Source organism: Salmo trutta, chromosome 25 (genome assembly GCF_901001165.1).
Source record: "Salmo trutta chromosome 25, fSalTru1.1, whole genome shotgun sequence".
NCBI lineage: Eukaryota > Metazoa > Chordata > Actinopteri > Salmoniformes > Salmonidae > Salmo > Salmo trutta.
The window spans coordinates 40,763,745-40,826,021 of NC_042981.1; the positions used below are offsets into that span (position 1 = coordinate 40,763,745).

The 62,277-nt window shown below is 43.6% G+C and overlaps 1 protein-coding gene across 7 annotated transcripts; it reads left to right on the forward strand.

Moving 5' to 3' along the window:
* The first annotated feature begins 29,666 nt into the window (after positions 1 to 29,666).
* On the forward strand, positions 29,667 to 59,051 carry LOC115162572 (lysine-specific histone demethylase 1A). Of its 7 annotated transcripts, none has more exons than XM_029714007.1 (21): positions 29,667 to 29,763; positions 30,590 to 30,641; positions 31,215 to 31,514; positions 31,736 to 31,910; positions 32,032 to 32,165; positions 32,267 to 32,438; positions 36,580 to 36,686; positions 36,984 to 37,065; positions 38,245 to 38,339; positions 39,479 to 39,496; positions 39,863 to 40,005; positions 40,162 to 40,252; positions 40,398 to 40,532; positions 43,098 to 43,171; positions 43,411 to 43,522; positions 45,999 to 46,131; positions 51,674 to 51,861; positions 53,007 to 53,121; positions 53,585 to 53,712; positions 54,352 to 54,498; positions 57,912 to 59,051. In XM_029714007.1, exons 2-21 carry the CDS (start codon positions 30,597 to 30,599, stop codon positions 58,095 to 58,097), a joined length of 2,580 nt encoding a protein of 859 aa, XP_029569867.1. In that variant the 5' UTR covers positions 29,667 to 29,763; positions 30,590 to 30,596; the 3' UTR covers positions 58,098 to 59,051. The 7 variants fall into 7 exon arrangements, 6 of the variants coding, with proteins under 6 accessions (XP_029569867.1, XP_029569869.1, XP_029569868.1 ...); XM_029714009.1 differs by having other exon boundaries at positions 31,736 to 31,904; XM_029714008.1 differs by having other exon boundaries at positions 31,739 to 31,910.
* The last annotated feature ends 3,226 nt before the right edge of the window (positions 59,052 to 62,277 follow it).

The following is a 62,277-nucleotide window of genomic DNA, read 5'->3' on the forward strand; positions in this document are numbered from 1 at the left end:
ATAAAACGTGCTGCGTTTAGTTACTTTTTCCTTAATTTGTTTATCTAACTTTTTTGCAAGTTAAGCTAGCTTACTTCAGACCAGCTAGCTCAAGGCTAGGCTGAAGATGCTCTAGCTAGCGACCTCCACCTAATAATTATCATCAGAAACAAAGTTGCTAGCTATCCCATAAAGCCATCGCATAAAACCACATATTTTCATCTTGTTCTGTGGTTTGGTAACTTTCTGTTCTATTGACGGATTCTGGTTGCACTAAAGACGACACAAAGTTTGAAAAAATTTGAATCCGTTTCTCAATGGGGACCGTCCACAAGGGAGTGTAAAACATCATCAAGTTTACACAGGTATAGTTTACCTGTTTTTGTTGTCCTGCAACAAGGAAAACATGTTTGTTCGCTTTTTTTATTATTTATTTAACCTTTATTTAACTAGGCAAGTCAGTTAAGAACAAATTCTTATTTACAATGACGGCCTACCCCGGCCAAACACCGGACGACGCTGGGCCAATTGTGCGCCGCCCTATGGGACTCCCAATCACGGCCAGATGTGATACAGCCTGGATTCGAACCAGGGACTGTAGTGACGCCTCTTGCACTGAGATGCAGTGCCCTAGACCGCTTATCACCCACCATATTTTCTGTGCATAATGTTGCCAGGGGTGAATTCAGTTTGACAGAATGGTGTGCAGCGTTGAATTCAAAGGAAACAGTACGCCTATTGTACTGAATGACCAGTTGAAGACTGGACCGGTGTGATCTTGGTGACTAAGAGAGCGATTGTGTGTGTATGGTTTGTGCATTTTGCGTTTCAAATGGTCGCAACCATATTGATCACAGCCTCAGTTTTTCACATTCTTTATGTTGTCAAAAACTCTACCAAGGACTTCATGTTTGTGTCTCCGGTCCAACCAGTATGTGCACTCTATGAAACAGAGTTGCCTCTTTAGGGACTTCTCTGATCGGTTTCCACACAGACCCCAAACTTCCTTCTTGTAGGTCTGCCACGCCCTCTTGATATTCTGAGTGTGCAAACCTGTACTCGGGTCTACATAATTCTGACTTTCATTGACCTTCACATATCTCCACTCATCACTGACTACCATACTCTGACGCTCCACGTGCTTCTTGATGATAGGAACCAGGGTCTCCTTGTTAGGTTGGGCTGTCAGCTGGGGACTCTCTCCATGGGGTAAGTCACAAGATGATATATTAGAAATGCATTTAAATTATATTTGTAACGGCTGTCTGTGGAAGTAGACCAAGGTGCAGCGGAGTTAGTGTTCATCTTTGCATTTTAATAAACGTAAGAACACTATACACACAAAACCGACAGCCAAACAGTACTGTCAGGTGCAAGACACTAAACAGAAACAATCCCCCACAAAACCCAAAGGAAAAACAGGCTCCTTATGTGTAACTCCCAATCAGCAACAACAAACTACAGCTGTGCCTGATTGGGAGCCACACACGGCCCAAAACAAAGAAATAGAAAAACATAGAAAAATGAACATAGAACGCCCACCCAATGTAACACCCTGGCCTAAACAAAATAAAGAACAAAAACCCCTCTATGGCCAGGGCGTTACAGTACCCCCCCCCAAAGGTGCGGACTCCGGCCGCAAAACCTGACTCTGAAGGGGAGGGTCCGGGTGGGCCTTCTTACGGCGGCGGCTTAGGTGCGGGACGTGGCCTCCGCTCCACCCTCGGCGTCGCCCACTTAGGTGGCGCCCCTGGCCACGCCGGAGGACTGGCGGGCGACCCCGGCTGCGCCCGGCTGGCGGGCGTCCTTGGCTGCGCCCGGCTGGCGGGCGACCCTGGCTGCGCCCGGCTGGCGGGCGACCCTGGCTGCGCCCGGCTGGCGGGCAACCCTGGCGGCTCCGGCGGCTCCGGGCTGGCGGGCGGCTCCAGCGGTTCTGGCCCAGTATTCACCAGGCTGGGGAGACATGAAGGAGGCCTGGCCCTGGGCACAGGCACAGGACTCACCAGGCTGGGGAGACATGAAGGAGGCCTGGCCCTGGGCGCAGGCACAGGACTCATCAGGCTGGCGGGCGGCTCTGGCGGCTCCGGGCTGGCGGGCGGCTCCGGGCTGCTGGGCGGCTCTGGCGGCTCTAGCCCAGGATTCACCAGGCTGGGGAGACATGGGCGCAGGCACAGGACTCACCAGGCTGGCGGGCGGCTCTGGCTGCTCCAGACAGGCGGGCGGCTCCGGACAGGCGGGCGGCTCTGGCGGCTATGGACAGGCGGGTGGCTCTGGCGGCTCCGGACAGGCGGGCGGCTCTGGCGGCTCCGGACAGGCGGGCGGCTCCGGACTGGCGGGCGGCTCTGGCGGCTCCGGACTGGCGGGCGGCTCTGGTGGCTCCGGACTGGCGGGCGGCTCTGGCGGCTCCGGACTGGCGGGCGGCTCTGGCGGCTCTGGCGGCTCTGGCCCAGAACTCACCAGGCTGGGGAGACATGAAGGAGGCCTGGCTCTGGGCACAGGCACTGGACTCACCAGGCTGGGGAGACCCACAGGAGGCCTGGCTCTGGGCACAGGCACTGGACTCACCAGGCTGGGGAGACCCACAGGAGGCCTGGTCCTGGGAGGAGGCACAGGATAGACCAGGCTGGAGAGACCCACAGGAGGCCTGGTCCTGGGAGGAGGCACAGGATAAACCAGGCTGGAGCGACCCACAGGAGGCCTGGTCCTGGGAGGAGGCACAGGATAAACCAGGCTGGAGTGACCCACTGGAGGCCTGGTCCGAGGAGGAGGCACAGGATAAACCTGGCTGTGGGGGAGCACTGGAGTTCTGGTGCATAGGCTTGCCACCCAAACTCCAGGCTGAATGCCCACTTTTGCCTGGCACGGGCAGAGCGCAGGCATTGGGCAAACTGAGCCCTCCCAGCGCCCTGGAGACACAGTGCGCAGAGCCGGCGCAGGATAGCCTGGACCGAAACGGCTCACTGGAGACCAGACACGCTGAGCTGGCACAATCCGTCCTGGCTCGATGCCTGCTCTCGCATGGCACTTGCGGGGGGCTGGCATGTAGCGCTCCGGGCTATCAACGCGTACTGGGGACACCGTGCGCTTTACCGCATAACACGGTGCCTGACCAGTACTGCGCTGCCTCCTGTAAGCACGGGGAGTTGGCCCAGAATTAAATCCTGGCTCTGCCACACTCCCTGTGTGCCCCCCCAAAAAATATTTTGGGGGCTGCCTCTCGTGCCTGTTGCGCTGCCTCGCTTCGTACCAGCGCCTCTCAGCTATCGCCGCCTCAATCTCCCACTGCGGGCAGCAATACTCCCCAGCCTGAGCCCACGGTCCACCTCCATCGAGCAATTCCTCCCATCTCCAGGAATCCTGAACGCACCTCTCCATCTCCTCCAAAGTCCATGAGTCCATATTTCCCCTCTCCTGGTGCTTCTCCTTCCTCCGCTGCTTGGTCCGTTGTTGGTGGAGGATTCTTTAACAGCTGTCTGTGGAAGTAGACCAAGGTGCAGCGGAGTTAGTGTTCATCTTTGAATTTTAATAAACGTAAGAACACTATACACACAAAACAAGAAAACCGACAGCCAAACAGTACTGTCAGGTGCAAGACACTAAACAGAAATAATCCCCCACAAAACCCAAAGGAAAAACAGGCTCCTTATGTGTGACTCCCAATCAGCAACAATGAACTACAGCTGTGCCTGATTGGGAGCCACACACGGCCCAAAACAAAGAAATACAAAAACATAGAAAAATGAACATAGAACGCCCACCCAATGTAACACCCTGGCCTAACCAAAATAAAGAACAAAAACCCCTCTCTATGGCCAGGGCGTTACAATATTAAACATTTCAGCAGTATTTTCCATGTCACCAGCACTCTGCTACAATTTTTCAGTATGTGCTACTGCTCCTCACATTTAAAAGCGAAGCGGACAACTCATCGGCATGACTTGATGAAGATTGTTGTCTTGTTGGTATTCTATGTACTGACTAGGGCTGAGTGTATTTTTCCCTATATAGGCTCACCCCATGTGTTAATAAAATCAACTATATGTAGGCTACTGAGCTTGTTTGATGCTTTAAGCACACTGTGATTAAACAATTAAGACACACAAATGACTTGAGGGAGCCACAGATCAAGATAGAAAACCTATTCCCAACCCTCCTCATCCAGCTGCTGCTGCCCTTTGCAGATTCTGCCATTAAACATTAGTGCCAGTTACAGAGACAGTATGTATATTTAAAATAAGTGTTAAGGAGAATATAGTGATGTGTATTGATTTAGGGTTTGAACTGATTAAAAACACTTATGTTAGAGGAGGTAATGACAAGTACTTCACAGATTTATGACAGAGTTGACTTCCTGCTCCAAGGCCACCTGCATGCTCCCTTGGATAAATTGTTGAGCCACCAATTCAACCACACCATCTCTGTCCTCCATTGTCTTGACAACAATCCTTTTTTTGTAGGGGAACGAGCCTCCTCCTCCTGTCTGTCTTAAGGCCTCTACATTTGGATTCATCTCGGGGAATGTTTCCCCCAAAACCTTCAAGAAGCTGCTCTCCTCCTGACCATAGGACACTTTGATCAGCCTCACAGGATACTCTAAAGTTACTGAGATATGGAAACATTATTTAAATCTAATAAAAAAGTATCCTAATATAAAACAGGGAAACAGTCCATGATCTTTAAATCATTAAAATAACCTTCAATAAGTCTATGTTTAATCACAAGATAGATTCACACCTAGCGTACTTACAAAGCAAGCCCTGTGCATCGCACTGTGTCCTCATGTACTACATGGATATAGGGAAAATTTACCTATCCTGTTCAGCTGCCGGATGGTAGGGTCAGCGATCAGGCAAACCCTCATAGTTATCAGCCTGCTTCTCCCGGTTTGCCGCCTTTGGACTCCAGCATTATTACGTCTCTTGAACAATTGAAATCTGACATGTGCAAACATTATAAAAGTTACAATAATGACACTCAGCATAATCGACGCCGCCCATACTCGCGCACCCCACGGTAGCTGTTGCAATCGTTAGCAAGCTAACGTTACTAGGTAGTTGTGCTAGTTAATGTTGACTTTTGCCAGGTATTACCTAACCTACCAGAATTAATCCAACCTTTGAACCACCCAATCCTCCTGAGGTGGTTGCACTTGGCTGGCAAAACTTAAAAAGCGGTCTCTCATGTTTTCAAGGTTCGACATGACTTAGTCGTTTGTTGGTGATCATGAATGAGAAGTTTTTCATTGGCCAACATTTGAATATAGCTTACATATTGTTATTTGACGCGTGAAATAGTGTTATTTGACTCATCAAATAGTGTTATTTGACGTGTATCTTTTTGACATGCAAAGACCCAAACGGTGTTCCAAAGAAACGAAACGAACAAATGGAAAGGTTTGGAGTGATCAGGTAACCCCAAACAAGGCGACGATGAGAGTGCCTGTTTAAGCCGAATTAACGCTTCTTCACCATCTTTAGTCCACTCAATCTGATCCCCCATTGCCATGGGTTTCAAATTTATGAGATCAGAGAGAGTTTGGACAATTTCAGCATAATCAAAGGATGTAACCCTTTTTTTCAATCTTTGCCTAAAATGACATGCCCAAATCTAATTGCCTGTAGCTCAGGACCTGAAGCAAGGATATGCATATTATTGATACCATTTGAAAGGAAACACATTGAAGTTTGGGGAAATTTGAAATTAATGTAAGAGAATTTAACACATTAGATCTGGTAAAAGAAAATGCATTATCTTTGAAATGCAAGAGAATGGCCATTATCTGACTTAGGACTCTAGGTACAATTTAGATTTTGGCCACTAGATGGCAGCAGTTTATGTGCAAAGTTTTGGACTGATCCAATGAACCATTGCATTTATGTTCAAAGTGTTGTATCAAGTCTGCCCAAATGTGCCTAATTTGTCAATATGTTCAAGTACATATCTGTGCATTCTCCTCAAACAATAGCATGGTACAGTGAGGGAAAAAAGTATTTGATCCCCTGCTGATTTTGTACGTTTGCCCACTGACAAAGAAATTATCAGTCTATAATTTTAATGGTAGGTTTATTTGAACAGTGAGAGACAGAATAACAACAAAAAAATCCAGAAAAACACATGTCAAAAATGTTATAAAATGATTTGCATTTTAATGAGGGAAATAAGTATTTGACCCCCTCTCAATCAGAAAGATTTCTGGCTCCCAGGTGTCTTTTATACAGGTAATGAGCTGAGATTAGGAGCACACTCTTAAAGGGAGTGCTCCTAATCTCAGTTTGTTACCTGTACAAAAGACACCTGTCCACAGAAGCAATCAATCAATCAGATTCCAAACTCTCCACCATGGCCAAGACAGGGACAAGATTGTAGACCGACACAAGGCTGGAATGGGCTACAAGACCATCGCCAAGGAGCTTGGTGAGAAGGAGACAACAGTTGGTGCGATTATTCGCAAATGGAAGAAACACAAAAGAGCTGTCAATATCCCTCGGCCTGGGGCTCCATGCAAGATCTCACCTCGTGGAGTTGCAATGATCATGAGAACGGTGAGGAATCATCCCAGAACTACACGGGAGGATCTTGTCAATGATCTCAAGGCAGCTGGGACCATAGTCACCAAGAAAACAATTGGTAACACACACTACGCCGTGAAGGACTGAAATCCTGCAGCGCCCACAAGGTCCCGCTGCTCAAGAAAGCACATATACATGCCCGTCTGAAGTTTGCCAATGAACAGCTGAATGATTCAGAGGACAACTGGGTGAAAGTGTTGTGGTCAGATGAGACCAAAATGGAGCTCTTTGGCATCAACTCAACTCGCCGTGTTTGGAGGAGGAGGAGGAATGCTGCCTATGACCCCAAGAACACCATCCCCAACGTCAAAGATGGAGGTGGAAACATTATGCTTTGGGGGTGTTTTTCTGCTAAGGGGACAGGACAACTTCACCACATCAAAGGGACGATGGACGGGGCCATGTACCGTCAAATCTTGGGTGAGAACCTCCTTCCGTCAGCCAGGGCATTGAAAATGGGTCGTGGATGGGTATTCCAGCATGACAATGACCCAAAACACATGACCAAGGCAACAAAGGAGTGGCTCAAGAAGAAGCACATTAAGGTCCTGGAGTGGCCTAGCCAGTCTCCAGACCTTAATCCCAGAGAAAATCTGTTGAGGGAGCTGAAGGTTCGAGTTGCCAAACGTCAGCCTCGAAACCTTAATGACTTGGAGAAGATCTGCAAAGAAGAGTGGGACAAAATCCCTCCTGAGACGTGTGGAAACCTGGTGGCCAACTACAAGAAACGTCTGACCTCTGTGATTGCCAACAAGGGTTTTGCCACCAAGGACTAAGTCATGTTTTGCAGAGGGGTCAAATACTTATTTCCCTCATTAAAATGATAATTATTTTATAAAATTTTTGACATGCGTTTTTCTGGATTTTTTGTTGTTATTCTGTCTCTCACTGTTCAAATAAATCTACCATTAAAATTATAGACTGATCATTTCTTTGAAAGTGGACAAACGTACAAAATCAGCAGGGGATCAAATACTTTTTTCCCTCACTGTATGTTTTCACTGTACTAGCTACTGTAAATTGGACAGTGCAGTTAGATTAACAAGAGTTTACATTTTCTGCCCATATAAGATATGTCTATGTCCTGGGAAATGTTCTTGTTTCTTTCAACGTCATGCTAATCACATTAGCGCACATTAGCTCAAACGTCCCGAGGGACACACACCGATCTGTAGTTAAGAGGTTTTAGCCAAACTCTACAATAGCCTGCCATTCCCAGCAGTGACAACACCTGTTCCTTGGTGCATGGTTTAGGAACTTGTAAAATGGCTTTAACCCTGTCCGTAGCCAAACTCCTGCCCCTGGTTTAATCACATGGCCTAAATATTTAACAGTTTGTTGGACACATTGTAATTTGGTTTTTGAGTCCTTGTGGCCATTATCAGCTCGGACATTTAGCAGTACAAAAGTATCAATATATCACATTATACTCTGTCAGGAGAGCAAAGAAGGAGGTCATCAACATACTGAGCAAGTGCTCACTTTAGGGGGGGACAAATGACAGCAAGTCGGCGCCAAATTCATCAACGTAACCTTGGGGCAAAACAGCCCGCTGATAACGCTGTCCTTGAAAGGATAATGCAAACCAGTACTTAGAATCTTGGTGCACAGGAATGCTAAAGAATGCATTAGCCAAATAGATAACTGTAAACCAATCAGAATCTGGCAGGACAGAAGAAAGGATAGTGACTGTGTTTGGCAAAACTAGGGCCCTGACATACACTGCATCGTTAACTGCTCTAAGATCTTGTACCATTCTCCATTCACCAGATGCTTTTCTAACAGGTAATATTGACATATTGCAAGGTGATGACGTACAGGTGACAACAGCCCCCCTGCTAAGCAGAGAGGTCAGGATTTTGCCAATGCCTGCATCCTTACGCAAGGGGTACTCTGCTTTGTGGGGCCGATACGTGCCTTTAGGAGAGACGGTCACAGATGTAGCCCCTCTCATTTTCCCAACATTATATTTATCCTTTGCCCATAAACAGTCCGGAATCTGAGATAACAGTGCGCTGTCAGGGGCGGGCTGGTTAGGTGCAAGGGGAACCGAAACAGGGACTTCATTGTCCACTCTGTGCACTGCGTGCATACCGTTCACATACGTTCTGTGAGCCCCAACCACAGGAGAGAATTCACTCTGTTATATTCCACTTAGGCAAAACCGGTGCTTCGATACAAGTTTGACTCTTTTTGTCCACCTGACAGATACAGTTGAAGTCGGAAGTTTACATATGCCTTAGCCAAATACATTTCAACTCAATTTTTCACAATTCCTGACATTTAATCCTAGTAAATATCCCCTGTCTTAGGTCAGTTAGGATCACCACTTTATTTTAAGAATGTGAAATGTCAGAATAATAGTAGTGGGTCAGAAGTTTACATACACTCAATTAGTATTTGGTGGCATTGCATTTAAATTGTTTAACTTGGGTCAAACATTTCGTGTAGCCTTCCACAAGCTTCCCACAATACGTTGGGTCAATTTTAGCCCATTCCTCCTGACAGAGCTGCTATAACTGAGTCAGGTTTGTAGGCTTCCCTGCTCACACACACTTTTTCAGTTCTGCCCATACATTTTCAATAGGATTGAGGTCAGGGCTTTGTGATGGTCACTCCAATACCTTGACTTTGTTGTCCTTAAGCCATTTTTCCACAACTTTGGAAGTATGCTTGGGGTCATTGTCCATTTGGAAGACTCATTTGCGACCAAGCTTTAACTTCCTGACTGATGTCTTGAGATGTTGCTTCAATATATCCATATAATTTTCCTGCCTCGTGATGCCATCTATTGTGTGAAGTGCACCAGTCCCTCCTGCAACATGATGTTGCCACCCCCGTGCTTCACGGTTGGGATGGTGTTCTTCAGCTTGCAAGCCTCCCCCTTTTTCCACCAAACATAATGATGGTCATTATGGCCAAACAGTTCTATTTTTGATTCATCAGACCTTAGGACATTTCTCCAAAATGGACGATCTTTGTCCCCATGTGCAGTTGCAAACTGTAGTCTGGCTTTTTTATGGCGCTTTTGGAGCAGCGGCTTCTTCCTTGCTGAGCAGCCTTTCAGGTTATGTCGGTATAGGACTCATTTAACTGTGGATATAGATTATTTTGTACCCGTTTCCTCCAGCATCTTCACAAGGTCCTTTGCTGTTGATTGATTTGCACTTTTCGCACCAAAGTACTGGCGTACTATTGTTTGTACAGATGAACGTGGTACCTTCAGATGTTTGGAGATTTATCCCAAGGATGAACCAGACTTGTGGAGGTCTACAATTATTTTTCTGAGGTCTTGGCTGATTTCTTTTGATTTTCCCATGATGTCAAGCAAAGAGGCACTGAGTTTGAAGGTAGGCCTTGAAATACATTTACAGGTACACTGTGGGTACTGTGTAAATATATGACCGAGCGGCATAGGCAAGGTGCAATAGATGGTATAAAATACAGTATATACATATGATATGAGTAATGTAAGACATGTAAACATTATTAAAGTGCAATTATTTAAAGTGGCATTGTTTAAATTTACTAGTGATCCATTTATCAACTCACTGCCTTCCTGAAGACAAGCAATGTATATGAAACGCTTCAGTCTGGTTTTAGACCCCATCATAGCACTGAGACTGCACTTGTGAACGTGGTAAATTACCTTTTAATGGCGTCAGACCGAGGCTCTGCATCTGTCCTCGCGCTCCTAGACCTTAGTGCTGCTTTTGATACCATCGATCACCACATTCTTTTGGAGAGATTGGAAACCCAAATTGGTCTACACGGACAAGTTCTGGCCTGGTTTAGATCTTATCTGTCGGAAAGATATCAGTTTGTCTCTGTGGATGGTTTGTCCTCTAACAAATCAACTGCACATTTTGGTGTTCCTCAAGGCTCCGTTTTAGGACCACTATTGCTTTCACTATATATTTTACCTCTTGGTGATGTCATTCGGAAACATAATGTTAACTTTCACTGCTATGCGGATGACACACAGCTGTACATTTCGATGAAACATGGTGAAGCCCCAAAATTGCCCTCCCTGGAAGCCTGTGTTTCAGACATAAGGAAGTGGATTGCGGCAAATGTTCTACTTTTAAACTTGGACAAAACAGAGATGCTTGTTCTAGGTCCCAAGAAACAAAGAGATCTTCTGTTGAATCTGACAATTAATCTTGATGGTTGTACAGTCGTCTCAAATAAAACTGTGAAGAACCTGGCGCGAGTAGTATACTCAGGAGCGGTGGGCAATGTGCACATCTATGGAGCCTGACCAGGAGGCCGCTCCGTCAGCCCCTTGTTTTTGGTCGGCTTCTGGGATTGGATCCATTGACCTGGGTGGTGGTCCAAACAGAGGATCCGCTTCGGGAAAGTCGTATTTCTGGTCGCAATGTTGGTAAGTTGACGTCTCTCTATTATCCAATAGTTCTTCCCGGCTGTATGTAATAAGACTTAAGAGTTCCTGGGGTAACAATGTACAAAATAATACATAAAAAACAAAATACTGCATAGTTTCTTAAGGACTCGAAGTGAGGCAACCATCTCTTTCGGCGCCATCTTGCAACATTACTTTAAAGTACATAACTATAGAGAACATACAAAAATGATATGGTAAGTTTACACACTCCCAGGAATATCCTACATGATGGATCATTAGCTTATACACTAACTTTCACACATCTAGATGGCCGGGCAGGGTGGATGTGGAGCCAGAGACAGCAGGGGTTCAAACTGTAAAACTCAGTTCCTACATTTGAGTATAAAAAACTATTTTATCAAACAAAACTATGCTAAATTTTATCTCTGGAACCCTTCAGAGCAAATCAGAGCAAGCTTACTGAATGTAATTTTTTGAATGTAATTTTTTGTTGTTGTTGTGCACTCTCCTCAAACAATAGCATGGTATTTTTTCACTGTAATAGCTACTGTAAATTGGACAGTGCAGTTAGATTAAGAAGAACTTTAGCTTTCTGCCCATATAAGACATGTCTATGTCCTGGGAAATGTTCTTGTTACTTACAACGTCATGCTAATCACATTAGCGCACGTTAGCTCAACCGTACCAATATAGGGACGCCGATCCCATAGAGGATAAATATTTTGTCTTGCCCATTCACCCTCTGAATGGCACACATGCACAATCCATGTCTCATTAATGACTCAAGGCTGTCAAGCAACTGTCTCCTCCCCTTCATTTACACCGATTGAAGTGGATTTGGGGCTCCCGAGTGGCACAGCAGTCTAAGGCACTGCATGTCAGTTATTGAAGTGTCACTACAGACACCCTGGTTTGAATCCAGGCTGTATCACAACCGGCCGTGATTGGGAGTCCCATAGGGCAGTGCACAATTGGCCCAGCATTGTCCGGGTTTGGCCGGTGTAGGCTGTCAATGTAATAAGAATTTTTCTTAACTGACTTGCCTAGTTAAATTAAGGTTAAATTAAAATTAAATAAAAACATTTAACAGGTGACATCAATAAGGGATCATAGTTTTCACCTGGATTCACCTGGTCAGTCTATGTTATGGAAAGAGCAGGTGTTCCTAATGTTTTGTACACTGAGTGTATGTCACTTAATTTGGAAATCATACTCTCAAATCTCTGGGAAACACAGCCAAAGTCAAACATTTCCTGTAAACCTCAGTATCATTAGGCCTATTTGATGTGAGTTATACATCTTTCTTTACCTTACTTCCCATTTCTAATGTTTTATATCAAGCGTTTCTCCTTGGTTTAGAAGCATAGTCTATGACCTCAAATAAAAACTCAACAATTGATGCAATTTCACACATTATATTTTGACAAAAGTCAAAATGCCTTTTCTTTTACCAAATGCACTAACGTGTCCATAAAACAGTGTCCATAGAACAGAAATCAAAAATCAGTAACCACTAAAGTGTCCATAAACCAGGTCTTTGGGTGTTGAGGTCAATCGGATATTAGTCGGAGCCATTGGAGAAGTCCAGGGCATCTCTGTTGTTGTCAGCAGTCTCCTGCGTGCCATTGCCTCTGGTACTCCTCCTCCACATGGACCTGAGGAAACCTTCTAGGGCAGCAATGCGCTGTTCCATGCTGTCCATCTTGATCAGGACCTGCTCCTGCAGCTCAAATCCTTGGCACAGCTTCTGCATGTCGCCTTTGCACTGCAGAAATCCTTCTTTTCCCTGATAGAAATAGTGACAAACATACATGTTGAGTGTGTCCACCAAAACACTGAAACTTAGAAATACATAGAGCAGTAGGATTTTAGAACTATTCACCAACCTGTCCAGAGTTCTGCCAGCAATGTAAGCAATAAAGGCTATGTAAATGCAGTGCACATTTTCAATGTAGATAATATGTCAAACTAGGGCAGAGATTTTATTTCCACCAAAAATAATCTGATTCACAAATTGACTAACAGTAACTAGTATTCACCAACCTGACCAGGGCTCTTCTTCCTGCTGATCCACAGGCAAATCATGGAGATGACCAGAAAGGCCATGCTGAGGGCCATGATCATGCAGATGACATTGGGCAGGGCCATGTCCAAGAAGGAGGTACCTAACTCCTTGTTCTCAACCACCTTTCTCAGTTCATCGGGTGTGAGTTCCATCCCAATCCTTGACCAGGTTGGGTGTTTGCAGTGCTCCACACCAATATCAACGCAGACCATTTTCAGATAATGAAGTTCCTATGAAAAACAGCTCTGGGTCCTTCTCTTTGGCGGCCAGAGATGTGTTTCCAATCGTAACTGAGTAACGAATGAGGGCCTGAGCCAGTGCAGCCTCAGACCAACTCAGAAGCCCCATTATTACATCATCTGTGCCATGATCGCATCATGACTGCCAAATGACAGCTATACCAACTCTGACATGTATCATTTGTGAAAATAGCACCCTTGTGTGGTGCATATTAAAACAAATGTAACATGCACAACGTATCTTAAATAATGTTTTATTTTATTATTATTCTAATAATGAATTAAATCATTTTCAAATTCCCTCTAACACCTTTCTTAAAACAAGCACAGTACAGAGTAGTATCAAAAGACACAAAAAGGCTAAATGTAGTTTGGAACTAAGTCATATTTTACTGATTTTTGAAGCAGTTATTTAAGGTTCAAGAATAGAACAGCCTCCAATTCCTGACTCAGATTTATTTGGCTGTCAGCACTCCTGAGTGGTTGCCCTCATCTTCACTCTATGGATGAGTAGCAACACGAGGAAGACTCCACAGCGTCACAGTGGGTTAGTTCCTGGCCCCTGTGTTTCGAGTTACTTTTCCCAGTCTCCTCCGCTCCTCGTCGACCGCCTGAAGCGTCTTCTCCAGGGCCAGCAGCCTAACCTCCACACTCTTCAGATGTATGAACTGCTCTGACAGCATTGCGGATGCTTTCAGCATGTCAGACTTCTTCTGCAGGAAAAACAAATTTCAGAGATGGCCCCCTTACATTTTTTACCAACATTTTGACAACTGATAAATCCTCTTAGTATTATTAACAATTTTCCTCAATGTTTTTATGCTAGATATTCCTCTTTTACAACCAGTTTGCCTGAGACTAAACCTGGATGTGAAAGTAGGTGCAGAATGTTACTTACCAGTGATGCCTTGATCAGCTTCCTCTTGAATATTTTGTGGACATTAAAGGCAAAAAATGCCAAGAAGATCACTGGAAGGTATGGAAATACAGGTTCTATTGCACTGAAAACTAGGCTAATCCGGCTGGCAGGTTCAGGTCTGAAAAATACAACAAGTTCCTCTGGAGTTATATCTATGTCCACCGTTGCCCATGCGGGTAGGCTGGGGAAAATGTGATTTTTGGGGGGTGGGGGACTGGAAAAGGGCCATATAGAAAAGGCCATTTTACCAGATTAAACCATACCCAGTGAAGCTGAGACAGGCATTAGAAATTGAGCACAATTTAGAATGTCAATCTGAGCACAGAATCTTTGGCAACATTCCACTCAGAGCTGTAATTGTGACATGGAACTGTAAGATCCTTCTCTTACAATCACTTATGATGCAAACTCATAATTCCATACCAACTCAAAGAGATGGCTGAGAGCATCAGTTATTAAATTCCTCAAGTTGTGGATTTATTTCGAATAAAACAACTTAAATTATGAAAATTCACAATCAACAATGATAATTTTAAAATGCAATTAAAAGAAACATACTGCAATAAATACAACATTATCAAAAATAAAATGTTTAAGTAATGCTTCATAGTCTATACAGCCCTGAGACATACACTGAGTGTACAAAACATTAAGGACACCTGCTATTTCCATGACAGATTGGCCAGGTGAATCCAGGTGAAACCTATAATTCCTTACTGATGTCGCTTGTTAAATCCATTTCAAAATCAGTGTAGATGAAGGGGAGGAGACGGGTTAAAGAATATTTTGTTAGCCTTGAGACGTGGATTGTGTATGTGTGCCATTCAGAGGGTTAATGGACAAGACAAAATATTTAAGTGCTTTTGAACAGGGTATGGTACTAGGTGCTGGGCGCACCGGTTTGCGTCAAAAAACGCTGCTGGGTTTTTCATGCTCAACAGTTTCCCTTGTGCATCAAGAATGGTCCACTACCCAAAAGACATTGAGCCAACTTAACACAACTGTGGCAAGCATTGGAGTCAACATGGGCCAGCATCCCTGTGAAAGGCTTTCGATACCTTGTAGAGTCCATGCCCCGACAAATTGAGGCTGTTATATCGAATAGCAATACAACTCTATGGCTTGCATGTCGTCTCAAAAAATGCACGATCACTCCATCCTCGAGTCTGAACAGATTACGTTGTAATGACCCATGATAAAAGTAATAGTTACCAATGGGATTTAACAAAATAACTTACTTTGAATGTCTTTTTCACCCTATGGTGAATTTCTCAATAACTTACACCAGACATCTGCCAAATGCAGCATTTCCCAGAGTAACAGATTAGAATCAAATGGACAAATTACACAGCTTTTAAATGTCCAGCTTGACCTAAATCACCTCTTAAGAGTACCATTTCTGACCTAACATTTTAGAGGTCTTTCATTAGTCAGAGGAATTCATCACTTAAACGACTTAATTATACTGCTGTGCCAGTCCAATAATGCATCTCATTAAGAAGGAAAAATGTAATTACTGGGAAGAGTTTATAGAGGGCTCTTTGCATAGAGTTCATTAAGGATTTTGTGACCTTTACTGTAGTTAAAACTTGTTAGGGCTAGGGTCCTTTTTTCTCAATTTCCGCCTGACTGACGTGCCCAAAGTAAACTGCCTGTTGTTCAGGCCCTGAAGTCAGGATATGCATATAACTGGTACCATTGGAAAGAAAACACTTTGACGTTTGTAGAAATGTTAAAATAATGTAGGAGACTATAACACAATAGATATGGTAGGAGAAAATCCAATGAAAAACCAACCAGAATTTTTTTTGTTTTTTTGAGTCCATGCTCTTACAATGGAAAGTATAGGGAAATAATGACTTCTAGCTCCCAGGATGCAATTCCTATGGCTTCACAGGGTGTCAGCAGTCTATGTTCAAGGTTTCAGGCTTGTAACTTCCAAAACGAGTAAGAAATATGAGTTTTAGTAGAAGGACACACTCTTGGAAATTCGTGTTTGAAGACAAGACGCACCTGCTAATATCGGTTTCCTATTGAACATACTTCTTTCCGTATTAAATATTATAGTTTTATTACATTTTAGGGTGTCTGAGGAGTCAATAGAAATGTATTTTGACTTGTTTTAACAAAGTTTAGCGGTAGATTTTCGGATTCCTTTCTCTGCATGTTGAACGAGTGGATTAACGTAAACTAACTCACTGTTGTACATCGCGCTGGTCCGTACAATTGACCTTATTTTAGCGCCCAAAAAACGTAATACTTCCAGATCAACTGTAATATCAATACCATTGTAAAGCACAAGTTCTCCCCTTTCCAACAAAATCAATGACGAGACCTTCATGATGCCCATCTCTGCATGATTCAAGAAGGCAGTGAGCTTCGTCGGGTCTTTTTAAAAATGTCGGGTGGGGAAGCAAAACCTGTTGCATGATAGTGAGAAGGAGAGATGTCGTGTGGGGAAATGGCTTTTTTTCACTCGATCTGTCCAACTTATCACCTTATCGCCTCTAAAATGTAAATAAAACACTATAAAGAGTTTATATAATGTGTCAGTACATACCTATTTGAAGGTTTGTGTCGAATTTGAATCAGGTTTTTAGGGCGGTGCTAAAGTGATCTTCAGAAGTCAACAGCGGCTTTTGAGAGTCATGATCGCTTGCAGTGATGACGCAAGAAATGAAAGCTGAAAAAAGAAAGCTGGGACCCTTGATAAATGATAAATAAGAGGAAGATTTTCAAAAAGTAAGTGAATATTTAATCGCTATTTGTGAATTTATGAAACCAGTGCCGGTGGAAAAATATTTAGATGTGGGGCGCCGTCCTCAAACAATCGCATGGCATGCTTTCGCTGTAATGGCTACTGTAAATCGGAAGGTGCAGTTAGATTAACAAGAATTTATGCTTTCAACCAATATAAGATACTTGTATGTACCTACATGTTTAATATCCATACTTTTTATGATTATTTATTTGAATTGCACGCCTGTCACGGTGTCGTTGTGTAGAGAGGACCATGGCGCAGCGGGTTGCGTGCTCATCATATTAATTTATTAAATAAACGTGAACACGGGAAAAACAATAAATAAAAGAAGACAGTTTAACAGGCTATACTTACAACAGCAGTGCTAAAGACAACTACCCACAAACTACAAACAAAACACATACCTATATATAGGACTCTCAATCAGAGGCAACTAAAAACACCTGCCTCCAATTGAGAGTCCAACACCCAATACCTAGACATAGAAATACAAAGAACTAGAATGAACCTAGAAATACAAAACATAGAACATAAACCAAAACCCGGAAATAATAAATCAAACACCCCTACAATATACATAACCCCCGAACCACATGAAACAAATACCCTCTGCCACGTCCTGACCAACCTACAAATACAAATAACCCCTATACTGGTCAGGACGTGACAGTGCCCTGCAGTTTCACCGAAAGTTGTCCAGCTAGCGGGATGCCTAGCCCTAAGAAGACACATTCATATTTGTATCCTTCCACCCACATTAAAACATTTTGCCCCATCATTAATCATCATCAGGGAACTTGAACTTGGTACACAATGAGCATGATCATCGACATGACAACACACAGGGATCCGACCACCAGGTAAGCGATGCAAAGGAACTGGTTCTTGCCTCCCATCCAGGATTCATTTCTGAAAACCATCTTCTTCCTCCCATTGAAGCTCAACACATGATCGTCTGGAGAAGGAGTGTGTTAAGGTAGAACAGGACAAAGAATAGTGCCATTTGAGAGTGAGCATACAACTTACTGACTTAGGCCTTTTACTCCTTCTGGAGCATAGGCCACCACTACGTAACAGCCAGTGGAATCCTGTGGCGCGTTATTCAAATACCTTAGAAATGCTATTACTTCAATTTCTCAAACATATGACTATTTTACACCATTTTAAAGACAAGACTCTCGTTAATCTAACCACACTGTCCGATTTCAAAAAGGCTTTACAACGAAAGCAAAACATTAGATTATGTCAGCAGAGTACACAGCCAGAAATAATCAGACACCCATTTTTCAAGCTAGCATATAATGTCACATAAACCCAAACCACAGCTAAATGCAGCACTAACCTTTGATGATCTTCATCAGATGACAATCCTAGGACATTATGTTATACAATACATGCATGTTTTGTTCAATCAAGTTCATATTTATATCAAAAAACAGCTTTTTACATTAGCATGTGACGTTCAGAACTAGCATACCCCCCGCAAACTTCCGGTGAATTTACTAAATTACTCACGATAAACGTTCACAAAAAACATAACAATTATTTTAAGAATTATAGATACAGAACTCCTCTATGCACTTGCTATGTCCGATTTTAAAATAGCTTTTCGGTGAAAGCACATTTTGCAATATTCTAAGTAGATAGCCCGGCATCACAGGGCTAGCTATTTAGACACCCACCAAGTTTAGCCCTCACCAGTCAGATTTAATATAAGAAAAATGTTATTACCTTTGCTGTTCTTCGTCAGAATGCACTCCCAGGACTTCTACTTCAATAACAAATGTTGGTTTGGTTCAAAATAATCCATAGTTATGTTCAAATATCCTCTGTTTTGTTCGTGCGTTCAAGATACTATCCGAAGTGTAAAGAAGGGTGACGCGCCCGACGCGTTTCGTGACAAAACATTTCTAAATATTCCATTACCGTACTTCGAAGCATGTCATCCGCTGTTTAAAATCAATTTTTATGCAATTTTTCTCGTAAAAAAGCGATAATATTCCGACCGGGAAACCGTGTTTTAGTACAAAGAGAGAGAAAATAAAAACATGGACGCGCCTCAGTCTCATTGTCCTCTGATAGACCACTTACCAAAGGCGCTAATGTTTTTCAGCCAGGGGCTGCAAAGACGTCATTCAGCTTTTTCCCGGGTTCTGAGAGCCTATGGGAAGTGTCACGTTACAGCAAAGATCCTAAGATTTCAATAAAAAGAGTCAAGAAGCCCAAGGAATGGTCAGAGAGGGCACTTCCTGTACAGAATCTTCTCAGGTTTTTGCCTGCCATATGAGTTCTGTTATACTCACAGACACCATTCAAACAGTTTTAGAAACTTTAGGGTGTTTTCTATTCAAAGCCAATAATTATATGCATATTCTCGTTTCTGGGCAGTAGTAATAACCAGATTAAATCGGGTACGTTTTTTATCCGGCCGTGTAAATACTGCCCCCTAGCCCTAACAGGTTAATTACATCTAGACGTTCCGCTAGCGGAACACCTGCTCCAATATCCAATGATGGGCGTGGCGCGAAATACAAAATCCTCTAAAATCCGAAAACTTCCATTTTTCAAACATATGACTATTTTACACCATTTTAAAGACAAGACTCTCCTTTATCTAACCACACTGTCCGATTTCAAAAAGGCTTTACAGCGAAAGCAAAACATTAGATTATGTCAGCAGAGTACCCAGCCAGAAATAATCAGACACCCATTTTTCAAGCTAGCATATAATGTCACAAAAAACAAAACCACAGCTAAATGCAGCACTAACCTTTGATGATCTTCATCAGATGACAACCCTAGGACATTATGTTATACAATGCATGCATGTTTTGTTCAATCAAGTTCATATTTATATCAATAGATAGATGGATTTTTAGTAACGGAATTAGAAGGCACAAGGTAATATTTCTTGAACTTTCAGAAGGTAAACAATTTCTCCAAAACTACCATTGTAATATATATTTTTAACCTTTTTTGACAAGGTAAGTTGACCGAGAACACATTCTCTTTAACAGCAATGACCTGGAGAATAGTTACCGGGAGAGGAGGGGGGGATGAATGAGCCAATTGGAAGCTGAGGATGATTAGGTGGCCATGATAGTATGAGGGACAGATTGGGAATTTAGCCAGGACACCAGGGTTATCACCACTACTCTTATGATAAGTGCTATGTGATCTTTAGTGACCACAGGATTTGTACTGAACATAGAGAGTCAGGAAACCCGTTTAACGTCCCTTCCGAAAGACAGCACCTTACAAAAGGCAATGTCCCTAAACACTGCGTTGGGATATACACTGCTCAAAAAAATAAAGGGAACACTTAAACAACACAATGTAACTCCAAGTCAATCACACTTCTGTGAAATCAAACTGTCCACTTAGGAAGCAACACTGATTGACAATAAATGTCACATGCTGTTGTGCAAATGGAATAGACAAAAGGTGGAAATTATAGGCAATTAGCAAGACAATAAAGGAGTTGTTCTGCAGGTGGGGACCACAGACCACTTCTCAGTTCCTATGCTTCCTGGCTGATGTTTTGGTCACTTTTGAATGCTGGCGGTGCTTTCACTCTAGTGGTAGCATGAGACGGAGTCTACAACCCACACAAGTGGCTCAGGTAGTGCAGCTCATCCAGGATGGCACATCAATGCGAGCTGTGGCAAGAAGGTTTGCTGTGTCTGTCAGCGTAGTGTCCAGAGCATGGAGGCGCTACCAGGAGACAGGCCAGTACATCAGGAGACGTGGAGGAGGCCGTAGGAGGGCAACAACCCAGCAGCAGGACCGCTACCTCCACCTTTGTGCAAGGAGGAGCAGGAGGAGCACTGCCAGAGCCCTGCAAAATGACCTCCAGCAGGCCACAGGTGGGGGTTGTGCTTACAGCCCAACACCGTGCAGGACGTTTGGCATTTGCCAGAGAACACCAAGATTGGCAAATTCGCCACTGGCGCCCTGTGGTCTTCACAGATGAAAGCAGGTTCCCACTGAGCACGTGACAGACGTGACAGAGTCTGGAGACGCCGTGGAGAACGTTCTGCTGCCTGCAACATCCTCCAGCATGACCGGTTTGGCGGTGGGTCAGTCATGGTGTGGGGTGGTATTTCTTTGGGGGGCCGCACAGCCCTTCATGTGCTCGCCAGAGGTAGCCTGACTGCCATTAGGTACCGAGATGAGATCCTCAGACCCCTTGTGAGACCATATGCTGGTGCGGTTGGCCCTGGGTTCCTCCTAATGAAAGACAATGCTAGACCTCATGTGGCTGGAGTGTGTCAGCAGTTCCTGCAAGAGGAAGGCATTGATGCTATGGACTGGCCCGCCCGTTCCCCAGACCTGAATCCAATTGAGCACATCTGGGACATCATGTCTCGCTCCATCCACCAACGCCACGTTGCACCACAGACTGTCCAGGAGTTGGTGGATGCTTTAATCCAGGTCTGGGAGGAGACCCCTCAGGAGACCATCTGCCACCTCATCAGGAGCATGCCCAGGCATTGTAGGGAGGTCATACAGGCACGTGGAGGCCACACACACTACTGAGCCTCATTTTGACTTGTTTTATGGACATTACATCAAAGTTGGATCAGCCTGTAGTGTGGTTTTCCACTTTAATTTTGAGTGTGACTCCAAATCCAGACCTCCATGGGTTGATAAATTGGATTTACATTGATTATTTTTGTGTGATTTTGTTGTCAGCACATTCAACTATGTAAAGAAAAAAGTATTTAAGATATTTTCTCATTTCTCTCCCTCTTGAAGAGGGGAGGATAATGAAAGTTCACAAAAGTAATAAGTAATGTTAGACCTACCAATTAGTTATAGTGATTTTACTGATATCAATTATGAAGTGATTAAAACTCGAATTGCCCAAAAATCTATTACGGAATTATTGCAACTGAATTGGCTACAATGGGAAATCATAGTCACAAACCACAGTTGGATCACCTGCTACTGTCCTCCCTTCGACTTGTGACGACCCTCCCACTCTCTTTGGTTTTGTTTTCCTTAATAGGATGTCGGTGGGCGGAGCTGGGAGGGTCGTCAGTGAAATGGGACACACCTGGGCTCGGGTGTGTCCCGGGGATAAATACACTGAGGAGAATCTCCATGCAAACTCACTGTTGGTGTTTGGGTGTGCCATTTTGTGGCTTGTTTGTTTTGGCACCTCGCAACACCCCTGATTATTACCATTGATGCACGCAACCACTCACTCACATTACTGATCACACACACACACACACACCATTGTTAATTGTATATAGTTTACTTTAGTTAATAAATATATTTGTGTTATTCCTTGATCAATGCATCGTCTCCCTTTTTGTTATGGGCTACTAGCTGATTTGTAACTGTCACGGCTATCGGTGTAGCAGGAAGGGTCAGAGTCAAGGGCAGGAGACGGAGGTCCAAAAACACAGATGTTTATTAACACTGTATGGGAAAAATAGGCAGTCGTAATACTGGATGCGCCTAAATACCCGACAGGAGCACAGCTCCAAAACAATAAAGTGAACGGGGCGCAACCCGGCAATGATAAATCGACAGCTCCAGCAAAATGCTGAACAAACAAGCAGCGTAAATACAAACAGCCCTTCGTACAGACACAAAACAATCCCGCACGAATACCTGAACAAAAAAGACAAACTAAATACCCCCACACTAATTACAAACAAGGAACAGGTGCAGACCTAGACAGACAAAACCAAACAACACAAAAACATAGATCGGTGGCAGCTAGTAGGCCGGCGACGACGACCGCCGAGCGCCGCCCAACCGGGGAGGGGCGCCACCTTCTGTGGATACTGTGACAGTAACAAGTGGGGACCTCGACATTTTGGTGAATAGTATTTTATTGCATTATGATGGGATAATGCTAATTGGGATGTGCTTTGACTGGTATTCATTGCATAGTCTTATATGGGTTCGTATAGTGCCTTAGAGACGTATCAGTGATTTTGGTTGTCCGGTGACGTCATCTAACGATGCGTTGCCTGGTGAAGTATGCCAGTAGGCCTAATACTAGTGTTGTTGAAATAACTGATAAGTGTATTTTGTTTGGTTGAAAACATAGAGTTAATGTTTGATAAACTCTGTAGATGCTTTGTTTGCATCTTTTGTTCTCTTTTTTTAGTTGCACTGTTTGGTAGGCCCGGTGTTGATTGCCTTTTTTTGTTGTAAACTTGCCACTGTGGCGGTTGGTTGTGTGCTGTGTTGGAGAGAGTAACATTGGTTAGTTTCCAGGCCCCTGCCCAACTCTTACTCTACTTGCTGTTGGGACATCGGTCCTAGGAGGTGAGTACAATCTGATGTGTACCTCAGTGGGAGATAGGCTTGGTGACGTGTTCCACATTGGAATACGTTGGTCGTGTTTTTTTGTTATTTTGGTATGGTGTCCGTGGACTGAGCTTTGCGGCACATCTGTGGCTTGGGGGGAATCCGCCAGCGTGCTGGGGGGTTTTTCCATGCTAGCGGGCTACAGTGCGTAATTACCCACTGCGAATCTGCACGGAGACTAGGGTTGAGTTATTGTAGGATTTGGGAAAGCTCTTTATGTATCTCATCTCTCTCCTGTGGTGCCCAGTGTGATTGGTGTTTCTCTTGTTGTGGTCTGGTGGGCTCAGCAGAGGGGAAGATTATTTTTAGTAGTTATTTGTGATGGTGGAGTCTAATGTAGACGAGTTCATTCGCATTCCATCAGAGGAACGGTTAGAATTATGTACTAAAGCACAGCTGTTAAAGATTGCTGAACACCACAAGGTTGAAATTAGTGATAAACATTTAAAAATGTTAGGTTGAAATTGAAGGCCAATCTGATGGAGTGGTATACTAGAAGTTACCACTGGGGCAGCCTCTGCTGAGGACTCGCCACCTCCCCAGCTGTCTTCCCGTTTCGCTACAATGGCTGCTCAGTCTGTTAGCCCTAGTAGTCTTTCTTTTGAACAGCAGAAAGAACTGCTTCTGTTACAGCTAGAGCATGAACAAGCGAAACTGGAGCATGATCGTGTTAAGTATGAAAAGGAATTGGAATTTAAACAGGATTTGGAGCGTGCTGAAATCTAGCTGCAACAAAAGCGACTAGAATTGGTTAGGGAAGGAAAGCTCTCGGGAGAGTTGCTTTGGGAAGGTGACCCTGATTTACCTAGGGGTCGCTACCTCACACTCGTGCCCCGGACACATTTGATTGTTGGAAACTTACGGCTGTTGCCAAAATATTATGAGAATGACCATGAGGCGTTATTTCGTTGTTTGAGCGTGTTGCTGATGCTAGGACTTGACCTGATTCTGATCGAACTTTAATGTTGCAGTGTGTGTTGACTGGTAAAGCGCAGGAAGCATATTCAGCTCTTGGTCTAGCTGACAGTGTCAGCTATGATAAGGTTAAAATGGCTGGATCCTGAGGCTTACTGAGGCTTACTGCCAACAATTTAGAATTTAAAAAAGGCTGATAGACTCATGTTGAGTTTGCTCAAGAGTTGTTTATCTTCACAGTTTAATCGCTGGTTTTCCGCCTCTGCGGTTATGACTTTCCAGGGGCTGTGTGATCTGATTATGCTAGAGCAATTTAAGGACACAATCCCTGATTGTATGGCCACGTACATTAACGAACGGTTTTGGCGGATGGGTATGTTTTGACTCACAAAACTGCCGTTGCAGAGGCCCGTATTCAGAGTGAGAGGGGGGTGTTCAGTGAGATTTGGGCCTCGCCCACTGAGACACTCTGGTTTAGGGGCAGAGCTTCAATGATCTAGGGTTGAGCCTGGCTCCCGTGGTAAAGCTTACTTCAGTCAAGAGTGTCACTACTGTCATGGTTCAGGTAATTGGAAAAACAAATGTCCTGTTCTCAGGGCTAAGGGTAAATTCAGTCCTCGCGCTAACGTTAAACCTAAGCCTACGGCATTACCAGTGCCGGTCCTACGTCCGTTCACTCTTGTCACTCCGTTTCATGCTCAGGGGCATGTGAAAGTCCCAATTGACCCAGATGGTTTACCTTTCGTTACGAAGGGTTTTGTGTCTCTTAAGAAGTAACGACCCAGTGCCAGTGAAGATCCTGAGGGACACAGGTGCCTCTGAGTCGTTGGTGTTAGTCTGTGTTACCCTTCTCTGCTGAGTCTCAGTCTGGGAATAACTTGGTTGGTGAGCGTGTATGGCCTGTCGTGTCTCCACCTCTAGTGGTTTCCTCTAAGCCGTCGTTTGAAGGGATTCCCGATGAGAGCTTGCAGAGTTTCCCAGAGGTGTTCTCTGCGTGCGCAGTGATGCATTCCATGAACCGTGGCGACCTCCTGGTCACTGCGCCGGCTAATGATAATGTTAAAGAAATCTGTCAATACTTTCCCTGTTATCCCGTTATCTGTGCCCCGCTCTGATCTAATCAAGGAGCAGAGGGCTGACACCACTTAAGAGTCACATGACTGGTCACTGTATATTTTGTGTTCTGTGTTGTCCTGTAGCTTCTGTTTTCTGTTCCCTGCTGTTCTCGTTTTTTTCTTTCCTCTTAAAGGTTGCTTCTTGTGTGCAAAGGTTGCTGAGGTCTGGGGAGGACGAGGTTGGCTGGGGCAGTGGTATAGTGCTAACCAGTACAGTATGTTGTACTGAACTCTACCCTGCTGTATTGTATGCAACTGTGCTCTGCTGTTACGTCCAAAAAACGTGAAACATGAGGAGAATGACATTCATATCCATAATTTTGCATCTGTGTAGTACAGGTCAGGATCCCATGATTTTAATGCCGTTGCAAATCCAATATACTGTAGTTCAATAACTCACGGTACCATGTCATAGCTGACACCCCATCCTTTCTGCAGACATCTCTGAATCTTAAATCAGAGCAGATGTTTAACAGAGTTTTTGGAAACATGGCATAACAACCTTAGGGAGATTTTACAGTAATTCCACTACGAAAGTTTACATCTGCACATTTGTTCCACTAAATTCGTTTTGGTACATTTTTCAGTGGAAATACGTGAAATTAGTCCTTGTGCGTAGAGTTGTATGACTTGTTATACTTTGAAATCAATGGGTTTTGTTTGGCATACATTTTAACATTTAAGAAATGTAGTCAAAGCGTAATTATGTTACCGGGGAATTGCCCAGCAGCTAAAGACGCATACACTATATCAGGCATAGTCATTGCATGTCTCTAGGCAACTTGATTGGCAGCTTGCAGCAAAAATAAACAATTTCTTGCTTTTCCTCAGTCAGTTGAATGCACCGCTTAGCTCATAGAACCGTGGTTATTTGTGAACAACCTTATTAGCTGTTGGGACAAATGGAGCGGTAAAAGCGCATCTTGAAATCGTTTTTCTGCCTCCGAATTTGGCTCTAGACTGAAAGTTGAGGTATTACCAACTATGACCCCATCCCTGAAAGCTAAGACTCTCAGGAACACGCACGCTTAATTTGTGTACACCTGCAACACTAACTATGCAGGACTCTATAGATGGGAGAGTAATAAATCTGTATAGAATAACTGAGCGAACGGAATTGATTTTCCACAAACATCATACATCAAATAAATTGTATTTGCCACATGCGCCGAATACAACAGGTGTAGACCTTACAGTGAAATGCTTACAAGCGCTTAACCAACAACGCGATCATGGCCCTGTATAGTACTGTGCGTTGCCGTGAATTCGTTTGACTTGAGGACTGTGAAGAGACCCCTGGTGGCATGTCTTGTGGGGTATGGATGGGTGTGAGCTGTACGTTATTTGACACACAAACAATCTGAAATTTCACAACTAGAAGAGAAGCAGTTAATCTCCTGCAACCCTCAACCAGGCAAATCTGGCATGCATGTGATGTTAGCTCTGTATGTGCAGTCAAGGGTTAAGGCATTCTGCTCTGTTGAGCAAGCTGTAGCTTTGCTAGGTCTTAACTCTTGATCGAGACTAAGTTCCATTACACTTAGTGCCGTCGGAAAGTATTCAGACCCCTTGACTTTCCACATTACAGCCTTATTCTAAAATGTATTAAACTGCCCCCCCCCCCCCATCTACACACAATACCCCATAATGACAAAGCAAAAACAGGTTTAGAAATGTTTGCTAATTTATAAAAAATCGACTGAAATATCACATTTACATAAGTATTCAGACCCGTCACTCAGTACTTTGTTGAAGCGCCTTTGGTAGTGATTACAGCCTTGAGTCTTCTTGGGTATGACGCTACAAGCTTGGCACACCTGTATTTGTGGAGTTCCTCCCCTTCTCTGCAGATCCTCAAGTTCTGGCAGGTTGGATGGGGAGCGTTGCTGCATAGTGATTTTCAGGTCTCTCCAGAGATGTTTGATTGGGTTCAAGTCCAGGCTCTTGCTGTGTCAGTCAAGGACATTCAGAGACCTGTCCTGAAGCCACTCCTGCGTTGTCTTGGCTGTGTGCTTAGGGTCGTTGTCCTGTTTGAAGGCGTACATTTGCCCCAGTCAGGTCCTGAGCGCTCTGGAGCAGGTTTGTCAAGGATCTCTGTACTTTGCTCCGTTCATCTTTCACGCAATCCTGACTGGTCTCCAAGTCCCTGCCACTGAAAAACATCCCCACAGCATGATGCTGACACCACCATGCTTCACCGTAGGGATGTTGCCACTTGGCATTCAGGCCAAAGAGTTCAATCTTGGTTTCATCAGACCAGAGAATCTTGTTTCTCATGGTCTGCGAGTCTTTAGCTGTCTTTTGGCAAACTCCAAGCAGGCTGTCATGTGCCTTTTGAGGACATTTAGAGACTTGTCCCAAAGCCACTCCGGTGTTGTCTTGGCTGTGTGCTTCAGGTCATTGTCCTGTTGGAAGGCGTAACCTTAAATTAAGAAAATAGTGGCTTCCGTCTGGCCACTCTACCATAAAGGCCTAATTGGTAGAGTGCTGCAGAGATGGTTGTCCTTCTGGAAGGTTCTTCCATCCATACAGAAGAACCCCGAAGCTCCTTAAGAGTGACCATTGGGTTCTTGGTCACCTCCCTGACCAAGGCCCTTCTCCCCTGATTGCGCAGTTTGGCTGGGCGGCCAGCTTTAGGAAGAGTCTTGGTGGTTCCAAACAGCTTCCATTTAAGAATGATGGAGGCCACTGTGTTTTTGGGGACCTTCAATGTTGCACAAATATTTTTGTACCCTTCCCCAAATCTGTGTGTCTGCCCTCTACGGACAATTACTTCGACCTCATGGCTTGGTTTTTGCTCTGAGATGCACTGTCAACTGTGGGACTTTTATATAGACAGGTGGGTACCTTTCCAAATCATGTCCAATCAATTGAATTTACCACAGGTGGACTCCAAGTTGAAGAAACATTTCAATGATGATCAATGGGAACAGGATGCACCTGAAATCTATTTTGAGTCTCATAGAAAAAGGTCTGAATACTTATGCAAATAAGTTATTTCAGTTTTTTATTTCTAAAAACCTGTTTTCACTTTGTCATTGATGATACATTTTTTATTTAATCCATTTTAGCATAACAAAATGTGGAAAAAGTAGAGCGGTCTGAATTCTATGGTGAAAAGTCAATTACAGTATGTGTAACAGTGTAGGTTCCGTCCCTCTCTTCGCCCGAACCAGGGACCCTTGCACACATCAACAACTGACACCCCACGAAGCATCGTTACCCATCGTGCCACAAAAGCAGCGGCCAAGGGGAACAACCACTTCAGGTCTCAGAGCGAGTGACGTCACTGATTGAAATGCTATTAGCGCGCACCACCGCTAACTAACTAGCCATTTCACATCGGTTACACTCACCCCCCCTTTAACCTCCTCCTTTTCCGCAGCAACCAATGATCCGGGTCAACAGCATCAATGTAACAGTGTAGGTTCCGTCCCTCTCTTCGCCCCAACCTGGGCTTGAACCAGGGACCCTTGCACACATCAACAACTGACACCCCACGAAGCATCGTTACCCTTCACGCCACGGCCCTTGCAACACAAGGGCCCTACTTCCAGTCTCAGAGCGAGTGACGTCACTGATTGAAATGCTAACCTAACTAAACTAACATCGGTTACATATGGACATTATTGATGACTTTACTACTGGCCTCCAGGTTTAATGGAATGCTTCGTCTTGAACAGCATCAAGAGCTACTAGGGATGCATTTGCTCCATTGTTTGTTTTTGACCTATATTTTATTTATTTAACTCGGCAAGTCAGTTAAGAACAGTTTTTTACCTCGTCAGCTCTGGGATTTGATCTAGCAACCTTCCGGTTACTGGCCCAACACTCTGACCACTAGCCTACCTGCCCCCCCACACTATGTGCACTGTGTTTTTCTTTCTCTAGGGAGTTTACATCATCAATTTAATTAACTCTAATAATAAATGCAGGAGTAGCCTACTGAAAATGTAACTAATCTTTGTTCAAAGTAACCGTCTGCATCACTGAGTAAGTTCGATTAAGCTGATCTGCGGTGCACCGCCCTATGGCCCGCCACGTGAACGGGCAAAAGCGGTTATTAAACAAATCTGCACCGCTCGGCATCACTGTCAACAAGGCAGCATGATGAGTTGTTCAGAAACATACATCCTTTTCCATAAAATATATTAGAATTTTCAAACTAGTTTTCATTGAGAAGGCAGTTAGTGTTTTTATCTAAATCAATCACTTTTGAATGTGAAAACACACAGAATACTAGTCACTAGTCACTTTGGTTTTAGCCGACTTTGGCTCACGCCCGGGAGGCAGCCCGTTTCGAAAACTAATGCAATCAACGCTAACCAATCAACTGTAGAGCCGGGTCATTAATCGAATCCCCTCCTTGACAATATCCATAACCAATCGTTGCGTTCACAGGTGTCCCAATAGCATGACGGTGAGGGGCGGATCATATAATTCAACGAGAGGAAGAGATGGGGTTTTCTTTGTGTTGACATATTGATTGCGGCGATTTAGAGGTAAAGCAATCATTGTATGCATGTTATTATGTTTTACTCTTCAAATACGATGTTATAGCGTAGCTACTAACGTGATTGGAGTGCAATGTTTTCACTGGTAGTTTGCAAGCTAACACACAGACACTTAGTTACTGCTGAGTGAGACTCATTGTTAGCCTGCTAGCTAACGTTAGCTACCGTAGTTAAATTGATGAACTCGTGAACCCCGTGTAGGCAGTACAACAGGAATAATATACTAGTCAACACCCACGACGCTGATCGTCGACCTTGTTAAGTCAGAGAAGCAAAGTTGGCTAACTAGGTTTTAACGACGTCAGAGGGTTTTATAATATAGATAGCTAAGTTAGCAGTGGTTTAGCCAGGCAGATAGCTAGCTTGTTGGCTCCAAGAACTGTCTGACTGTCCGACATGTTTTCTTACGAAACCATCGAAAAGGCGATTAATACTAACCAAGTAGTTGGCCTATATACTAATGGTTATTCTCCACATATTTGAAATACAATAGCAAAAAATGAAGTAACTAGTTAGAAATCGCTAGCTAACTGATAGCTGTGTAGCTAGCTCGTTACTAACTCCTAGTCACCTACTCCTAGTTAGCCAATAAACCAGGTGCGTATTCATTACGCTGAATCTTTTACAAAACTTGTCTCAAACGAAACGGAATTTGTCCAATATAAACTCTCGTTTTAGTAGCAATTTTTTTTTGTTTTCAACTGTTTCGACTAATGATTAACGTTACACCTCAGGACTGATTGTCTAGCTGCCTGGCTTGGTGGACTTTGCTGTTGTTAATGACCATATTTCTGATTCTCTCTTTATTTCTTAGTGTTTGAATGGATATTACCAGGTCCACGGAGAAATGGGTAAAGCAAGACAAGGTTATTGTGGAGCCCTCTTACATTTGTCATCTGTCAACGCATCTAGTTGGTGCACTTTTAATGCATCCTCAACTTTTTAAGTATAGCAAGGTTCATGTATTTAGTTAGCTGTTATGGAGTTGTTAGAACTCTTTTCCATATTTGGCATCATGATATGGAATATTATCCATTTAGAAAGTGAGAGTGCATTAATTGGACAAAGGTTATGAAACCTGGAATACATAACCATTCAGTTTGTCTCTGGGAAATAAATGGTAGTTGAGCTGGTAAACTAGCTACAATATTTCTCTAAACTACAATGTTCTCTCTCTACTATACAACTGGTGTTTCTTAGCTATGTTGCTAATATTTTTTTCCTGACTCTTCATGAACAGTAATTCCTTGTAATCCTATTTAATATTTGCCAAACACTTTTTCCTAATATGCAACATCATAGCCTTCTATTATTTTTGACCACAATGGATCAATATTGTGAAAAAACTAGCTCTGGTCATCCTAGAGCATCATATCACAGACAACTCGAAAGCGGCGAATGGATTTGGCTGATGTCGATTTTTGTTTTCCTTTTTCAAGGAGAGGCCTCTGTCTTCCTCCATGATGCTGTCGAGTAAGAAGTCAGACGTAGGTTCATCTTCCGCTGCCGCTTCCACCTCCTTGGCGCCAGGGGGAGCTGAGCGGTCCCTTGAGGCCCAGGCTCCTGCCCAGGTGGGGGCCCCTCCCCTGGCCCCAGGCGCCGTGGAGATCAAAAAGAAGGAGCGGGCCTCTCCGAGTGGGGAACCTGGTGGGCCCCCGCAGCCCCACCTCCCTGGTCCCGGGGGGGTGGACCTCGACACAGCCGAGGGTCGCAGGACAAGCCGCCGCAAGCGATCAAAAGTAAACAACCTATAATACCTGCCCACCCATCTTAGAGCAAAATGGAATAAGTCACTCCAGGCACGTACCCCCATCAGCCCATCAGTTAATACAGTAATCTTGGTATGTGGATCTAATTAGTGGTGAACAACACCAGAGCAGTACAGGGAGCTTGACCATTTGCTTCATCTTAGGTGAGCCGGAACGTGGTTTTAATGGAGCGTTTATTGTGCCTCTTGTTGCAGGTGGAGTACCGTGAGATGGACGAGAGCCTGGCCAATCTGTCTGAGGACGAATACTACTCTGAGGAGGAGCGCAACGCCAAGGCGGAGAAGGAGCGCAAGCAGGTGATCCCGCCACCGGCGCCGCCCGTGGAGGAGGAGGCGGACAGCGAGCCTGAGGAGCCCTCTGGTGAGTGTGAGTTGGACTGTGCGAAAGTGCGTGCCTGCGAGCGCAAATGTAACATTGGGCAGCGAAAGGTGTGTGTGTGTGTGTGTGTCAGGATGGGTGTTGAGGGTGGCGGTGTTTGGTTTTCCAGGCGTGGAGGGAGCTGCGTTCCAGAGCCGCCTGCCCCATGATCGCATGACCTCCCAGGAGGCCGCCTGCTTCCCGGACATCATCAGCGGGCCCCAGCAGACACAGAAAGTGTTCCTGTACATCCGCAACCGCACAGTGAGAACACACACCTACTTCATTAACAAGACTTGCTTAGTTCTGGAGAATATTGTACATTTGGATTTGGGTCTGAAATTGTGGCAAATGATTTGTTTCAGCTCCAACTTTGGCTTGATAACCCGAAAATCCAGCTAACCTTCGAAGCCACAACACAACAACTTGAAGCGCCATACAACAGTGATACAGTGCTGGTGCACAGAATACACAGTTACCTGGAGAGACACGGCCTCATCAACTTTGGCATCTACAAGAGAGTCAAGCCTTTACCAAGTGAGTACATTAGCCTTTTACTATCTGCCTGATATACTATAGTAACTATATGTATAATGCTTATGCTCACATTTAGATATGGGCATTTCCATGTAAAAGAAGCCCCAAGAGCTGTTCATAGGAGCAACTAGCAACTAGCAGAAAGTCTTAAAAGCTATTAGTAATACATCAAAACACTGTTGAAGTAAAGACCCCTGCGAACTAATATCAACATTTCATTTTTGCCAAAATTATTATCCTTCTGTAAGTTTAAGAAATATTACCTAGTGCCTTGACATTCTGTTACCAAAACCCCACATCTTTAAAGCCCCCACGCAGTCTTTGTAATTATATATAGTTTTTAATTATCACTGTCTATTAAATCACTTTATTTAATGAAAATAACTTCTAAATATATTTAATCATTTATTTCCTCCAATCTGATTGTGTGGGCGTTAGGGCATACGTTTGAATATTTTAACACACAGCCCTGATTGGCTGATACGATGATCTAGAGCCCACCTCTTTTCCCAGATGTCATCGGTCATCGGTCTATTATAATTGGGTCACATTGTGACGTCATGATGTGGGACAAAAGTTCCATCCCACCTGAACAGGCTGAAATTGCAGGCATTTTGTTTTCAAACAATTTTTACACAAAGTGCATTATCATAATGTTATTTCGACCTCGTAGTGTCGAAATATCATGAGGGAGTATAATGAGAGTTCACAGAAGTAACAAGTGAAGGTAGACCTACCAATTATTTATAGTATTTTTACTGATAATGCTGTGGTTTATGATTTATTAAGTGACCACAACCAAATTGGTAACATAATGAGTAGTAGAATGACTGCAACTGAATGGGCTGCAATGGGAATCCATAGTAGTCACAAACCACAGTTGGATCACCTGCTACTGTCTTGCCTCCCACTGGCATACTGTTATGTTCAGCTAATAATTGTTTTATTTTTCTTTCTGTCACGTGCTGGTAAAAGCAAGAGTGTTAAAACAGTCTGGACAACCTGTCCCCCTCTCTCCCTGTCGCTCTCTCTCTCCAGTTAATGTCACCTGTCTCGACCCTTATTGACACCTACCCATGAGGCCCCTCTTTCCATTTACTGTAACCAGCCATCTCCCCCACTGAGCACCGGATGTCCATGGACGCTGAAAGTAGTTGAAATTTGGTCAGTCCAAATCAGAACCAATTGTAGACGTCTGTTTCGCAAATTTGGACAGCACATTTAAGAAAAGTAGAGTATAGGTCAGTAAAATACAGGACTGGACAGAGTTTAGTATAGCACACTAGAGTAAAGTACAGTATACTTTACTGTACTTACTGTACCTAACTCTACTGTACTAAACTGTACTGTTCTCTAATGTGATGTCCAAACTTGTGATACATACACACCTATGATTGGTTCTGAGTATTTCCGGACCAACCAAATTTGGTCTTGTTTGGGGGCCATGCTCATTAGAGTAATAGCCTAACATGCAAAGGAAGATATTACATTTGTCTACCTCTGTTGCCCTATTCAGGATACATCACAATGAAGAGAATGACATTCATTCATATTTATGTATTTTTGTATAGTACAGATCAGGTACCCATGATGTCATTCTGTTACTGGTTGTTAAGCCACTTCACTTACTGTAGTTCAATAACCAAAATCGGTTTGTTGAAACTCGAGGTGTCTTATCATAGCTGACACCCCACTCTTTCTGCAGACATAATTGAATCTTAATTCGGAGTAGATATTTACGAGCTTTTGGAAAACGTGGTCAAACAAAAAAACGGAGGGAGATTTGTTCTGTCATTCAGTTACCAAACTTTACATCTGCACTCTTCTTCGAGTAAAATTGTATGTGGAAATTGTTAAAAGTAGTCTTTGTGCATAGAGATGTATGGTTTGTTAAACTTTGAAATTAATGGTTTTTGTTTGACTCAGATGTCACTTTAAAATGGATGCCATTCTGTTACTGTGGAATTGCCCATATGAGCAAGTGTAACACACCACTTGTTTGCGTATACAGGTATTTGCCAAGATACCAGTAATTTACCAAAGTTTCTCAAGTCTTTGGTCATTTTGATAATTAACAGGTAATCTATGGCAATCCTTGTGGTAACTTTGGTAATATTTTAACTGAAAATGTGTTCATTATATAGCAAAAGTTCAGAAATATGCGTTTTCAAAACGCATTCCTTAATCACTTTTTTCTTCAATAGAGTGATGAGGGGTGTGCAACAATAGTTCTTCCACATAAAATACATTGGTGTAACACATTAAGCAGAAAATAGTTACATTTTCATCCGGTGACAACAAAGTTCAACGATATTTGGCTGGCAGCCACACAAGTAAATGAGCTTACAATCAAAAAGCAAAGTTTTTTTTGCAAAATCTATGTAAACTCAGCAAAAAAAGAAATGTCCTCTCACTGTCAACTGTGTTTATTTTCAGCAAACTTTACATGTGTAAATATTTGTATGAACATAAGATTCAACAACTGAGACATAAACTGAACCAAGTTCCACAGAAATGGAATAATGTGTCCCTGAACAAAGGGGGGTTCAAAATCAAGTCACAGTCAGTATCTGGTGTGGCCACCAGCTGCATTAAGTACTGCAGTGCATCTCCTCCTCATGGACTGCACCAGATTTTCCAGTTCTTGCTGTGAGATGTTACCCCACTCTTCCACCAAGACCCCTGCAAGTTCCCGGACATTTCTGGGGGGGAATGGCCCTAGTTCTCACCCTCCGATCCAACAGGTCCCAGACGTGCTCAATGGGATTGAGATCCGGGCTCTTCGCTGGCCATGGCAGAACACTGACATTCCTGTCTTGCAGGAAATCACGCATAGAACGAGCGGTATAGCTGGTGGCATTGTCATGCTGGAGGGTCATGTCAGGATGAGCCTACAGGAAGGGTACCACATGAGGGAGGTCTTCCCTGTAACGCACAGCATTGAGATTGCCTGTAATGACAACAAGCTCAGTCCGATGATGCTGTGACACACCGCCCCAGACCATGACGGACCCTCCACCTCCAATCGATCCCGCTCCAGAGTACAGACCTCTGTGTAACGCTCATTCCTTCGACAGTAACCGCGAATCCAACCATCACCCCTGGTGAGACAAAACCGCGACTCGTAAGTGAAGAGCACTTTTTGCCAGCCCTGTCTGGTCCAGCGACGGTGGGTTTGTGCCCATAGGCGACGTTGTTGCAGGTGATGCCTGGTGAGGACCTGCCTTACAATACAACATGCCTACAAGCCCTCAGTCCAGCCTATTGCGGACAGTCTGAGCACTGATGGAGGGATTGTGCGTTTCTGGTGTAACTCGGGCAGTTGTTGTTGCCATCCTGTACCTGTCCCGTAGGTGTGATGTTCGGTTGTACCGATCCTGTGCAGGTGTTACACGTGGTCTGCCACTGCGAGGATGATCAGCTGTCCGTCCTGTCTCCCTGTAGCGCTGTCTTAGGCGTCTCACAGTACGGACATTGCAATTTATTGCCCTGGCCACATCTGCAGTTCTTATGCCTCCTTGCAGCATGCCTAAGGCACGTTCACGCAGATGAGCAGGGACCCTGGGCATCTTTCTTTTGGTGTTTTTCAGAGTCAGTAGAAAGGCCTCTTTAGTGTTCTAAGTTTTCATAACTGTCGCTGGATCGAATCCCCGAGCTGACAAGGCAAAAATCTGTCGTTCTGCCCCGAACAAGGCAGTTAACCCCCACAGTTTTCCGTTAAGCAGTCATTGTAAATAAGAATACATTCTTAACTGACTTGCCTAGTTAAAGGTTAAATTAAAAAAATTGCTTTTTACCAGAGAAAAGTAGGCTAAACTGAGAATTTCCAGAGGAAAAGTACCTTCACATCAGTCGGTGCACTGTTTCCTGATAGAATGCTCCTTTGTGAATTCTCATCTGAGTGGAGAAGTGCAACTGAAGAAAATAGTCTAATGAAAAAAGCATCTAATCAACATTGGCATTAGTTTCAATTATAAAACGGGTTGTTTGGATGCTGATTGGTTAATAGCAAGGAGTTATAATAATTTGGGGGCTCAACCCTAAACCTCATATGTGACTCAACATAATTTGTTTTTATCGACGTGTCAAAATAGCTGGTTATGTGATTGTTAACCACTCTGGTTCCCCTGTGTCCCTGTAGCAAAGAAGACAGGCAAGGTGATCATCATCGGAGGGGGTGTGTCTGGGCTGGCGGCCGCGCGGCAGTTGCAGAGTTTCGGCATGGATGTGACAGTACTGGAGGCCAGGGTGGGTCAATAGCGCATCACACATCGGTACGAGCCCAAGTTCATTGGGGCACGCTGTAGCAAAACACTTTGCAATTGAAAACGAAAATTTTTCTTATTGGACAAGGTGAGAAATGACATCTGTTTTCTTCCATTTTGGGCCAATTGAACACGACATACATCTAACCTTCATCTAATACAGTGATACTGACCAGTAATGCAACATTTTTTGCCTTGTGTCCTGTTTTGGCCTGGTGGAACAGCTAATGGTTAGGGTTTTCCTCTTTGTTGTGGTAAATTGGTTATTGTTTCCTCACAGGACCGCGTTGGGGGGAGAGTGGCCACGTTCCGGAAGGGCAACTATGTGGCTGATCTGGGGGCCATGGTGGTGACAGGACTGGGTAAGGCATTCGTTCATAGACACACACAATTACACACACGTACAGCCAGTGCCGGTGGTAATGAACATTACACGGAAGTGAAAATAAATTTCTGTGCCATCCTGTCAATTTCCCCCCCCCCGCAACAGTTCTATAACCCTGATAACTATCCTGTCCCAATAAAAATCACTTCCTTCCCGTGCTCATTTTAACATGCCCAAATCAGAAGTAACTTCCTCTGCTAGCTGCTCGTCTGTCTGTCCCCCGCGCTTTCCCTACGCTGCATCTGCTCCATGTGCTCTCTGCGTGTGTGTCCATAGCAACGGCTCCACTTGGCCGAGAGAGAGCTATTTTCCATTGCCTGCTCAGCTGAAGGGCCTGTTTTATTTATATGTAGTGATTGAAAACAGAAGAACATCTGTTACTGTTGGAGGGGCAGGGGGGGTAAAATCATGTCCTTCTAAAACTGCTTACAACACACAACTCAGTTTAAAATAATTCCTGTACTGCCCGTTCCTGTGGGCTGTTAATCCTCTCCCGAACTTGGCTCTAGAATTTCACTCCAGTTCCTGTAGGAATCTCGCTGGACCCACAAGACCCATGGGAGTCCTGTTCCTATGTCAACCTCTAATATTCATGATTGAAAGCCACTTTGAACAGTAATTTCAAATGGACTTGCTGTGACAGCTGCTCACCAGCAGAGGGTGGTGTTGACCATGTAAATGTAGTCTGGGCCCATATGAGCCAAGTGTCGGAGTAGGAGTGCTGATCTAGGACCTGTCCATATACATTTCTTCATTATGACCTAAAAGGCCAAACTGATCCTATATCAGCACTCCTACTAAGACGCCTTGTGGATACGGGCCCTGATCAATGTAGTCTGAAATAGGACTGGGCAGGCAAATTATGATTTGTCACTTTTCTTCTTTGTTTCATGGAACACTAAAAACGACAATTGAATATGAAAACCGTGAGATTCCACAAATGTTTCAAATGATACATAGTTTGCTCATATTCAGGTTGTATCACATTCCATATATGCAAAGAAAATCTACGCTATCTATCCAGCCAGGCTGTTAAACTATGACATTTAGTTGTAGTTCTAACATTGCTATCTAATATAGGTTGTGGGCTTAGAACTAGTCTATAGGCCTACAGCCATAGAATCTATATCCTGATGGTCTATCTGGTGTGTTCCAGGAGGGAATCCCATGGCGGTGGTCAGCAAGCAGGTTAACATGGAGCTAGCCAAGATCAAACAGAAGTGTCCTCTGTACGAAGCCAACGGTCAAGCTGTGAGTGTTGCGTCGCTAGCTATTTGGGTTACTCACTTAGTTTGAGTTATGACGTTTAGGCCACACACACTCCATATATGCCAATGCACTGCAGTAGAGTGAAATGCTTGTAGAACATTATAACAAAATTAATTGTCGTATTACATTGCCGTTTTGTCTCGTGCAAGCATGCTCGACTTTGAAGTGTCTGCTAACCACAAATGTAACCGACAACCATTGTACTGTATATAGAAATATTTTATTTCTGTTTCCCCCAATGTTAACTCTCTCCGTTTTTGTTATTTACCTCTTGTGCTGAAGATGTTTAGATTTAATCCAGCACACCACTATGTGCTGTGTTAGCGGGGCCCTTACTTTGTCCGCAGGGCTGCTTGTTTCCGCGGAACGCAAGCAAAGCGCAGGGTGGATTCAGTTAACCACTTAGCAGGGTGGATTCAGTTAGCCGCTTAGCCTAGCGTGTCATCAACAGCAGCTCTGCCCTCTCTTTGTTGAGACCAGACTCCCAATGTAATACTGTTAGACTGGAAATAACCAGCAGTGTTCTCTTCAAGCTATTATTTTCTCCCTCTGTCATGCAGCGGTAGGATGTTTGCGGTTATTTTCATGCCAGGGTCATATTCATTAGGGCCAAACATAGAAAAACGTTTTCAACGCAAAACGAAAAGGATCACTTCTTATTGGACAAGTTGAGGTAGTCCCTACCTGTCTGTCCATTTTATTTTGTTTCGTGCCTAATGAAAATGACCCTGTTCAGAGGTGGTAGTCAGGGATAGGGCAGCTGGTCACTCTCTACACAGCGCAACTGATTTCCTTTTCTGCAGGGGAAGCTAATTAAGTGTCCTTTTTCAAGTGTGGTTAAATCTGTTTAACATTTAAAGGAAAGAGTCACACATTTTGAGTCATATGACACACAACTCATCATACCGGCTGTATTTCTGCCTGCTAGTGCGGCGAATAGCTCAAACGCATGAACATATGAAATAACCCCGGAAATCGAGAGAACAACATTGCTTAGAGATGCACAAATACACCCATTTTTTTTTAATGTTATATTGTATCTTTTAACTTTGTTTATTTAATTTGTTAATTCTCTCCTCTCTCGACCCCTCCCGTGTTTATCATCTGGTGGATCGCTAAAGGGTGAACGATGCACAAGCGTATGTATTGCTTTACTACATGATAACATTGTTCACCTATTGTTAATAATTAATGTTGCATCCGATGTCGGTACACAGAAGACCATAATAGAACTGTCTGTCCTTGAGTGTCCTGAAAGGCACCTGTCTGTGTTAACTGTCTGTAGAAGCCTTGTAGTCAGCAATAGCTTTTCTTTCACTTTTTCTTTCAAGAGGTATATTTCTCTTGATCACTTCCTAATGGTAGAGGAAGCGATTCCTTTCTAAATTGGATAGCTCTCCCTTATGACGGCATGTTCATGAATAACATAAAGTGCTATAATCATATTGTTCGTTATTAACGTTAAATTCTATAACCCTAATGTTCATTGTGGATCTCATCATCAGGTACCCAAGGAGAAGGATGAGATGGTGGAGCAGGAGTTCAACCGTCTGCTGGAGGCCACCTCCTACCTCAGCCACCAGCTGGACTTCAACTTCCTCAACAACAAGCCTGTGTCCCTTGGACAGGCCCTGGAGGTGGTCATTCAGTAAGTGTTTGGCCCTTTGTCCAGACGTATGCGGGGCTTGGCAACTTGCACAAATTCTGTGACGATGGTTGTATTTCATGAATTAAAAAAGTATCCCTCTTTCTCAACGGCACGTGTCAATTCTTGGGTGTTCTTTTGACTGGTAACTTCCAATAGGTTGCAGGAGAAACATGTGAAAGATGAGCAGATAGAGCACTGGAAGAAGATAGTCAAGACCCAAGAGGATCTCAAGGAGCTGTTGAACAAGGTGACCATGAGTACCACTGTCTCAGAGGTCAAAAGAACAACAAAAGTAGCTTTAATGTAGATGTACTCTCTCTCTCTCCTTTTAATCTGTTTTCTCCTCCTTTGTCTATCTACCTTTCTCTCTTCCCCCTCCCTCATTCTCTCAGATGGTGGGTACCAAGGAGAGGGTCAAGGAGCTTCATCAGCAGCACAAGGAGGCCAGTGAGGTCAAGCCCCCCAGAGACATCACTGCCGAGTTCCTGGTCAAGAGCAAGCACCGCGACCTCACTGCGCTCTGCAAGGTGAGGCCACTCATGCTCTGTAGAGGCAGAGGATAGGTTTCTTCCATTTTTCCCAGACCTCAAGTGGACTCCTGATGTGGTTTAAGCATTGTTGTGGCCTTAGAACATCCTAAAACAGATTTGATAGGGCACTACTTGTTCCATACAAATAGCTGCAAGCAGTTAATGTCACATTACTTTGATTACATTCCCGTTTGCTTATTTGTTTTTCCAAAACAAACTTCATTCTTGTACCGTATGGTACTTCCTCCAGACTCACACACAACGTGGATAAGCCATACATTTAACAGCTGGAGTCATTAGCTGGAGCATCACCTATTTCTAGCCTCCAGACACAATTGGATTCAATTAAAGGTGTTCTCAACATATGTGTTTTCAATTCAACCATTTATGGGCGATTATCAGAGTTTTTACATTTTTTTGCAGGGCCTAAAATGAACACCTGCCAAATGTGGGTAGATTTTGGCATTGGTGGGTAAGATGTCTATTTCACCAGCCACATTGGCAGGTGGTCAGGGCTCCATCCACAATGTGAGCATTTCACTCGCATTTGTGAATAGAAATAGTCAAGTAGGATCTGTGTACCGCTGTTGATGGAATTTCAATCAACTCATGAAAATAAGTGTTACTCAGCTTTCTAAAATAATTGTGGCCGTTTATATAGCAAGTATCTCCTCCATTCAAGTCTTAACTTCATTTGAGTGAACTTATTAGGGGGAAATATAGAGTTTAATGATTATAGCTGACTTGCTGCCACAGTATGAGCTTAGCGCAAACCATGTTAATATAGTAAATGGATGGATTGGATTTGGGTCATTTAAAGGGATACTTCGGGATTTTGGCAATGAGACCCTTTGTCTATTTCCCCAGAGTCAGATGAACTCGTGGATGTGGTTTAAACATTTTTTTTTTTTTTATCTCTGCATGCAGTTTGAAGGAAGTTGCTAACTAGTGCTTGTGCAATTGCTAACTAACGGTCTACTAGCATGCTAGTAGATACCCATAGACCTGATAAAGCTAGTTAGCATTGGCTCACAAACTACCTCTTAACTTCTTTCCTACTGGACACAGAGACATAAAAATGGTATCCATGAGTTCATCTGACTCTGGGGAAGTAGATTGCCAACATCCCGAAGTGTCCCTTTAAGCCAAGGAGACAGAAGTGTACTTGAGACCATAGGGGCACATCCTAACTTTCACTTAAATCTAATTTTCGCCTAGTTTCCCATTGACGTCAATGCACGACTAAGTGAACATTTGACATAAGTAGAAGTAAGGATGTGCCTCAGACAAAAAATGGTAAACAAGACGGTTTCAGCAGTATGTGTTTGAGTGGTCTAATGCTTTGCCTGTGTGTATCATTAAAGGCGGTACAGCCTCACTTTCAGCGCAGATAAAGCTCCACCTCAAGTGTATTTTCGGGAAGCAAGTTTAAACACGGCTGCTGTCTGAACTCGAGTCGTCTTTTGGTTGACTGCCTCCTGAAAAGGCACTTCTAAGGCTTGACTCAGCCTGGTCTGTCTGGCTGGAAATGGTGTGAATGCACACAAACACACACACACACACACACACTGAGAGCTTGTGTTATACTCGAACAGGGTCGGGAAGGTGGGTGTCAATGGCTGCACGGGTAGGTGATGAAACCTGGACAGGGTGACTCAGTCCATTAAACTGAGTGGGCTGATGTCCTTCTTACTTTACTTTAAACCTTCTTGTGTGCACAAATAGATGTACTCCAGTGTTTCCCGTTCTATTGCTCATGTTGGCCCCCATGCCTGAAACCAGTCGACTTCAAATGGTTTCCTGAATGCTCCATTGGCGGCCTTTGTGTCTTGCCAAGAAAAATAAATGCTCGCTCCTCGTTTTTTTTGTTTTGTACCTTTACCACTTTTTTTTCGCAATTGGTAGTTAGTCTTGTCCCATTGCTGCAACTCCCGTACTGACTCGGAAGAGGCGAAGGTCGAGAACCATGCATCCTCCGAAACACAACCCCGCCGAGCCGCACTGCTTCTTACATTTACATTTAAGTCATTTAGCAGACGCTCTTATCCAGAGCGACTTACAAATTGGTGCATTCACCTATAATATCCAGTAGAACAACCACTTTACAATAGTGCATCTAAATCTTTTAATTAAAGGGGGGGGGGTTAGAAGGATTACTTTATCCTATCCCAGGTATTCCTTAAAGAGGTGGGGTTTCAGGTGTCTCCGGAAGGTGGTGATTGAGGGAGCTTGTTCCACCATTGGCGCACTACTCGCTTAACCCGGAAGCCAGCCGCACTAATGTGTCGGAGGAAACACTATACAACTGCCGACCGAAGTCAGTTTGCAGGCGCCCGGCCCGCCTACAAGGAGTCGCTAGAGCGCGATGAGACAACGACATCCCGGCCGGCCTAACCCGGACGACGCAGGGCCAATTGTGCGGCGCCTCATGGGTCTCCCGGTCACGGCTGGCTGTGACACAGGCTGGGATCAAACACTGCGATACAGTGCCTTAGACTGCTGCACCACTCGGGAGGCCCCATGTCTCAGTGTTAAACTCCTTTCTTTTCCCCTCTCCTGTAGGAGTATGATGAGTTGGTGGAGTCGCAGGTCAAACTGGAGGAGAAGCTACAGGAACTGGAGGCCAACCCACCCAGGTAACATTTGAACACCTTCGCTCCACTGTAAAGGGCTGCTGTTGTACTATTCTTTAAGCATGTGGGGTGCTCTAGCCTGGGTGCCAGTCTCTCTGCTCTTTCTTATGGAGTTGTCATGGCAATGTTTAGCTTGTCAATGACAATGGAGTAGGCAAAAGTACAAACAGATCTGGGACCAGGCTAGATGTGCTCGCATCCATCTGTTCTTTTTTTTCCACCCTCTGCCGATCTCTCCACAGTGACGTGTACTTGTCGTCCCGGGACAGGCAGATCCTTGACTGGCACTTTGCCAACTTGGAATTTGCCAATGCCACGCCCCTCTCTACTCTCTCACTCAAGCACTGGGACCAGGTATACTCGCACTCACTCATTACTCACTTAGGTCCAGTATGTAGCTTTGTAGTTGACCTGACCAGATTCACATAGAATGTGAGTTATAGATCTGTCATCCACAATGAAAGCCATTCTGATAAGCGGTGGATCCATTCTATGTGTAGTACTTCTATGCTTCTCGTCCTTAAGTTTCGCTTTTGCGTCTTGCTTTCGGTTTTGTACACCAGCTTCAAATAGCTGAAAAATAGTATTTTTCGTTATTGAAAGTATTCAGACCCATTTGACTTCTTACACATTTTATGTTACAGCCTTGTTCTAAAATTGATTAAATGGTGTAGTTTTTTTCCTTCGTCAATCTACATAGAATACCCAATAATGACAAAGCAAAATCAGTTTGTAGAAATTATAGCAAATAAAAAAATGAATAAAAAACTATCACATTTGCATAAGTATTCAGACTATTTACTCAGTGCTTTGTTGAAGAACGTTTGGCAGCGATTACAGCCTTGAGTCTTCTTGGGTATGACGCTACAATCTTTGCACACCAGTATCAAGGACATTCAGAGACTTGCCACGAAGCCACTCCTGCGTTGTCTTAGCTGCGTGCTTAGGGTTGTTGTCCTGTTGGAAGGTGAACCTTCGCCCCAGTCTGAGGTCCGGAGCACTCTGGAGCAGGTTTCATCAACGATCGCTCTAATTTGCTCTGTTCATCTTTCCCTCGATCCTGACTAGTCTCCCAGTCCCTGCCGCTGAAAAACATCCCCACAGCATGCTGCTGCCACCACGCTTCACCGTAGGGATGGTGCCAGGTTTTCTCCAGACGGGAAGCTTGGCATTCAGGCCAACGAGTTCAGTCTTCGTTTCATCAGACCAGGAAATTTTGTTTCTCATGGTCTGAGAGTCCTTTACGTGCCTTTTGGCAAACTCCAAGTGGCCTGTCATATGCCTTTTTTACTGAGGATTGGCTTCCGTCTAGTCACTCTACCATAAAGGCCTGATTGGTGGAGTGCTGCTGAGATGGTTGTCCTTCTGGAAGGTTCTCCGATCTCCACAGAGGAACTCTGGAGCTCTGTCAGAGTGACCATCGGGTTCTTGGTCACCTCCCTGACCAAGGCCTTTCTCCCCCGATTGCTCAGTTTGGCTGGGCGGCCAGCTCTAGTAAAAGTCTTGGTGGTTCCAAACAGCTTCCATTTAAGAATGATGGAGGCCACTGTGTTCTTGGGGACCTTCAATGGTGCAGAAGTGTTTTGGTAACCTTCCCCAGATCTGTGCCTCGACACAATCCTGTCATGGAGCTCTACGGACAATTCCTTCGACCTCATGGCTTGGTTTTTGCTCTGACATGCACTGTCAACTGTGGGACCGTATATAGACTGTATCCAGGCTGTATCACAACCGTTTGTGATTGGGAGTCCCATAGGGCACAATTTGGCCCAGAGTCGTCCGGGTTTGGCCGGTGTAGGCCATCATTGTAAATAAGAATGTGTTCTTAACTGATTTGCCTAGTTGAATATGATTCTTAGCAACCAGGTAATGGTAGATCAATTTGTATATATTGCTGTGGATAATGGTTGTTTTGTCAGCCAAATGAGCACGGTTACCCCAAGAACCATTTTGAATAGCAAAAAAAAAAAACATGTATATTTTCTCCTCCGCTCCTGACTGCATGTGCAGAAACGTGATGTTCTATGTTTACTGTTTTAGCCAAGCTGATAGCTAGCAGAGGGAATAGCTAGCTGGAGTGACATTTCTCTATCAAGTCAGTGTTCCCTGTTTTTGGAAAGCCATTGGGTGCATGCAATTCATGATACTTGTTTGCTACAACACATTGCTGAAACAAGGGGCAACAAAGTTTCATCACGTTGTGAGGAGTCCATGTTACCGCTGAAACGGACTCATGTGCACTTGTCTTTCTGAATGCCTGGATGTCTTCAGTCATCTGTTTGTTCCACAACACACAATTCTTAAACGGTCTACTTTTGTCTCCTCTCTTCTTATATCGGTTGTTAGATGATAACCAGGCTTACTTTTACTGTTTTTCAAATCAAAATTGATTTGTCACATGGGCCGAATATAACCGGATTAAACCTTACTATGAAATGCTTACATAGCTCTTAACCAACAGCTGAGTTCAAGAAAGAGTTAAGAAAATATTTACTAAATCAACTAAAGTAAAACATTTTAAGTAACACAATATAACAAACCACCAGGCTATAGTCCCCGTAACCTGCAAGTGCCCTTGTAAACCAATCAATCAAATGTATTTTTATTAACCCCTTTTTACATCAGCAGTTGTCACAAAGAAAGTGCTTTACAGATACCTAGCCTAAAATAATTTAAAAAAATGCAGAGGCAGAAACCACAAATAATAAGCCAGACATAATTCACATTCTGAGTGTTTAAAATGTATTGATTTGTTGTGCTGTTTTCTCTCCCTCCTTATACCATATATAACCCACATTTTGTGTTCTCCCTCCCCTTTTCTCCTGTCCAGGACGACGACTTTGAGTTCACAGGCAGCCACCTGACAGTGAGGAATGGCTACTCCTGTGTCCCCGTGGCTCTGGCCGAGGGCCTGGACATCAAACTGAACACGGCGGTACGACAGGTCCGATACACCGCCTCTGGTAAGTTTACAGGATATTTGTGGGTAGCTGCGTTTTATGCTTGTTTGTCAATCTGTGTCTTTTCTTTGTGTTGTCTGTCTGGGTGTGTCAGTCTGTGTATTCCTTTGTTAGTGTGTGTTTTAACGTGTGTGTGGTGGGAAACCTGTGTGTGCAGGGCCAAATTGATGCAGCGGCTTACCAGGGCTGAAGCCCCTGGGCCAAGGCCCGTGGGAGGCCCAAGAGGCAAAAAAATAATATCATTGAGGAAATACAGTGCATTCGGAAAGTATTCAGACCCCTTCACTTTTTACACATTTTGTTACGTAACATCCGTATTCTAAAATGTATTAAATAGTTGTTTCCCTGATCAATCTACACACAATACCCTATAATGACAAAGCAAAAACAGGTTTTTTGAAATTTTTGCAAATTTATTACAAAAGTAAACGGATCACGTTTAACCTCTCTCGGAGGTGTGGGACGCTACCGTCCCACCTGGCCAACATCCAGTGAAATTGCAGAGTGCCAAATTCCAAAACAGAAATACTCATTATAAACATTCATGAAACATGCAAGTGTTATACATCGGTTTAAAGATTAACCTCTTGTTAATCCAACCACGGTGTCAGATTTCAAAAAGTCTTCACGGCGAAAGCAAACAATGCGATTTATCTGAGAACAGCGCCCAGCAAACAAATCATTACAAACAGTTAGCAGACAAGAGGAGTAACAAGTCAGAAATAGCGATAAAATGTATAACTTACCTTTGATCTTCATATGGTAGCACTCCCAAGACTCCATGTTACACAATAAATGCTTGTTTTGTTCAATAAATTCCCTCTTTATATCCAAAATCCTCTGTTTTTGTTTGTGCGTTTTGTTCAGTAATCTATTGGAACAAAGCGCGGTCACAGCATGCAGACAGAAAATCATAAAAGTTCGTAGAAACATGTCAAACGATGTTTAATCAATCCTCAATAGGAAATAGATCAGTCGTCAATAGAAAAGGAGAAACGCTCTGGACTCATGTCTGGAAATTTCCACTGTCCTCTCATTGAAAGTGGTGTTTCTCCCTCATTTTTCAGAGTAAAAGCCTGAAACGATGCCTAAAGACTGGTCACATGTAGTGGAAGCCATAGGGATCGTAAACTGGGTCATACGTCTTTGTATGGTGGATAGGCTTTCAAAGGAAAAACAGGCATTTCAAAATAATAGCACTCCCTGGATGGATTTTCCTCAGGTTTTCACCTGCCATATCAGTTCTGTTATACTCAGACATTATTTTAACAGTTTTGGAAACTTTAGTGTTTTCTATCCAAATATACCAATTATGTGCATATCCTAGCTTCTGGACCCGAGTCGCAGGCAGTTTACTTTGGGCACGCTTTTCATCCAAAATTTCGAATGCTGCCCCCTACCCTAGTGAGGTTAAGTAAATATTGAGACCCTTTACTCAGTACTATGTTGAAGCACCTTTGGCAGCGATTACAGCTTCGAGTCTTCTTGGGTATAACGCTATAAGCTTGGCTAACCTGTATTTCGGGAGTTTCTCCCATCCTCCTCTGCCGATCCTCTCAGGCACTGTCATGTTGGATGGGGAGCGTTGCTGCACAGCTATTTTTAGGTCTCTCTAGAGATGTTCAAGTCCGAGCTCTTGCTGTGTCAGTCAAGGATATTCAGAGACTTGTCCCAAAGCCACTCCTGTATTGTCTTAGCTGTGTGCTTAGGGTTGTTGTCCTGTTGAAAGGTGAACCTTCACCCCAGTCTGAGGTCCTGAGCACTCTGGAGCAGGTTTTCATCAAGGATCTCACAGTACTTTTCTCCGTATTTCCTTCTATCCTGACTAGTTTGCCAGTCCCTGCTGCTGTTAACCTCTATGGGCTAGGTGGCACCAAATCGTCCCACCTACGTAACAGCCAGTGTAATCCTGTGGCGCGATTTTCAAAACCTTTGAAATGCTATTACTTCAATTTCTCAAACATATGACTATTTTACAGCTATTTAAAGACAAGACTCTCGTTAATCTAACCACACTGTCCGATTTCAAAAAGGCTTTACAACGAAAGCAAAACATTAGATTATGTCAGCAGAGTACCCAGACAGAAATAATCAGACACCCATTTTTCAAGCTAGCATATAATGTCACAAAAACCCAAATCACAGCTAAATGCAGCACTAACCTTTGATCTTCATCAGATGACACACCTAGGACATTATGTTATAAAATACATGCATGTCTGTTCAATCAAGTTCATATTTATATCAAAAAACAGCTTTTTACATTAGCATGTGACGTTCAGAAAAAGCATACCCCCCGCAAACTTCCGGGGAATTTACTAACAATTTACTAAATTACTCACGATAAACGTTCACAAAAAGCATAACAATTATTTTAAGAATTATAGATACAGAACTCCTCTGCACTCGATATGTCCGATTTTAAAATGGCTTTTCGGATGAAGAATATTGCAAAATGTGCTAAGTACATAGCCCAGCCATCACGGGCTAGCTATTTAGACACCCGGCAAGTTTAGCCTTCACCAAAATCATATTTCCTATAAGAAAAATGGTCTTACCTTTCCTGTTCTTCGTCAGAATGCATTCCCAGGACTTCTACTTCAATAACAAATGTAGGTTTGGTCCCAAATAATCCATCGTTATGTTCCATCAGCGACGTTTTGTTCGTGAGTTCTAGACACTATCAGAATGGTAAATCACGGTCGCTCGCATGGCGCATAACGTGACAAAAAAATTCTAAATATTCCATTACCGTACTTCGGAGGATGTCAACCGCTGTTTAAAATCAATTTTTATGCAATTTATCTCGTAGAAAAGCGATAATATTCCGACCGGGAATCTGCCTGTGAATCTGCCTGTCTGTAAATAGAGGGAAAAACAGAAAGGCGGGGGCGGGCAGTGCACGCGCCTAAGCCTTTTGTGTGCTGATAGACCACTTAGCAAAAGCGCTCCTGTGTTTCAGCCAGGGCTTTGAATTGCGTCATTCAGGTTTTTCCCGGGCTCTGAGAGCCCATTGGAGACGTGGGAAGTGTCACGTAACAGCAGAGATCCTCAGTTTTTGGAAGAGATGTCAAAGAAAGCAAATAAATGCTCAGACAGGCCACTTCCTGTAAAGGAATCTCTCAGGTTTTTGCCTGCCAAATGAGTTCTGTTATACACAGACACCATTCAAACTGTTTTAGAAACTTTAGGGTGTTTTCTATCCATATATAATAAGTATATGCATATTCTAGTTACTGGGTAGGATTAGTAACCAGATTAAATCGGGTACGTTTTTTTATCCGGCCGTGTAAATACTGCCCCCTAGCCCCAACAGGTTAAACATCCCCACAGCATGATGCTGCCACCACCATGCTTCACTGTAGGGATGGTTCCTGGTTTCTTCCAGACGTGACACTTGGCATTCATGCCAGAGTTCAATCTTGGTTTCACCAGACCAAGAGTCTTGTTTCTAATGGGCTGAGTCTTTTAGGTGCCTTTTGGCAAACTCCAAGCGGGCTGTTGTCTGTTACTGAGTGGCTTCTGTCTGGCCACTCTACCATAAAGGCTTGATTGGTGGAGTGCTGCAGAGATGTTTGTCCTTCTGGAAGGTTTTCCCATCTCCACAGAGGAACTCTGGAGCTCTGTCAGAGTGACCATTGGATTCTTGGTCACCTCCCTGACCAAGGCCCTTCTCCCCCGATTGCTCAGTTTGGCCTGGCGGTCAGCTCTAGGAGAGTCTTAGTGGTTCTAAACTTCTTCAATTTAAAAATGGAGACCACCGTGTTCTTTGACCTTTTTTTAATGCGCTGAAACCTTTTGGTACCCTCCGTCAGATCTGTCTCTCGACACTCCTGTCTCCGAGCTCTACGGACAATTCCTTCGACCTCATTGCTTGATTTTTGCTCTGACGGGCACTGTCAACTGTGGGACCTTTTTATTTATATATAACGGTGTGTGCCTGTCCAATCAATTGAATTTACCACAAATTGAATACTTAAGGTATTTCTGCTTTTTATGTTTTTATATTAACGCACACACTGAATAAAAATATATAAATACAACATGTTAAGTGTTGGTCCCATGTTTCATGAGCTGAAATAACAGATTGCAGAAATTTGTTAACATCCCTGTTTTTGAGTATTTCTCCTTTGCCAAGATAATCCACTCACCTGACGTGGCATATCAAGAAACTGGTTAAACGGCATGATTATTACTTAGGTGCACCTTGTGCTTGGGACTATAAAAGGACACTCTAAAATGTGCAGTTTTGTCACAACACACACGAATGTCTCAAGTTTTGAGGGAGTGCGCAACTGGAATGCCTACTGCAGGAATTTCCACCGGAGCTGTTGCCAGATAATTGAATGTTGTCATAAGCCTCTAACTTTCTCAGAGAATTTGTCAGTACATTCAACTGGCCTCACATCCACAGTCCATTTGTGTGGGCGAGCGGTTTGCTGCTACCAATGTTGTGAACAGTGCGCCCCGTGGTGGTGGGGTTATGGTGTCGGCAGGCGTAAGCTACGGACAACGAACACAATTGCATGCATTTTATCGATGACAATTTCAATACACAGAGATACCGTGACGAGGTCCATTGTCGGCCATTCATACACTGCCATCACCTCATGTTTCATTGGGATAATGCACTGCCCCATGTCGCAAGGAGCTGTACACAATTCCTGGAAGCTGAAAATGTCCCATTGAGCCTCTTTGGGATGCTTTGGATCGACTTATAGGACAGCGTTTTCCAGTTCCCGCCAATATCCAGCAACTTCGCACCGTCATTGAGTGAGACAACATTCCACAGGCCACAATCAACATCCTGATCAACTCTATGCGAAGGAGATGTCTCATTGCATGAGGCGAATGGTGGTCGCACCAGATACTGACTGGTTTTCATATCTACACCCTACCTATTTCTTTTTAAGGTATCTGTGACCAACAGATGCATATGTGAAATCTGTAGATTAGTGCCTAATGAATGTATTTTAATTGACTGATTTCCTTATATGAACTGTAACCTAGTAAAATCTTTGAAATTGTTGCGTTTTTATATTGCCCCTTAATATTGTACAATATGTGTCGCTTCTTTGCCCTGGGCTATTTGTTTGAATTCAAGACCAGATTGTCGGAGTAGCCGGTCATTTGTGTTGTATTAATAAGTATTCAGCTAATGTCTTTTGTCATGTAAATGACGTAGTATTGCATAAAATAAGGTGAATGCACCAATTTGTAAGTCGCTCTGGATAAGAGCGTCTGCTAAATGACTTAAATGTAATAAAATGTTTTTTTTTTTTTTTTTAAAGGCTGATTTTTATTTTATTTTTTTTCCCGGACCCTGCAACAACAACAATCCCATGTGTGGTAACCCTAAAATGCCTCTGCTGAACTGTTGCCTATGCCACATGGCAAATATTATGGCTTTATTATAAAGGGCCTTCTTCAACACAAAATTTACCAAGCATTGAATTGCATCTGGTGCACATATTTGTTTTGTGGGGACCTTTTTTGTGTGTGTTTTGTTGTTTGACTAATTGCGTGTATGTCTCTCGCTCTCCAGGCTGTGAGGTGATTGCGGTGAACACACGCTCTACCACTCAGACGTTCATTTACAAGTGTGACGCGGTGCTGTGCACCCTACCCCTGGGTGTCATGAAGCAACAGCCCCCCGCCGTACAGTTTGTTCCCCCCCTGCCCGAGTGGAAGACCGCAGCTATCCAGAGGATGGGCTTTGGCAACCTCAACAAGGTACGGATCACCCCTCCACTTGGCTTTGCCACGCTGTCTGTTATTTTTGGTGTTTTATCCATGTGGATTGAGATATGTAAGACTTGAGTCTTGCTGCTGTACAAATCGATGTCTAAAAAAAAAAAAAAAAGCCTCTTGGCTCACTTGTTAGTAAACAACTAGGAAGCAAAGTAAAATCAGAGAGAGCTTTCCCGCTGTCAAGACATGTATTTCACTCACCCTGTCAATTTACATGAGCATCTGAATTAGCATCCCGAGGCACCACTTTGCGTCAAGCATGAATCAGCCCAAGTGTTTTGTACATACACAGTGCAAAAAAACAAGGTTACCTCTCTCCCCAAAATAGCATTTTTATCCTGCTTTATATCAGCCCTGGGAGGGAGTGTGTACGGGTGGGTGAGTGAGGGTTTTGTCAATCTGTTAGTAATCAGATCAGCATCCATCCTCCACTTTCTCTCTCCCTCCCCCTCTCTCTTCTCACTGAGCCCCAATGTGCATCATCTACTGCAGAGTTTCTATCTCCTAATTCGGCTGCAGCAGAAAATGCTGCATCATTATGCAATGCGGGAGCTGTTTGTGGTGCCTCGTGGCCACCAGAGGGAGCGCTGCCTCTGGATACAATTGAATGGAGCCTAAACTCCACAACCTTTTTGTCAGCAAAACACCCATCTAATGACAGCATTTTGTAATATGAAAATATTTTTGTGGGAAGTGGGTCTTAAACAAATTAGACGAATACAGTTGGAATCATAGAGATTATATAATTCAGTTCTAATTCTGTGTTTAGTGCAATGATGAAATGCAGTTGCTCAGGCTTCTCACGTTTGGTCAAGTTCCATCTTTCCCTCGGGTGTCTCTTTATGAAACAGTTCTCTTCTGATTCATCTGACTCCTTCAGGGTTCTTTCCATATAGTGAGCAGTGCCAGATCACTAGCATCATCAGAAAGGCCCAGAGCTCAGAATTCCTCCTGCTCTCCCAGTCTCCATGCTCTGACCTGTTTTGTTACCTCGCCACAGGCCATCAAACCAGACTTATTGCCCAACTCCAAACTTTGCCTGGGAAACTGCCCTGACTAGATTAGTATGTGTTTTTGGTGTGTATTGAATCACTTGTGCTGATGTTGTGTGTCCCTCCCGTCACTAGGTGGTGCTGTGCTTTGACCGTGTCTTCTGGGACCCTAGTGTGAACCTGTTTGGCCATGTGGGCAGCACTACAGCCAGCAGGGGAGAACTCTTCCTCTTCTGGAACCTCTACAAAGGTGAGCACAGTGAACCAGGCAATTCTCTCAACACTGTGGCAATTGGGATCTTTCTCAATCAAGTGTAGTTTAAAAAGCCCTTTTTACATCAGCAGTTGTTTAAGTGCTTTACAGATACCCAGCCTAAAACTACAGAGTAAGCAATGAAGAAGCACCGTGGCTTGGGGAAAAACTCCTATTTTCTTAGTTTTAAATGTCCGACCTTTCATCTCCTTCATTGCACTGATCGGAAAGAACCGACCAGGTGAAAGACGGCCTAATGATGAGCTTCTTCCACCATGTAGTTTTCAATTGTGAAGTTGCCCACAGTGCAGATAAAAGGGAGGATGCAAGGAGAGGCTGGATTTGTAAGCAATTGAGATCGAGACGTGGTGGCATTTTGGATGAAGTCACCCATTTTGACTTGGGACAGAATTTCATTCACCTATGCCTCTGAATTTCATCAATGTGTTTCCCCTCCCAGCCCCCATACTGCTGGCACTGATGGCAGGAGAGGCGGCTGGCATCATGGAGAACATCAGTGACGATGTCATCGTCGGACGCTGCCTCGCCATCCTCAAAGGCATCTTTGGAAGCAGTGCAGTACCTCAGGCATGTGCGAATTGGCTATCTTTGGACATAGAATTACACTCAATATGGCTGCTGGTCCACCCGTCACGGAATATTGACTTGAATCAGAATTTTTGTTATGTTTCTATGAGTCCTCTCAAACCACCAGTCAAATACATCATGAAAAAAGGTGTCATGTAAGCTACCGTAATTTCCGGACTATAAGCCGCAACTTTTTTCCCACGTTTTGAACCTCGCGGCTTAAACAATGACGCGGCTAATATATGGATTTTTCCCCGCTTTCAATTTTTTTTGAAAGGAGATGACTTCAGTGCACAGGAGGAGGAAGATAGTAGCCTACCAAGAAAGTTATTGGTCACTGTTTACTGCAAATTTTTTGTTACAAGCCGTGTTTCGTTAAAGCCTGTGTAAAGTTCATTTGTTTCAATGTACCGGTAGGCACCTGCGGCTTATAGACATGTGCGGCTTATTTATGTTCAAAATAATATTTTTAAATTCAGTGGGTGCGGCTTATATTCAGGTGTGATCAATAGTCCGGAAATTATGGTAATCATATGTAGTTATTCATGTTGGTTAGCTTTGGAACTGTTTAGTGTTTACCAACCATGTTTACTGGAATCTGATATCGGCATGGAAACTCACTGCTGTTTGTCACGGCAGCCCAAGGAAACGGTGGTGACGCGTTGGCGTGCTGACCCTTGGGCGCGGGGCTCCTACTCGTACGTGGCGGCCGGCTCCTCTGGTAACGACTATGACCTCATGGCCCAGCCCATCACCCCTGGCCCCGCCATCCCCGGAGCGTCTCAGGTAACACATCTGACCACTGTGATACATTACTTTACGAGACAGTTTCCGGGATACACATTAAACATAGTCCTGGGTCAATAAGCATGCTGTGGAGAATCTCCATTAGGCTAGTCCTGGACCAGAAATCACTTCTAAGTCTGCCCGGGAAACGGTACTCTATCCACTACATATTAGGGATTAACACCGGTAACCAGGATCCTGGGACCACTTCACATTTCCACAAAAAATGTTATGACAAGACCTGGGGGGAAAACATCATAATTCCCCCAATGTTGCACTAATGCAATTTCACAAAATACACAACATGCGCAGCAGCAAATTGGCCAAAAATGTAATAGCACCTAATCTCGAACAGGTTATCCCATGGAAGCCTTTAGCCTAACGTTGTTATTTCACACAAAGTCGTCATAAATTCAAAGCACACCCATCATTGACACTGCCGGACTGCACACGAGAACTCTAAACTGCATTCGGGTCGCATCAGAACTGAAAATTCTATGCTTTCCCTACCCAATCCCAGTGAGCTGAAGTCTGAGTCCTAGTCCGACATCACAAAAATTAAATGACCCCGAACATTTTGAGAAAACAGTTGGCTATACAGTGCCTTCAGAAAGTATTGACACCCCTTTTTCCACATTTTGCTGTGTTACAGCCTGAATTTAAAATGGATTAAACTGATATGTTTTGTCATTGGCGGCAGGGTAGCCTAGTGGTTAGAGCGTTGGGCTAGTAACTGAAAGGTTGCAAGTTCGAATTCCCGAGCTGACAAGGTACAAATCTGTCGTTCTGCCCCTGAACAAGGCAGTTAACCCACTGTTCCTAGGCCGTCATTGAAAATAAGAATTTGTTCTTACCTTTATTTAACTAGGCAAGTCAGTTAAATAAAAACTGGCCTACACACAATACCCCATAATGTCAATGTGGAATTATGAAATTTCTACAAATTTATTAATGAAACGCTGAAATGTCTGGAGGCAACTATTCAACCCCCAAAGTTCAGGACAACAAATTTGCTTAACAAGCCACAAGTTGAATGGGATGTGTGCAATAAAAATGTTTTAACATGATTTTTGAATGACTACCTCATCTCTGTACCCCACACATACAATTATCTGTAGGTCCCTCAGTCGAGCAGTGAATTTCAAACAGATTCAACCACAAAGACCAGGGAGGTTTTCCAATGCCTTGCAAAGGTAGACATTGAATATACCTTTGAGCATGGTGAAGTTATTAATTACACTTTGGATGGTGTATCAATACACCCAGTCACTACAAAGATACAGGTGTCCTTCCTAACTCAGTTGCCGGAGAGGAAAGAAACCGTTCAGGGATTTCACTCTGAAGCCAATGGTGACTTAAAGAGTTGCAGAGTTTAATGGCTGTGATCGGAGAAAACTGAGGATGGATCAACAACATTGTAGTTACTTCACAATACTAACCCATTTGACAGAGTGTGAAAAAAAGGAACCTGTACAGAATGCGAATATTCTGAAACATGCATCCTGTTTGCCACAAGGCACTAAAGTAATACTGCAGAAAATGTGGTAAAGCAATTAACTTTTTTTCCTGAATGCAAAGTGTTATGTTTGGGGTAAATCCAATACAACACGTTACTCAGTACCACTCTCTCCATATTTTCAAGCATAGTGGCGACTGCATCAAGTTATTCAGGATAAAAAAAAAATGGAATGGTGCTAAGCACAGGCAAAATCCAAGAGGAAAACTTGGTTCTGTTTTCCACCAGACACTGGGAGATTAATTCACGTTTCAGCAGGACAATAACCTAGAACACAAGGCCAAATCTACACTAGAGTTGCTTACCAAGAAGACATTGAATGATCCTGAGTGGCCTAGTTAGTCTGCTTGAAAAGCTATGGCAAGACTTGTAAATGGTTGTCTAGCAATGATCAACAACTAATTTGACAGAGCTTGAAGAATTTAGAAAATATTATGTGCAAAGCTCTTAGACTTACCCAGAAAGACTCATAGCTGTAATTGCTGCGAAAGGGGATTCTAACATGTATTGACTCAGACGTGTGAATACTTACATAAATGAAATACAGAAATAAATAATTTTTAATACATTTGCTAATATTTCTAAAAGCATGTTTTCATTTTGTCATTATGGGGTGTTGCGTGTGGAGAAAGTCAAGGGCTATGAATGCTTTCTGAAGGCACTGTATTAATTTAAACTAGTGTTGAGGACAATGCGGCGGATGTGGGCGGCAGCAGAGTGAGGAGACGAAACAGCCTTTGGGCATAGATAGAAAAAGTGCAGAGAGAAACTCTTAGTTATGATGAAGGATGAAAATATTGGAGTAAAGTAGGCTAATGCAATTTAAGGCATGTATCAAATTCTTCCTTATACTGAAATTCCCAAAGTCGTATCCAAATATTTAAAGCAATTTGTGTGTGTGGTCTCCAAGATTATCATTTCGGCACCGTTTAGATTGGGACAGTGCCATTGCACTGCTTTGAGACAATCGTGGGGGACTCTAGATAACTAAACTGACATGGATTGATTTTTCACTGAATCTCTGTTTGGATATTCGGTAACAATTAGGCTGGGGAGGTGAGCGCTAATGATCATATTTTCTAGTTTGATCAGAACATTTTGCTAGCATGTTATACAAGTGGATTTTGTTCTTCAGCGTGTCCTACTCATGACTTCTCTGAATCAATGTGATTTTATTTTGTTTCACTGAATCGGTCTGTAGATGTGGTTAATTGAGCTCTGGCTGGACAGGTGGAAGTGGTAGCTTATTTGTTTGCTCATCTATCATCCCAATCTGACTGAAACCCAACATTTTGACTCCTGTCTCGTGTGAAAATTCCTAACTTTGTTCTATATTCCATTGGTTTCATTATCAAAGCACGTCTCGCCTGTGCATGTGAAAATACTGCTGTAACATTTCACCCGCTTCTCTGCACTGTCTCATGCTGCTGCCCATAATATGAGCGCTTCGGTAGGGAAGGTTTGATCAACAAATGTTATGAATATATATATCAGAACAGAGTTGGTCACCGTTAAGATACGTTACCTTGATATTTAAACAATTTCCTTATAAACAAAGACGCTAACCCCCATCTCAATCATTAAACGGCCCATCGCTCTAAACCAATGAGAATGTTGAATATTACCACACGCTAGAAAGTCACTCTGCACATTTCATGAATTTTTTTTTGGCCAATCCCATTCACTAAACCACCAGAGCATGTGTGCAAATCTCATCCTCCTTAGCCAACCCACAATTATTTGACCAAACCGAGTGGTTCCCGACACAGATGTTTTAGGGTCGCTCTGATGTTGACACACTAATTGACGGGAACACTCAAATTTATGTTTGGGATGATGAGTTTGTCGTTTTGATGGTTTAGTTTTTTTTTTTCCTCTCTCCCTCCCCCTTTCGCAGCCTGTCCCTCGTCTGTTCTTTGCTGGGGAGCACACTATCCGGAATTACCCAGCCACGGTGCATGGTGCCCTGCTCAGCGGCCTGCGAGAGGCGGGACGCATCGCAGACCAGTTCCTGGGCGCCATGTACACCCTCCCCCGACAGGCCACGCCCACCACCGCCCTTCAGCCCTCCCCCAGCGTCTAGACCCCCCTTTACAATGTCCTTCCATGTTCAAGTGATGTCAGTGACTCCTGTTAACAAAGACTCTTTCGATGTAAAGAATGTGTTTTTGTTTTAATCCCACCAATGCTAATATATATGGACAGAACAGTGAAACCCCAATGTACATTCCCAAAGGTCGAGCCAGCACATTACTTAGCCTGTTGTCCCCTTAATATGACGACATCCACCTCACTAAGTCAACGTTGTGGGTCCTCATAGCTGATGCAGCTAGGTGGAACCTACAATGGAAGTCTGATGGTTGTCTCCCTTCCGGCTCTGCTAGCCAACCTCCGTGCTGCAAGAGTGTGATCAGTCATGGATTGAGGGTGGGAATTGGCCTATTTGGATGGATAGACCTAAACCAGGGTCTACTATATGAACAGGGTAGCCAGTTCCTACCCCAGTAGGATGACACTAGTGTCATATCTGACCTTGTTCCAGCAATAAAGATGGATGGGCTGAAGAGGAGGAACAACAGACAATGGAATCCAGAAACAGGGCAGCAGATCAAGCGCTGCTCCCTACCTACTGTACTTGTAAAGGGCAGGTGCGCTATCTAGCAACACAAATGCACTCACTCCCATTGAAACTTTTTTTTTTTCCTATTGAAATGCTAGTTGCTGCAATGTTGTAGCCTACAAGTGCGTTGTATTGATTCTTTTAAGGCTAATGTTAGTTGTATGCCTCCTGCTGAAGAGGACCTGTACCATGTAGGGTTGGAGTAAAGAAAATAGCAGTTTGTATTGAAATGCAAAAAGATACATACATACATACATACATACATACATACATACATACTATGATGATTGTTGAGAGAGAAATTCCAGTTGTGAATGTTTTTGTTAAACAGCTACTTTATATTTTGTTGTCATTGCATACTTCAAAGAAACTTTTGTCATTTGGGTATAAAAATAAATGCATCTTGCGTCAAGAAAACTAGTTTCTTATTGAACAAGTTCAGATGGTATCTGCAGTGTTTCACTCAGCTTTCTTCCATTTCATCCCTAGTTAACACAATCCGGGTGGTTATGAGTGGAGGAGACTAGCTTCCTGACCAGTGTCTACACACAGTGTGGGTCACAATCTCTCCTTTCTGAAGTGTACACTCGTTCACTACCCACAAATCTGAAAGCATTGGATTGGAGGCATGGGCTAGTGGGAGTTTCTGCCATATTTATTATACCAGTAATTTCCTTTTTAAAATCAATATAGGGAAGTGCAGACTTTGTGAGGAAGGAGAGATAATTGGGACTCCCCACTAGCCACACATCTCTGACCTGGGTGGCCTCAGTGTTTTATGTAGTGCTGACTCCCTGTCCTCTTCCTGACCCTTCTGACCATTGGCCTGCTCCCTGGAGCGTGTGGTGGTTGCCACAGGCTTTGGCAGCTTAAGCCATTGTAGGGGTCTGATGGACCAATGGAAAAATTGCACTGGGAGGTTTGGGAACATAGCTCAGTGCCAATACCTCTATATTAGAGGGATATTCCCTGAGCATAGGACTGGACCACAGAGGTTTGACTTAACAATAGTAACTTTGGTTGGAAATGTATTGAAATAGCTCTCAAGGTTGGCACTGGGTTATTTCCATGTGTGGTTTACCATGGGGCTCAGGGTGGCTGGTGCGCTTTGTATTATCTATACACACACAAAACTGTTTCCATTGGAGTTCAGAACTTTCCTCTCCTATGGCAGGTGTATGTCTCCCTGCTTGCGAGATATGTTACACAAAGCATTGAAGGAGGCTGCCTTCAGCGTGTCTGAACAAATCTCCAACAGCCATGTGACTCACACAGCAGCCTGTACAGATGCCACAGGTTGGGTGGAAATGTACCCAGACTCTTCTCACGTGACAGTTCCAAGAATCAGCTAGAGGTATCAAACTCATTCCACGGGGGGGGCCTAGTTTTTTTCGTTAAGACCTCGACAACCATGTGAGGGTGGTTCCTTGCTAATTCAGTGACCGTATATACCTCCAAGTACATAGCAGTGAAAACCCGCAGACATTCGGCCCTCCGTGGAATGAGTTTGACACGTGGCCTACACTATTGATACTCAAACCCGAGTCAGGATGATAGTAGAATTTATGGAAAAGCCTTAGGAGATCACATTGCAGTAGATGCCAAAAAGGCAGGCACTAACATGTTGCAAGAGTCATGTAAGCTTATGTTCATTTTAGTTCTGGAACCACTTGAAACACCTGCAGTCACATCCGCATAACCTGTTTTAGCAGTTTAATTTAGTAAATATCGCTAAATTGTTAAGGTTTTCGTATTCAACATTTGGTGGTTGAAATGGAGTTCTCTGTCTCCGTACCAACTTGCATAATTACCATTTTGCATAGAGTGATTGATTTGCGTGCTTGACTTCACACATACTATTTAGGTCACCCATGCCAGTACACTCGTAGGAAAACCTGCTCAGAAATTCACAAGTAAGTCCCTCCCTAGGACATGACCTTTTGACAAATTATGACCTTGAATGAGACCTTTTAACCCCTGGGTCCATATCCATAAAGTGTATAAGTAGGAGTGATGATCTAGGATCAGGTTGGCCTTTCAGATCATAATTGATACGATTATATCGACAGGTGGGGTCCTGATCAGCAATCCTACTCAGATATTTTGCAGATACGGGCCTTGATTTAGGGCTAGATTCAATCCGTAGCACTAAAGATCCACGCTACAGCGTGATTGAAATTTAAAGGCAACGTTCCCTCGTTCGCGAAGACTGCATTTACCGTAAACACTTCATATGGCGTCTCAATGGGAAATGACCTTTCAAATTAAATCGCACTACTACAGCGCAGATCTTCAGCACTACGGATTGAATCAAGGCCTTAACCTACTCAGTGGTCCCCCGGAACCTTTTTTTTTGTATTGTGACCCACTTTTCCCAGAGTTCAATCAATGGCCTAATTCACACTCAGGTTATACAACTACCGTGACTGGTGTTTTTACAACAGCTTTAAAAACAGTTTTGTGCAGACGAACTCATAAGAAATATCCATGCTATCACAACTTGTGTCAAATGCACTCATTTGGATAGTCCAGATAGTATGAACATCTACAGATGGACTATCAAATTTGTTGTTAGGGTTAGAATAAGTGTTAGGACACAATTAAAAGGTGAGTAGATAGTTGAAATGTTACTGATGGTCTGTAGCGCATCGACAGATGGACTATTAAAATAAAGTGCTACCAATTAGTCTGAACTAGGCCAACCCATCAAGTTTGCAGCTGACGGTACTGATCCAAGCCGCCAGCACCACTATAACCCTGTTACTAGACCTGCTTGATGCAAGACTGTCGGGGAACAAACCTTCTCACAGCCAGGCAGTGCTGTTTAATAGCAAGGCGAGTGTGCTGACTGGGAATTCCACAAGGGTTTGTGGTTTCCCACCTCTCACCTGATGTGTTTGTCTGCTAGTTTGCTTATCTTGCACGTTGTCAAAAGCCTCTCTTTAGCCAAGTCTCAATTGCAGGTGATATAAAAGCAATGGAATTGTTGCTCTCACCCAAACACACTCGCGTGCAGTGCACTCACACGTGCTAGGGAGTGCCGCTGTCAAATCCAAGCATGCAGAGGCCTTTAAACAAAAAATTAAAGACCTAAACACTGTTGAAAGGACTTTTCCACTTTCCCGTAACACAGAGGCATACACAGTACAGGTGCAAAGTATAGTCGACACGGACACAAAAACATGGTTACAAACAAGTTGCTTTTTTATTTAATTGGAATACATAGTCCGCTGTACAGTTGGCAGCTTTGAGAGACCTACATGCAGAGTGCGGTAAGGTTAAACATGCACAAATGTATTATTACTCTAAGACAGAAAAGCATCCCGCACAGTTTGCTGTGTATTACTGACACAGAAAAGCTTGGCGCAGCGACGCTCATAATAACCCTTTTGATCTGATTTCATAACATACATTTCTCTCTTCGTTACAACTGTCAGTTCCTTCCCCCATTTAAGAAGCATTTCTATCCATTTCTAAACACACTGCAATATAAAAACATCACTTCCAACTCCCCTAGTTGATTGTACAGGCCAAAATTCCCCTGTGTGTGTGGGAGTGTGAGTGGGTGTGTGTTGGAGAATATCCAGTTCTTTATAAGTATGTGTGTGTTTTTGTGTGTGTGTGTGTTTGTTTTTGTGTGTGT

Coding starts and splice junctions, on each gene's coding strand:
- LOC115162572 (XM_029714007.1), top strand. CDS start 30,597: ATGGATATTACCAGGTCCACGGAGAAATGGGTAAAGCAAGACAAG. Junction 36,687..36,983: donor TGACAGTACTGGAGGCCAGG/GTGGGTCAATAG, acceptor GTTTCCTCACAG/GACCGCGTTGGGGGGAGAGT. Junction 51,862..53,006: donor GCTTTGGCAACCTCAACAAG/GTACGGATCACC, acceptor TCCCGTCACTAG/GTGGTGCTGTGCTTTGACCG.